The 72,089-nt window shown below is 37.2% G+C and overlaps 3 protein-coding genes and 1 long non-coding RNA gene across 4 annotated transcripts; 2 read left to right on the top strand and 2 right to left on the bottom strand.

The window, feature by feature from the left end:
• Positions 1–19,255: 19,255 nt before the first annotated feature.
• On the top strand, positions 19,256–23,233 carry LOC104225088 (electron transfer flavoprotein subunit beta, mitochondrial). Its single transcript, XM_009776855.2, has 5 exons — positions 19,256–19,448; positions 19,538–19,822; positions 20,959–21,039; positions 21,473–21,567; positions 22,791–23,233. Exons 1-5 carry the CDS (start codon positions 19,380–19,382, stop codon positions 23,014–23,016), a joined length of 756 nt encoding a protein of 251 aa, XP_009775157.1. The 5' UTR covers positions 19,256–19,379; the 3' UTR covers positions 23,017–23,233.
• A 17,215-nt stretch (positions 23,234–40,448) lies between these two features.
• Positions 40,449–44,515, top strand: LOC104225068 (transcription factor bHLH104). Its single transcript, XM_009776833.2, has 5 exons — positions 40,449–40,783; positions 42,708–42,788; positions 43,098–43,175; positions 43,581–43,743; positions 43,962–44,515. Exons 1-5 carry the CDS (start codon positions 40,665–40,667, stop codon positions 44,205–44,207), a joined length of 687 nt encoding a protein of 228 aa, XP_009775135.1. The 5' UTR covers positions 40,449–40,664; the 3' UTR covers positions 44,208–44,515.
• Positions 44,516–44,599: 84 nt separating this feature from the next.
• Positions 44,600–47,218, bottom strand: LOC104225080 (uncharacterized). The gene is made up of 3 exons (XR_710508.2): positions 46,638–47,218; positions 45,083–45,558; positions 44,600–45,001 (listed from the first exon to the last, which is right to left on the bottom strand). It is a non-coding gene; the product is annotated as an uncharacterized lncRNA (long non-coding RNA).
• Positions 47,219–48,684: 1,466 nt separating this feature from the next.
• Positions 48,685–54,492, bottom strand: LOC104225063 (CASP-like protein 5B3). The gene is made up of 3 exons (XM_009776828.2): positions 53,895–54,492; positions 49,239–49,371; positions 48,685–49,140 (listed from the first exon to the last, which is right to left on the bottom strand). The coding sequence occupies exons 1-3, from the start codon at positions 54,023–54,025 to the stop codon at positions 48,946–48,948; spliced, it is 459 nt and encodes a 152-aa protein (XP_009775130.1). The 5' UTR covers positions 54,026–54,492; the 3' UTR covers positions 48,685–48,945.
• Between the last annotated feature and the right edge of the window lie 17,597 nt (positions 54,493–72,089).

The raw sequence follows: 72,089 nt of genomic DNA, 5'->3' as shown, positions 1-72,089 counted from the left end.
TAGCTTTGCAAAAGGGAAGTGTCTTGTTAGAATTATATGTTTTTGGTTACTAACGTTGCTAACTAAGAAAATATTAGAAGGGAGGTGTCTGGTTACCAACACATTATCTTGTCACCTAATTACAAATGACTAAGAGTCATATCTTTTAGGAAGTGGCTTGCTGCCACGTGGGGGTGGGGTGGGGGTTTTAAATCTTTATCCACTAATTTATTAATTAGGTAATATCTCGCTACCCAATAATTAATCAATTATCCACATAAATAAGAATTATCTCAAATTACTTAAAATTTTACTTATTTTTAATACACTTTATACGCCATTTTATCATAGTCATATGGTACCTTGTATGGTACTAGTCCATAAATATCGGGTATTATAGCTCGGACCGTATTGTATCCCAAATTGGCAACCTTCAATGAAACTTATTTTCTTTAATTCATGTACCCTTTATCCTTCATGGCACTTACTTATCGCTTGTTATAAATAGTATAAATATGTTAACCTCGTCCCCGTGTCTACGTCGATTAACAGAAGACGAAACTTTAACGTACGAAAATGCGAGATGTAACAAAAATACCCTGCAAAACAACATATACAATATTAGAAATTAAACTAGAAGATAGAATATCAACAACTAACAAACAAAAATAAGTTGTTTATCTTTTGCATATCTGACATAACCGTTAAGCCATGACCTTTATCTAGTTGCAAATCTTCTATCAAGTGACTGAGGAACCAATACCATGAATGTTTAGTTTCATGGTGTACAACAGCCGAAGAAATAGGAAACATCTGTTAATTCCCATTTCTTCCCACAGCCACCAGGAATTTAACCCTTGCAACTTCCCTTTAGGAAATAACCATCTAAAGCAACGATGTTCCTACATCCTTCTAACCAACCTTTATTAAGTGCATCAAAACAGACATAGAAGTACTGAATAGGTTCTTAGCAGGCTCATATTCTCTGTTAAATTTTACAAAACATGAGCTGCCGGATTGGTTTCCTTGATACTATTAGAATAGTAACACAATCTGGCAAACTCCAGCTTCCAATCCCCCATAAACCTTTTCTCAGAACAATCTGTTTGGCTTTATAATCTATTGTTTTGTCAATATACAATCCCAACCTCTCTCTAACTAGTTGTTGAATTTTTTAGATTCTCATATAAGGAGCAGCAGTAAGTTTTTTCTTGAATTTATTGGCGATGTATTTTGAATTACACATCTTGTTGGTGTTCATTGGTTGACACTTATGAATAGGATGGTACTTTTTGATCATAAAGTCACCTGAATCTCTATCAACTGAAGCATACAACTCCTAGTTGTATTTTGTTTTTTATTTATACTTCAGCCTTACCCTACCCTTCTCATTTGGTTTAAGATTTAACTTAACTTTATACTCTATTGCATAATCAGCCATTGCCTTCCTAAATTCTCCAACATTCTTAAATATCATGCCCAACTCATAAATTGCCATTTCACAGTTAGTGTCATATCTAACAGTTGTGCTCTTTCTTCTACTTGGAAGGTCAACACCATGCTCAAAATCTATGACACGACCCCAAACCGGTCCAGTCGTGATGGCGCCTCTCGTGAAGACAAGGCCAGCCGGCACAACACTCACATTAACCCTTTATTCATTAAGAGTCATCTTTTAAACCTTTAATTAGAACAATGTTTCATAATATACGTCTGAAAGAACGGTGCGGAATTAATATACAAGCCCGACATCGGGGTGTCACTAGTCATGAGCATCTGCCAAGGTCTGAATACAATAAAAATATCCAAAAGTGTACTAAGTACAGTAATGAAAATGAGAGGAAGAAAGTAGTACTGCGAACGTCGTGCAGCCACCTTGCTAACTCCGATGACTCCGCGTCTAAGCAATCAACACCCGCTACCGGGTTCCGAAATACCTGAATCTGCATACGAGGTGCAGGGAGTAATGTGAGTACTCCAACCCAGTAAGTAATAAAAGTAAATAAAGACTGAGTAGTATGAAACAATGAATCCACATTATGATAAACTCAATAAGCACAACTGGCTTCCAAATCAGAATACGAGTCGATCGTCTCATTTAAAATCCAGCCTTTTGGTAAAAATCATTTAAAAATGCTTTCTGACAGTTTCAGTAGGGGTTCAATACCATTTATAATAAAAGAGATGATCACCATAATCGGCCTCTCGGGCAAACAATAGCTCGTAAAACAGCCCCTCAGGCAAAATATTAATCATAAACACCTTATAACTTGAAAATTTCAGTGGAAATAACCGGTGTCAAATCAGTGATCAAATTCTAAACATCTCATAAACCCCAGCTTAAATGAAAGTTGTTTTTAAAACATTTGTTCAACACTTCAACAGAGGCTCAATATAAAGATGAGTGAAAACGGTCAATAAATCAACATATTCGATAGAAACTCATTCTTAAGAGGAGTGAAAAATCAATAAGTACATAAACAAGCCCTTCAGGAAAGTATCACTCATGTGCATGTATATGTCTATCGCCCCTCGGGCTAGCCTCTCAGTCACTCGTGACTCAACTCTTACCAATCAACTCTCACACTCAGCACTCACGCTCAATAGATACCATATAGTAACCGATGCGGCGCGCAGTCCGATCCATATATCTCGTCGACGGCGCTCACTTGGGGTGTGCAAACTCCGGAGGGTCTCCTACAGCCCAAGCGCTATATCGATGTGGCGTGCAGCCCGATCAAACATATCATCGACGGTGCTCACTGGGGGTGTGCAGACTCCGGAGGGGATCCTACAGCCCATCACTATATCGCTGCGGCATGCAGCCCGATCCAACATATCGCTGTGGCGTGCAGCCCGATCCATATAAGTATTGTTGTGGCATGCAGCCTGATCCATATATATATATATTGTTGCGGCGTGCAGTCCGATCCATAGATATATAATCCTCACAACTAGGCCCTTGGCCTCTCTCAGTCATAAATCTCACCATCAGACTCTCAGTCTATCTCAGTCATCAATCTCACAATCAGACCTCGCGAACGCGGTGCATCACTTCGCCAACCTACGCGAACGCGACCCAGTCTCACGCGAACGCGATGCCTACCGGTCCAGCCCTCCGCGAATGCAAGGTCTCTCTTGTGAACGCGAAGGCTAATCTCATGTCCTTCCTTAATCCTTATTCGTGAACGCGAGACTCCACTCGCGAACGCGAAGAGATAAATCTTTTGAACGGCTAAGCAGATTTTTCTGCAATTTCCAAACTTCAAAATGATCCGAATGACCACCCAAAACTTACCCGAGGCCCCCGGGACCTCAACCAAAAGCACCAACACATCCTAAAACCTCATTCAAACTTGTTCCAATCATCAAAACACCTCAAACAACACCAAATCCATCAATTCACATTGAATTCAAGCCTAAGTTTTTTAAAAACTTCCGAAATACGCTTTCGATCAATAACGCATCACGTCCGAATGACCTGAAACTTTGCACACATATCAAAAATGACATAACGAAGCTACTGCAACTCTCGGAATTCTATTCCGACTCTCGGATCAAAATCTCACCTACCAATAGGAAATCGCCAAAATCTCAACTTCGCCAATTCAAGCCTAATTCTACTCCGGACCTCCAAAACCAATTCCGATCACACTCCTAAGTCATAAATCACCCAAAGAAGCTAACCAAATCATAAGAATTCTGAGCTCATATACAAATAAGTCTACTCTTGGTCAACCTTTCAAATTCAAAGCTTTTATTTGAGACTGTTCTTTTAAATTCATTCCGATTTCCCTGAAAACCAAAACCAACGATCTACATCAGTCATAATACCTTACACAGGGCAAGTCATGCCCGAGAACTTGCGATCAAAGTGCAAAAGCTCAAAATGACGAGTCGGGTCGTTACATCGTCCCTCACTTAAACATATGTGTGTCCTCGAACATGCCCAGAGTTGTTCCAAAAGCCAACCAATCGCTGAATAACCTTACCATGCACATACCTGGGGGTGATCCCACATTACCCTATCTCACATAGGTCTGATAATACCTTGTAACTGAAATTACACAATCCCAATCTAGCCCATAAATCATAGAACCACATTTCCACTTCTAAAACCATCAATACTTCACCACCCCACATCTATACTCTAAATAGGCCAGAACCAGCTGTAATAACCCGTGCTTGCAACCTCAGGTGCAATTATATGATATACCACACAACTTAAGCACATGTAGCGATAAATTCCATTCACAGCAACTGCACACAATAACCGAATACCGGTAGAAAACCTCTTATCCACTAAAGTCTCATTCCAACACTTTCATATACTGCCAATGAAAGGCCATAACCGTTTCTCAGGTCAACCATTCATGAAGCCCCTTCTCCTTTGGCAAAGACCATAGCAAATTTCTGAGCAGAACCTCGATATTATCCTTCCAACATGCTAAAATCGAATCCGTTCGTATTCATTAATGATCCCAACGATCTCCTCCAATCCAACACACTACTCTGGTGACATGACACATCAATACAGGCCTAAGCCACAACTTGCATAATACACGCACCAATAAGCAACAGTCCGAACATACTCAAATCATGAAAATGACTCAAATGAAAGAGTTGTCCCTCAAGCTCACCAGTACCACCACAGCGCAAGGCTGAGAACCCGTCTCTCATCATAGAAATAGAACACACAAATCTAACCCGCAAGGTCATAACTCCACATAGCTTCGCTGCAACGTGCGACCCTATCCAAACACTGCTCCACGTGAAACTCCTCGAGTCACTATGCTTGAAATCGACAACCACGCACAATTTGATGTCTGGGCCAAAGTAAATCATTACACCCATGGTGAAACAATTAACATACACCACGCAAACCCGAAAGGACATAACCGATACGCCATTCACCGAGCAACACCCAATCACTCTTTCTGCTCGACTTCCACTATGATACTCCGATAGAACCGCACCATAGGTTCCTATAATCAACAGATCATAATGTCTCGCAACACAGAAAGGTAACTCATAGATCTCCCCAGATTATCAATGAGCTCAATAACAACCGAATCAACATCCCTCGCCTACAGCAACTCGAAGTCAACAAGGTCGTCTCGATGCCGTACACACATCCATATAGGTCTACCAATGGACCACACATCAACTCTAGTTACCCACAACAGATAAATAATCCTTCGAAGGTTCACAATGACTGAATCATAGCACACACTAACATCTGACTATCTTACACACATTTTGTCATCCACAACCACGAGCTAACCTACGTATGAGAACTTCCAGTCTCCAAGTCTAGAAAACACACGAAGTACCATATCTGATCTCAATTCCGCCACTCGCATATATAACTTACCTCTAGTACTCAATCATCCCATGAGAGATACTCTAAGATTCTTCTGTGCTACCAAACGGACTCGAATATCAGCAGCCGATCTGACAAGAAGTGCTGCAATACTACCGGAGTGCCATCAACTTAATCACATTGCCTCTCTCTGAATCATATACCCTCTCCCTATCACCTCAATTAGCATTACCATTTCCTTAATCATCTATAGATCATTTCTCAAATCATCTGAAGCTCATTTCTTCAATTTATCTGAAATGCCCGTGTTGCCTAAGAATTTATGACCTTCCTTTCAAATTTGAACCGTGACTTTACATATGCCAATCTCACTCCTACACAACATACTGCATAAACCGTACTATTCTAGGATAACCACAAGAACCTTGTATCTTTTTCGAGCTACAAACAACTATGTACTCAACCAACCAAGAACTTTCCATTGTTCCCATCTAGAAGAAAATCACTATGCATACCATGCTCCTCATGCCCATAGAAAATATACATTTCCAACCAAGGTCGAAACCATCAAGAACTCTCCGAGTTCCCCTTGCACAACCAGACCTGCTAGGACTGAATCCTTCTAACTCAACCGAGCTACGCAGATCACTAAAACCCAAGAGAATTGTCGAGAAACACCTGTAGAAACTCATTACCTCGCAAGCATCCAAAGAACTAATCGTATCCTTACCATACCAACTCAGCCTACTACCAAGCTAACCCATCTATCCAAATTTCCTTCTGATTTACCTTCAATTTGATACTCATTTTTGCTATAACATCACAATTCCTCAACCCAGACTTACCACACGGTACCCAAGCATAACGCCAAACCGTCTAAGGCTCATAAGCCGCTGAATACTTTCTCACATATTCCCACGAGCACCACGATCAAAGTACTTTTCTCTTAAGAGACTTCCTGCGAATTTAAATCTGTTACCTTTACCTTTCTGGTGCTGATACATAGAATTTCATAATTTATAAAGATAATACCACAAGTCTCGACATCTTCCAATGAAAACTCAGTTTCTAACCACGGATACAATTTTAAAATACCCAATTGTTATATGTAAAATCTTGAACACATTAGAACCATTCTCGAGAGTCATTCACTCTATACAAACTGCAATTAGCCTGATCAAATGAACAGAACCACCCGTGCCTCAATAGCACTCCGACACTGCAGGGTGTAACCTCATCCTAGAACAACCAAGCCACTTCCTGCTCTATGCACCGAGCATCCATTACCACAACAGCTCAAGACACTCTAAGATTCTCATACACCTATAAAGCATGACATAACCTCTGCCAAAATTTTTCCTTTACTCGAGACATCCTCGGTCTCAGTCTCCGTAAGCCATAACTAATTCACTAGTGCGCCTCAAACTGGAACCAACATAGTGCATAACCGTGCAATCAACAAATCAACAGTAGACTCCCCCACTTGGATCGAAACCATAGATCAAAACACACTCGATAACTCATAACACTTATACTCTATTGATGCCACAATACCATAGTGAAATTCAACTCAAATCTTTTATAAACTGGTGAAAACACAGATCATCTAGAATTTTAACTCTTCTGCAAATCTCGCAATTCACTCGTGCAACAGTCAAGCCTGCTCTCTAAAGCAACCCACATTCAAATTTCAACACTTATATTTTACTGGTAAATGAGATCTTCTAACAGACACATAAAGGTCACACAACCCCAGAATTCTTTGCATGAGATAACCCACCTGTTTTGCCTTCAATTAACATTTCTGTATACCTTCCACCGTCACAAACTGTACGTAGTTACTTAGTCTTCTTGAGTCTGAACTTATACTTCAACATGAAATTTAATTCACTCTCAACTAGGAAACATTGAAAGATTCTTCATACGCCCATAACTCGGGGCTACACCTCGAACCAAGATGGAATTCAAACACCTAATAGTTCTTTTATCCTCGCGCAGACCTTCCTCGTCACTTCCAAGTCATATAGATACATCTCGCAATACTAACATACTCATCACATAGTTATCCAACCGTCACTCCCACTAATAGGGACGATACCGAACATATAGGTTCAAAGCACTTGCTCACATAATTAGCACCTCGGTGCTCAAGCCATAGGCAAAGATCCGACCTCAAGTCCTCCAGACTAGCCTCACATCAAACTCACAGAGATCAGATCTCGCCCCTCGATTAGGGGATCATAAGCCATCAAGGCACATCTGATACTGAGCGTTCATGTGTGCATACGAACGCGTGGAAGGAATTTCAAGAGTTATATTTCAAGCTGAATCAAGGACGCACGATAAGAATTCAAGAATGTGAAGTTTTCCTAAAGGTTCTGCAGCCTCTCGAAGATAAATATAGACGTCTCTGTACCAATCCGCGAGACTCTACTAAACCTGCTTATGACTCATGAGACCTCTATAACCTAGGCTATAATACCAACTTGTCACGACCCCAAACCGGCCCGGTCGTGATGGCGCCTCTCGTGAAGACAAGGTCAGCCGGCACAACACTCACATTAACCCTTTAATCATTAAGAGTCATCTTTTAAACCTTTAATTAGAACAATATTTCATAATATACGTCTGAAAGAATGGTACAGAATTAATATACAAGCCCAACATCGGGGTGTCACTAGTCATGAGCATCTACCAAGGTCTGAATACAACAAAAATAGTCAAAAATGTACTAAGTACAGTAATGAAAATGAGAGGAAGAAAGCAGTGCTGCAAATGTCGTGCAGCCACCTTGCTAACTCCGATGACTCCGCGTCTAAGCAATCAACACCCGCTACCAGGTTCCGAAATACCTGAATCTGCATACGAGGTGCAGGGAGTAATATGAGTACTCCAACCCAGTAAGTGATAAAAGTAAATAAAGACTAAGCAGTATGAAACAATGAATCCACATTTATGATAAATTCAATAAGCACAACTGGCTTCCAAATCAGAATACGAGTCGATCGTCTCATTTAAAATCCAGTCTTTTGGTAAAAATCATTTAAAAATGCTTTCCGATAGTTTCAGTAGGGGTTCAATACCATTTATAATAAAAGAGATGATCATCATAATCAGCCTCTCGGGCAAAACATAGCTCGTAAAACAGACCCTCGGGCAAAACAGTAATCATAAACACCTCATAACTTGAAAATTTCAGTGGAAATAACCAGTGTCAAATCAGTGATCAAATTTTGAACATCTCATAAACCCCAGCTTAAATGAAAGTTGTTTTTAAAACATTTGTTCAACACTTCGACAGAGGCTCAATATAAAGATGAGTGAAAACAGACAATAAATCAACATATTCTATAGAAACTCATTCTTAAGAGGAGTGAAAAATCAATAAGTACATAAACAAGCCCTTCAGGCAAGCATCACTCATGTGCATGTATATGTATATCGCCCCTCGGGCTAGCCTCTCAGTCACTCGTGACTCAACTCTTGCCAATCAGCGCTCACACTCAGTACCCACGCTCAATAGGTACCATATAGTAACCGTTGCGGTGCGCAGCCCGATCCATATATCTTGTCGAAGGCACTCACTGGGGGTGTGCCGACTCCTGAAGGGCTCCTACAGCCCAAGCGTTATATCGCTGCGGCGTGCAGTCCAATCCAACATATCGTCGCGGTGCTCACTAGGGGTGTGTAGACTCCGGAGGGGCTCCTACAGCCCAAACGCAATATCGTTGCGGCGTGCAGCCCGATCCATATACATACATATATATATATATATATATATTGTTGCGACGTGCAGCCCGATCCATATAAGTATTGTTGTGGCGTGTAGCCCGATCCATATACATACATATATATATATATATCTTTATATATATATATTGTTGCGACGTGCAGCCCGATCCAACACATCGCTGCAGCGTGCAGCCCGATCCATATAAGTATTGTTGTGGCGTGTAGCCCGATCCATATACATACATATATATATATATATCTTTCTACGGCGTGCAGCCCGATCCATAGATATATAATCCTCACATCTAGGCCCTTGGCCTCTCTCAGTCATAAATCTCACCACCAGGCTTTCAGTCTATCTCAGTCATCAATCTCACAATCAGACCCTCGGTCTATCTCAGTCATCACCTCACGATCACTCAAACCATCAGTAAAATAGGGAACTCAGCCCAAAACAGTTTCCATATTTTTAAAAATATAGTGATAAGCCAGTTTTGAGCAGTAAACAGGTAAAACATGACTGAGGATATGCTTTCAAACAAATAGAGTGAGGAAAGATAGTAAAAATACCCCTAAGGGTCTCAACAAGTCGGCACAAGGTCCCAAACATGGCATACAGCCTAAAGTATAATAACATCAAATAGTTACCTATCAAATACGCATTAAAATATTCATTTGGGATGGACTAGGTCACAATCCCCAGCGGTGCTCCACCCCCACGCTCGTCATCTAGCGTGTAAGTCACCTCAAAGTAACACAACAATGTGAAATCCGGGGTTTCAAACCCTCAGGACAGTATTTGTAATCATTGCTTACCTCGAACCGGCGAAATCTCTAGCTCGCGACCCCTTTGCCCCTCAAATTGGCCTCCACGCGCGTCGAATCTATCCAAAATCAGAACGAATACATCATAATATGCTGAGGGAGCAAAGCTCAAGCGAAAATAATCGAAAAATATCGAAAATCCTGAAACTAGCAAAACCTGAGCCCTGGGACCAAAAATTCTCAAATCCGGAAATGGTCCTCCAAATACCAAATCAAAAGTCCAATTTTCTCAAGACCTAGCTCTTCAATTTTAGGCTTAGTTTCATAAATTTCTAGGTAGATTTCACAATAATAATCGAGTATTGAGTTCAAAAATCTTACCTCTAGGTGATTCCCCTTGAATCCCTCTTCAATTTCCTTCAACAAGCTCTCAAGATGATCAACAATGGGGGAAATGAGCCCCAAAATCGCTGATGAAATGACTTAAAACATTCTGCCCAGGTCTGACCCTTCTTTCTTCGCGAACGCGGTCAACCTCTCGCGAACGCGTAGCACAAAATTGCATTGACCAACTTTTACTCTTCGCGAACGCGACATGGAAGATGCGAACGTGATGCCTTACACAGCCCACTCATCGCGAACGCGTTCTCAACCTCCCGAACGCGGTGCATCACTTCGCCAACCTACGCGAATGCGACCCAGTCTCACGTGAATGTGATGCCTACCAGTCCAACCCTCCCCGAACGCGAAGTCTATCTTGCGAACGCGAAGGCTAATCTCTTGTCCTTCCTCAATCCTTCTTCGCGAATGCGAGACTTCACTCGCGAACGCGAAGAGATAAATCTCTGCAGCAGCTGAGCAGATTTTTCTGCAATTTCCAAACTTCAAAATGATCTGAATGACCACCCAAAACTTACCCGAGGCCCCCGGGATTTCAACCAAAAGCACCAAAACATCCTAAAACCTCATTCAAACTTGTTCCAATTATCAAAACACCTCAAACAACACTAAATCCATCCATTCACATTGAATTCAAGCCTAAGTTTTCTAAAAACTTCCGAAATACGCTTTCGATCAATAACGCAACCAAATCACGTCCGAATGACCTGAAATTTTGCACACACATCACAAATGACATAACGAAGCTACTGCAACTATCAAAATTCCATTCCGATTCCCGGATCAAAATCTTACCTACCAACCGGAAATCGCCAAAATCTCAACTTCGCCAATTCAAGCCTAATTCTACTTCGGACCTCCAAAACCAATTTCGATCACACTCCTAAGTCATAAATCACCCAAATAAGCTAACCAAATCATAAGAATTCCGTTTCGAGCTCATATACAAATAAGTCAACTCTTGGTCAACCTTTCAAATTCAAAGCTTTCATCTGAGACTGTTCTTTTAAATTCATTCTGATTTCCCTGAAAACCAAAACCAACGATCTACATCAGTCATAATACCTTACACAGGGCAAGTCATACCTTAGAATTGGTGATCAATGTGCAAAAGCTCAAAACGATCGGTCGGGCGTTACAATCCACCTCTACCTCTTCATCAGTATCATCACTGCCAGCATCAAAGTTGTCAATGAAATCCTCATCCCCTCCTAATCTGCCAACATAATTTTCTTTTTTGTTAAATCCTATATCTTCAAAACCTCCATCAATTTCAGCTTCTTCTACAGGCACACTAGCAGTTTCTGGTTGTTTCTTCCTTCTGATAGCTTTCTTTTTAGTTCTTCTGTCCTAGCCTCTTCATCAACTTCACTATCATCCTAATTAGGAAGTTCATCAAGATCTAACTCACTACTAGCTACCTTTGAATAAACCTCTTTTTCACCAGCCCTTTCTCCAACATTTAGATTCTATACACTAGCAACTTCTTCTTCTACATTACAAGAAAAATCTTCCCCACCAGCAACAACCCCTTCCCCACGAATAACAGTCTCAAACTCTTCAAGTGGAGGCTCTTCAACAGGTTGTGGTCCATTTATACTATCTGGACCATCTTATAGTATTGCCCTAGATGGATCATTTATTCTGTTGTTGCTTTCTTCAACAACCTCTGGCCCATATAAATATCCAATTTGGACCACACTATAAGAAATTATCTCAACAACATGTGAAATGTACAAGTTTAAATACACTCATTATACTAACAAGCAATATAATATAGTTGTTCATCATTTTTCACACAGACAAATTCTTTAGAATTAGGGTTAAAGACAAAAAAATTCCAACAATTGCATACCCAACCCCCTTGGGTAATATTGAAGTTCAAACAGGGAGAAATGGTCTTTGTCACTAGAAAACTAATTTATCTCTATATTAGTGACATATTTGGCATTGGAGATTTGGTAAATGTTCCACCATGGTGAAAACGGACAAGAATGTATTCATCCACTGACATGATTTTAACCTAAAGTGAACAAAAAAAAAAAGCAACACGTGAGCACAATCAGCAAGATTCGAAGAAAATAAATGAAAAACCTAATTTTATATTTACAATTCCCAAAACAATATTACTAACACAAAAACTGTAATAAATAATTAAAATCTCAGTAAAAGAGTAACTCGAGACATAGCAGTAAAGGAGTAATTCGAGACAACACTCTTGCTGAAGGTCACCCAAAATAATCGACTTCACAATTTCTTCAGATAAAAAATTGCAAATGATAAATAGAGACGGGAGTGAAATTTGAACAAATTTCAGGTTGTTAGCTTCAATCATTTATGAGAAGTAGCAGATAATTCCAGAATCTCTCTAATGGAGTAATCGATTTTGGAAGTGGAAGAGGATAGACGGAGATGGGAGTGAGGTTAGGGCTTTTGTACTAAGGGCGGTAAAGATTAAAAATAATTATATGGGTTGGGCAGTTTAATCTTGAACCCGATTTGTTTGACTTGGATTTATCCGGTACACATGTATCTTACGTGGACAATAATTCCACATGGGCTAAAACTATTCATCGGTTATTACACATTATAAGCTCTTATATACACGCGCTTGACTTATAAAAGCCAGTATGTTTTTTGTGTCTAAGTGACACAGTAAAAACCTTGTTATAGGGTCCAAATGGAATATACTCAAGATTAAGTGTCATAGTGAAAAGGGAGGACAAGTTTAAGAGGCTTCCAGGTAGCCATTCTGAAGGGCTATTATTTAGAAATTAGTCAGTGCATCCTGAATTTCAGTTTTCTAGTTCAAATTTTTAGGATCAAAATGTTCTGATTGTCCTGAAATTAAGATTTTTTGTTTAAAATTTCAGGACAAAATAAGTGTTGATTAATCTCTAAATAGCATCCATGAGAATGGCTATCTATGCACTTGCCCCCTCAAGAAAACTAATAATGATTGGACCATTGCATTAAGTGTCAAAGACTCAAAATGGGCTTCAATTTCTTCCTCTACTTGGAGTATTATGTCACTTTTTTTAAATTGGTTTATATTTTGATCATGCTAAAATAAACGTGCTAAAATTTTAAAGCATGCTCGTGTAATTCTATCGATTATTATTAGATTTACTAGTATTAGTACCCGCGCGGATGCGCGGACACTAATCATGTCAAATATTTAAGTTATTTGGATTGTATGTAAATAATATTAAAATTTACACTTTCTCAGTAAATATAGATAATCATTGGATATTATCTATTTTTCTTTTTTGATACCATTCTTGTCGGTGTCATTGGATCCTAAAAATAATCAAGAAACAAAATAATAACTCATATTTATGGCAAAACAATCAAATGTTGAAACAATGAGTTACTCTATGGATAAGACTTAACTCTTTTACTACTACTTGAATTCTTATTTGGTGTATTGATATCTCTTAAAAAAATATTTCTTTCTTAAAATTTCAGTTTCTAAAACATTATTTTTCAATAAATAATTATTTTTATAATAATATAATTGAAAATATTATTCTTAATTCAAAACTCATTTTAGTTGGCTATCTAAAAATATAAAAAAAAAATTTAGCTAGTGAAATTTTTTTTGCTCCATTTTGATATTTGACATTAACCATGTTAATATCTGAGTTATTTGAATTATATGTAAATAACCTTAACATTTAAACATTCTAAATAATTATAGATAATCGTCATATATTAATTAAAAAGCACTACATGAAAAAAGACTAACATTTTCTCAACTCTCGTAGTGATAGTTTTATTTTTGCACTATTCTCATAGATGTCATTAGAACCTAAAAATAGCCATATAGTGAAATAATAACTCATATTTATAGCAAAGCACAAAGGTTGACACGATATAAAGAATTCTTTGATTACGATGTGACTGTTATACTACGACTTGAACTCTTATTTGGTATGATTTTATCTTTCAAAAAATATTTCTATTTTGAAATTTCAATTTCTAAAATTTTATATATATTATAATAATGATTATCTTTATAATGATGCAAGTAAAGATATTATCCTTAATTTAAAATTCACTTTAATCGGCTATATAAAAATTTAAATAATTCTTTGGCCGGATTTATTTCAGTATAACTCCACTTTAAGTTTGTCAATATCTCTAGCCCCAGAATTTTTATTTTTAATACCCTATATATACAAAAGATTTGTTCTTTGAATCTTTACATGTTAAATTAGTTGATTATTATTATAAAACATTGCATATATTGTCTTAAAATTGTCAAGAAATTATTTGTCGACACCATACTTGGCTTAACCTCAATGCAAACTACTCAAATTGCATTCCAATTCAAATTTGAATATCATATCAGTTTGTTAGTAATAGTAATTTTTTAAAAATGACACATAATGTAAATTAAAAAAAATATTCTAAAATATTCTTATCTTATAACCTTTGTATTTGAGTTGAAAAAAAAAAGTTTGAAATCAATGAGATTAACTTTCAAATTTTGTATACTCAATAAAGATTAAATATAAGAAGAAATTTGTTGTCATCTTTTACTTCTCGTTTTTAGATCTTTCCAACATTTTTTCAATATTTATTTTCTTTTATCTTATTTTTTATGTCGTTATTTCTTTTGTTACAAAAAATTAATTTATTTCATTATAAAAGGATAAGTTTTAATAAAAATTATCTACATATGAACTTTAATTATATTTTTAGTTTTTGGTTGAAATTATTTCATATTTTTCTTTTGGCTTTATCTAATCAGCCTAAATACGTGCTCACTAGACCACTTAAATTAAAAAATTGAATGATGTGTAATTTATATATAATTCACATATAAAATGTGTATAATCGTGTGTTGTCGGTATATCATCTATCTATATTAGCTATAAAAAGTAAACAATAAATATGACCGGATATTATGTAAATATTCCATAAGATTTCAGTTTTTTGAGTTTATCCATAATATAACTTCTATTATAATAATTTTAAAACTCTCTACTAATATTCAAAAATATCTTATCTTTTTATTATATTTGAATTAAAAAAAGTAAAGAGTTTTTTCGAAATAGTTTGTTTACATTTTTAAAAAAAAATCACGTCATACCAATTTTTTTCTTTATATATACTCTTTGTTACACTTAAAAGCCGCTATAGAAACTATCAATTAGTAACCAATTTATCTCTTGTTGAGTTTGAAAAAAAACCTTTCACATAATCTAATGATTCAAAATTAATATTCTTCAACGAAAAAAATATTATACCCTTGCAATATTGGCTTGACTACAGCTAAATAAAGGGGTTTCTGCTTATACCCTTCAATTCCTTGAATGTGCTAAATTGAAATTAATAATAGCAATTGTATCCAAAGTATTGTTATTTGTTTGATGTCCATTTATGCAAATTGACTCATCAAACAAATATTCTTTAAGAAGAAAAAAGAAACAACTTTTTTTTTTAATATTGATGGATTTTGTGATGTTTCTTTCTCCAGCATGTATGTTTACTTTATTTTATATGTAAGTAAACTTTTATTTGGTTTTGTAAACTCTTTTTTGTTATTTAGATAAACATAGACATGTACCCTATATATTACATTTATTTTAAAAGAATTTCGTTTTATTCAAATCTAGCTACAGTGTTTCAAAGAACTATACTTATAGGATTTTAAATGTAAAAGAGTTTTATAGTTATATGAAGTAGTTTTTTTTTTTGCTAGAGCCGAAGTAGTTTTTAAATAATTAGAAAAAATATCAAAAGTTTCTCACATGATTGCATATGATCATTAACCGAATTAAGTATGATAACATGATAAAAAAAGATAAATTTTATTTTAAATTTAAATTCGAATTTTAGAACTTTATCTGTAAATTCAAAATTGTCTTTTAATTCAAATATATATATATATATAAATACAAATATTATATTCATATATATATTTGAATTAAAAGACAATTTTGAATTTATAGATAAAGTTTTAAAATTTGAATTATTTAACTAAAATAGTCAAATATAGAATAAAGTTATCATATACTACTGACATTTATTAGCTTGCCACTTGGCTTAACCATAATGTCAATTATATATGGTAACTTTCTTGCTTTAATATATATATAGATTAATAGTATTAGTACCCGCGCGGATGCGTGGACACTAATCATGTCAAATATTTAAGTTATTTGGATTGTATGTAAATAATATTAAAATTTACACTTTCTCAATAAATATAGATAATCATTGGATATTATCTATTTTTCTTTTTTGATACCATTCTTGTCGGTTTCATTGGATCCTAAAAATAATCAGGAAGCAAAATAATAACTCATATTTATGGCAAAACAATCAAATGTTGAAACAATGAATTACTCTTTGGATAAGACTTAACTCTTTTACTACTACTTGAATTCTTATTTGGTGTGTTGATATCTCTTAAAAAAATATTTCTTTCTTAAAATTTCAGTTTCTAAAACATTATTTTATAATAATAATTTTTTTATAATAATGTAATTGACAATATTATTCTTAATTCAAAACTCATTTTAGTTGGCTATCTAAAAATATAAAAAAAAAATTAGTTAATGAAATTTTTTTGCTCCATTTTGATATTTGACATTAACCATGTTAAATATCTGAGTTATTTGAATTATATGTAAACAACCTTAACATTTAAACCTTCTAAATAATTATAGATAATCGTCATATATTAATTAAGAAACACTACATGAAAAAAGACTAACATTTTCTCAATTCTCGTAGTGATAGTTTTATTTTTGCACTATTCTCATAGATGTCATTGGAACCTAAAAATATCCACATAGTGAAATAATAACTCATATTTATAGCAAAGCACAAAGGTTGACACGATATAAATAATTCTTTGATTACGACGTGACTGTTATACTACGACTTGAACTCTTATTTGGTATGATTTTATCTTTCAAAAAATATTTCTATTTTGAAATTTCAATTTCTAAAATTTTATATATATTATAATAATGATTATCTTTATAATGATGCAAGTAAAGATATTATCCTTAATTTAAAATTCACTTTAATCGACTATATAAAAATTTAAATAATTCTTTGGCCGGATTTATTTCAGTATAACTCCACTTTAAGTTTGTCGATATCTTTAGCCCCAGAATTTTTATTTTTAATACCCTATATATACAAAAGATTTGTTCTTTGAATCTTTACATGTTAAATTAGTTGATTATTATTATAAAACATTGCATATATTGTCTTAAAATTGTCAAGAAATTATTTGTCGACACCATACTTGGCTTAACCTCAATGCAAACTACTCAAATTGCATTCCAATTCAAATTTGAATATCATATCAGTTTGTTAGTAATAGTAATTTTTTAAAAATGACACATAATGTAAATTAAAAAAAATATTCTAAGATATTCTTATCTTATAACCTATGTATTTGAGTTGAAAAAAAAAAGTTTGAAATCAATGAGATTAACTTTCAAATTTTTTATACTCAATAAAGATTAAACATAAGAAGAAATTTGTTATCATCTTTTATTTCTCATTTTTAGATCTTTCCAACATTTTTTCAATATTTATTTTCTTTTATCTTATTTTTTATGTCGTTATTTCTTTTGTTACAAAAAATTAATTTATTTCACTATAAAAGGATGAGTTTTAATAAAAATTATCTACATATGAACTTTAATTATATTTTTAGTCTTTGGTTGAAATTATTTCATATTTTTCTTTTGGCTTTATCTAATCAGCCTAAATACGTGCTCACTAGACCACTTAAATTAAAAAATTGAATGATGTGTAATTTATATATAATTCACATATAAAATGTGTATAATCGTGTGTTGTCGGTATATCATCTATCTATATTAGCTATAAAAAATAAACAATAAATATGACCGGATATTATGTAAATATTCCATAAGATTTCGGTTTTTTGAGTTTATCCATGATATAACTTCTATTATAATAATTTTAAAACTCTCTACTAATATTCAAAAATATCTTATCTTTTTATTATCTTTGAATTAAAAAAAGTAAAGAGTTTTTTCGAAATAGTTTGTTTACATTTAAAAAAAAATTCACGTCATACCAATTTTTTCTTTATATATACTCTTTGTTACACTTAAAAGCCGCTATAGAAACTATCAATTAATAACCAATTTTTCTCTTGTTGAGTTTGAAAAAAAACCTTTCACATAATCTAATGATTCAAAACTAATATTCTTCAACGAAAAAAATATTATACCCTTACAATATTGGCTTGACTACAGCTAAATGAAGGGGTTTCAGCTTATACCCTTCAATTCTTTGAATGTGCTAAATTGAAATTAATAATAGCAATTGTATAACCAAAGTATTGTTATTTGTTTGATGTCCATTTATGCAAATTGACTCTTCAAACAAATATTCTTCAAGAAGAAAAAAGAAACAATTTTTTTTTTAATATTGACGGATTTTGTGATGTTTCTTTCTCCAACATGTATGTTTACTTTATTTTATATGTAAGTAAACTTTTATTTGTTTTGTAAACTCTTTTTTGTTATTTAGATAAACATAGACGTGTACCCTATATATTACATTTATTTTAAAAGAATTTTGTTTTATTCAAATCTAGCTACAGTGTTTCAAAGAACTATACTTATAGGATTTTAAATGTGAAAGAGTTTTATAGTTATATGAAGTAGTTTTTTTTTGCTAGAGGCGAAGTAGTATTTGAATAATTAGAAGAAATAATAAAAGTTCCTCACATGATTGCATATGATCATTAACCGAATTAAGTATGATAACATGATAAAAAAAAGATAAATTTTATTTTTAATTTAAATTCGAATTTTGAATTTATTGATAAAGTTCTAAAATTCGAATTATTTAATTAAAATAGTCAAATATAGAATAAAGTTATCATATACTATTGATATTTATTAGCTTGTCACTTGGTTTAATCATAATATCAATTATATATGATAACTTTCTTGCTTTAATATATATAGATAGAAGATAGATATATAAATTAGCCATAATGCTGGCGTGTAATCTTTTCCCAAAACTTATCTTATGTTGTGCAAATAGCCCTTATTATACTTCTATTTATTTTTTTCTCTAACGTGGACATAAATATACTTTTAAACAAATAGCAACTTCCGTGTCTAGCTCAAAATACTCTCCATTTTCTCTGAACAATTTCCGACCAACGATGAAGATCATGGTAGCGATCAAACGTGTCGTTGATTACGCTGTCAAAATCCGAGTTAAACCGGACAAGGTACAATCTTTAACAATTTCATTTGATTGAATTTTCATTTTTTTTTGGGTGTAATTTTAATTGAGAATTATTTTAATGTTGGACTGAAGAGTGGAGTAGAGACCAAAAACGTGAAGATGTCAATGAACCCATTTTGTGAAATAGCATTAGAAGAAGCTTTAAGGATTAAACAATCCGGTTTGGCTTCAGAAGTGGTGGCTGTTAGTATTGGGCCGGTTCACTTTACGGAGACTTTAAGAACCGGTTTAGCTATGGGAGCAGACCGGGCAATTCATGTTGAAGCACCTGAGAATATTTATCCACTTACAATTGCTAAGATTCTTAAAGCTCTTGTCGATGTTGAAAAGCCTGGCCTTCTTTTACTAGGCAAACAGGTATGATTTTGATGTAAAGATTTGAGCTTTTATTTGCTTTAGTTTGTTTACTTTTGTGTTCAAAAATTGCTTAGTTATTAGGTTAGTCCGTTAGTAAAATATATTTGATTTCTTATGAGCAAGTTCATATATGTCATCAGAGGCGGAGTTAGGATTTTGAGTTTATGGGTTCGCTAATACTTTTAAGTTACTGGGTTCTAAATTAATATTTATATATAATTAAAAAAAATTAAAAGATAAATACAATGTTTGAACTAAAGCTACTGGATTCGGCCGAACTCATGGCCGGTACTGTGGCTCCGTCCCTGTCTGTCATACTCCCACCATCCCAATTTGTGTGATGTTGGTTTGACTAGTGGATTGAGTTTAAAAAAGGACTTTTGGAACTTGTGGTATATTCATTAAGGTAAAATGAGAATTTTGTAGTTAAATTATTTCAAATATAAAAAATTGTCATTCTTTGTTGGACAGACCAAAAGGAGAGAGTATCACATAAATTGGTACGGAGGGAGTATTACTTCAAATCCAATGACGGATTAATCTGTATTGCATTCAGTTATGTGATTGTTTAATTGACTTAGGGGTTTGTTTGATATAACAAAAGCTGTTTTCCAGTGGAAATATGTAAAGATTTTATTTTATGAAATTATGGTTTGAATCATTTTCCAGTGTTTGGTTGGGTGTAAGAGTAAGTGATAAGTAGGAATTGTTCTAGGTGGAAGATAAGGTATGATTATATTGTTTAAATTTCGACATAATGTCTGAGAGTTGGTTGAAGCAATTGATATGGAGTAAGAGTTAAAGATATTTGTAAAAGAAAATGAATTCTGCTCATAAGTGAAGGCAAGTCATTTTCCCCCTTTTGGTGGAAATATTTACTTTCAAGAAAGCTTTTTCAATAATTTAAGGCAATCAAACACTAGAAATTGATTGTATCGAGACAAAGTGTTTTCTGCCATACCAAGCATATTTTTAGTGTTTGATTGATAAAGTACAAATGGAACAAATTTTGGTTTTAGTGGAGTTACTGACTATCTGCTATTCTCTGTGTTTTCTTGGTTATTTTCTTCATTCCCCTTCAGTTTCTTTTTGGGTTTTGGCCTTTTTGTTTGTCTAATATTGTGATTTTTCTGTAGGCAATTGACAATGATCAAAACCAGACAGGCCAAATGGTTGCAGGACTTCTCAAATGGCCACAGGGAACTTTTGCCTCTAAGGTTTGTATCATTTCTGCAACCTCTATCTGGTCTAAGCTGGTCTATATCACCTCTATTCAGTGTGCCTTTCTTGAGTACCTCTTGGACATTTTGTCCAAGTATCCAAAACCTTCAAACTGAGTCTCCGTTTGTTTCTTTATGTCTTAATTTTGAGCACCTCGTGAACCCGTGTGCTCATATTTATAAATCTAATCAGATATAAGACTATCTAAATCATTTAGCTGTTTGCGTAACGTGTAATCTTCAAACCTATTTAGGTTAATCTTACAGTAGGATTGCCGGATCTCATACAATCAGCACTTTTCGTAGCAAAAATTATTAAACAATCATCAGTCTTCCAAAATCCATCTTTCTGTTTCAACTATATTTTCTTTACGTTCATGTCCAGTTGGCTTGTTTAGGGCTGCAATCTCACTAACGATGGTTCTTTTAGGTTGTGCTGGACAAAGAAAAACAGGTGGCTACAGTAGACAGAGAAGTTGATGGTGGTATTGAGACATTGTCTTTGGATTTGCCTGCAGTAATCACGTAAGTTTCAAGCATTTCCCTTTGTCTTCCTTAGTTCGATAGTATTAGTATTAGTGTGATATAATTATCCTTAGATTGCTATTACTACCTTCCGTTCTATTTCTATATTAGCTTCGATTTTCTTAATATCTTGCTTTGTTACTACTTGTTGTCAGTACTTCTTTCATCTTTTCTTTAGCTGAGAGTCTATCTGAAACAGGCTTTCTGCCCTCCCAGGGCAGGGGTAACGCTGGGTACCTCCTACCCTCCCCAAATCCCACTTGTGGGAATCCACTGGGTTGCTATTGTTGTTGTTGTAATCACGTAAGTTTCAATCCAATTATCTCTAAGACTTGTATGCTCACGATAAGATGACTTGGAAGTGTGTCTTCTGAATAAGAACAAAAGATTTAGAAGTAGGTCTTTTAGGGCCTTTTAAAACAAATAAGATTTTAACTAAGTCAATCTCAAATTCAAATGCACAGGCCACAACTCTTGTGTTATATGATTGCTTTACTTCTCTAATATTTAGTATTTTACTGGCTAGTCGTGAAGTGGGCTTCTCTCAAAACTAAATCTATAATTAAGTGGATCAAACAAAGAAATCCGCCTCCCTATTTCCCCTGTTTTCAGTTTCCCAAACTTTTTCTGCACCAGAAAAAGGATACTGCTATAGCTAGGAAATATTTACACTGTCAAAACTGTTTAGTCAGTATCGGACGTAAGAATCCAGTTTGCTGATAGTCAGAGTGAGATGCTTTTACATAGTTATTTAGCATGAAAACGGTTAGATGTGATAAGCAAGCTCTGAAATAGTCCTTAAACCCTTTTCGGCCTCGCTCTAAGCTCTTTAAAAAGCTCCATGTCTTTGTTACATCGATTACATCCTTTCAATATTAAGTATCAATAGAATTAGTCATTTTCGTTTCCCAGTAGATTTGAGAAGCAGATCTTTTGATAATGGGCTTTTTAAATCCACGTCTAAGATTAGTCATGTGGTGATATTCCAAAAAACTAATTTTATTATTTCTGAGCAGTATGGGGTCCTCGGACAACGATAATATTGTACCACTTGGTCGATTAATCTAAATCATAGCCTTTGAGTCTTCGACAGATGTTAGAAACTAAATTCAGCTACAAATTTATACTATCTACTTTATTTATTTCTCTGCTCAAGGCGCTTATGTTACATAGTAGTTGGATATTAGATCTGTGTAGTTATGACTTCTCTGTTGTGGAAACAGCACCGATTTGAGGCTGAACCAGCCAAGATATGCAACACTCCCGAACATAATGAAAGCAAAGTCGAAGCCAATAAAGAAATTCACACCAAAAGACTTGAACGTGGAGATCAAATCCGACTTTGAAGTAGTTGAAGTAACCGAACCTCCTAAAAGAAAAGCAGGTCTCATACTTTCTTCTGTGGATGAGCTGATTGACAAGCTAAAGAATGAAGCTCGCGTAATTTGAGTGTACTAGCAGTTGTTTGCCGCTGCAATTTCATCACTCGAGGTGATTGTCAAGGTGAAGAATGAAGCACGCGTAGTTTGAGTGTGTTAACAGTGGTTCACTACAGATTTCATGTCTTTTACACCAAATGTTTCTCTTTGTAAACTTCCAACAATGTAGCATGTAATAACTATGATCACATAATGAAAAGATCTCATCTACTTTCTTTCATTTCAAATATATCTAACTTCTTCTATCTTAAAGCTGGAGAATCTTTACTTGACACGTTTTGACTTTTCACGCCCTTTAAGAAATAATAAATGAAGTGCATAATTTACCATAATATACATATTAATTGATGTATATTTTATTGGATTTGAGAAAATGATTTGAACTGAGTAATAAATAATGTGGGTATAGCAAGGAAAAAAATTTATCTTCACTTGATATGCATAAAGTGACAAGTAAAAATAAAAATCTATTTTTAGTATACATGTCAAGTAAAAGTGAACGGGGGAGTACTATCATCTGGGGTTTTTTGGGATTGTTAGTTGCTTTAAATCAACTTCATATGTAATAGCGTTGACTAGACTTGTTGAGAAGTTAGTACTCCCTCCGTTCCAGTTTATGTGAACCTATTTCCTTTTTGGTCCGTTCCAAAAAGAATGACTCCTTTCTAAATTTAGTACTCCCTCCGGTAGTGACTAGTTTCTTTTTAGCACGCCCATTAAGAAAATGCTAAATCCTGTACAAAAATACCTAGTATGACTAAACTACCCTTATTAAATTGGTCACATAGTTATAGTGAAGAGTGAGAAAACTTTTTAGGGATATGCACATAAGGGTAAAAGAGTAAAAACAAATTGAATTTTTTCTTGATTACCTAACTGGACACTTATTTTGAACCAAAATAAAAATGTAAACTGGTCACTTATTGTGAACCGGAGGGAGTAATAATTTAGCTTAAACTTACAATTCTACCCTTAATGAGAAGCTTTTATAACCACACAAATACTCTGGGTCCCATTTTAACTTGTTTAGGACCACAAATTTCAAGTCTTCATTTTTTTAAACTCCGTGCACAGTTAAACAAGTTTACATAACGAAGGAAGTAGGTGATATTCTCTTATCTATTTATGTCTTATGGGCAAGGTCACTCGGTATGAAATACTTTACTTGTACACAATGGATATTGCACTATTCTTAAGAAACAATTGATAAAAAAACATATTTTTCCAGGGTAAAATAGGAAAAAAAGTTATTTTTTCTCTTGATTTGATAAAATAGACAAAACTAAAAATTTATTTTTAATATAATAGACAAGCAAAAGTGAATAGAGAAAGTAATTAAAGTCGGTGTAAATGGCTTGGATTCTAAAGGTAACAAGTAAAATTTGATTTGCTGAAATTGCAAACAACATACTTGTAATAACAAAAAAACGTTTAAGATTTATGTTAACATTGAAGTAAAAGGATTAAATAAAGCAAAACGATTTTTTTTTTAAAAAAGCATAGGGATTGGAGACTCCTTATTCTGTCAACGTTATACTAGCAGGAATTCACTCTTCTATACACTACCCAACTAGTTGTTTCCTTCAAAACTTAGAAGTCCAATTGAATAATGAATTTAGTAGTATACTTAGAATGGAGGACTTTTGAAAGCTTAAATCAAGAATGACTTGACTTAATGAAGGGGATGCTAATACAAATTTTTTTTATATGTCTGCCTTACAAAGACGTAGGAGAAATAGAATAACTTCACTAAAAGATTCCGTAGGTAATTGGTTTTACGAGCAACAAGCTATTCAAGAGCACATACTCTCTTATTATAAAAATCTTTTTAATACTGAGCACAATCAGTCAACTAATATTAGCTTCAGTCCAAACTTCAATTTATTAAATAATATTAACAATCATATTCTAGAAAAACCTCTTGAAGACAGTGAAATTGATCGTGTCATGTTTAGCTTTGGTCCTTATAAAGCACCGGGTTCATATGGACTTCATTCTTTCTTTTATCAAAAATTCTGGCTCGATGTTAGTAATAAGGTTAGGCAATTTTGCCATGACATTTTTAAGTCTGGAGTTATACCACCACTAGTAAAGATCATAAAAGAGATCATTGAATTTGCAGAGAGATCAAATGCTAAAAAAAAATTTAGCATAAAAAAAACACAAGAGATCATTTCCTTGGGATGTATTGTTAAATATATACTATTACAAAGGAAGATTATTAAGTTCCAACTATTAAGAAAGATCCAAGAATTACTAAAAAAATATCTTTTATCTTAAAAATTACTACTAATAATTACACAAACAAAGAATGTAAATCATTATCATATATTCAAAGATGAAAACTTGTAAAAATAGAATACAAATTTTTATTAACAACCAAATACTCATCAGAGAGTGATATAGAATCATATCATTATCACTCTTAAAAGATTTTTCAAATTAATTACAGAAATTAACTTATAAAAATTATAAAAAGCAATGATAAATGCAAAGTTCCAATACGAGGATGTATTCTCATTTTCTCCGTCGAACTAAAGAGAAAAGATGGCCAAACCCCAAGAAAAGATTATTTTGAAGACACATAGATGGCCAAAACTCAATATATTCAAACGATACACAGTAACTGATACCACACCACATTGCTACTAAGAAAAGAAGAACGATGCAGTAACTAAATAAGACCTTGAGAATTAACTATTTCATATGGCTCCAAATTATTTATCTATTAGACTCGGCGATTTCACTTGTCACTGTCTTCTACCCTTCTTCCACAAAATTACATACAATCACAAAGAATCTCTTTATCAAGAATTCAAATTGATGTTTCCAAGAATAAAAAAATAAACAGAAAATGGCCAACTAAAAAGAATTAGCCTTTTTTCCCTAACAAAAAAGCAATAAATACAAGAAGAAAACTCAAATATGATTGTACAAATAATTTTGTATAGAAAGATGAGTACATTGAGTAATCCTGACAATGCAGAAATATCAAAAGATCATGCAAAATATCTTCCAAGTTGTACAGCAGCTCCCCTTATCCTTTACTTCAAAATGTCACTTGATATGGCCATAAGTATGATGACCCGGCCAGTCGTCTTATGAGTTACCGCTCCGTTTCCCCCATTTCTGCTTCATTATGCTTCATTATCCGTGTTTTATGTGAGCGAGTTGGGTAGTTTGCGTTCGGAGTGGATTTGGTAAGAAATGAGACACTTAGTCTTTTTTAAGAAGGTTTAAGCTGGAAAAGTCAACCGGGTGTTGACTTATATGTTAGAGGGATCGGATATGAGTTCCGATGGTTCGATTAGCTTCGGAAGGTGATTTATGACTTAGGAGTGTGATCGGAATTGGTTTTGGAGATCCAGAGTAGAATTAGGCTTAAATTGGCAAAGTTAGTATTTTGGCGATTTCCGGTTGGTTGGAGAGATTTTGATCCGAGGGTCGGAATGAAATTTTGAGAGCTGCTGTAACTTCGTTATGTCATTTGGGATGTGCGTGCAAAATTTCAGGTCATTCGGACGTGGTTTGGTTGGGTTTTTGATCGAAAACGTATTTCGAAAGTTTTTAGAAAACTTAGGCTTGAATTCGATGTGAAGTGATGGATTTGGCGTTGTTTGAGGTGTTTTGATGATTGGAACAAGTTTGAATGAGGTATTGGGTTGTGTTGGTGCTTTTGGTTGAGGTCCCGAGGGCCCCGTGGTGATTTCAGATGGCTAACGGGAAGTTTTGGAACTTGAGTGATTGCAGATTTTCTGCTACTTCTGGTATTTCCCACCTGCGGATTGGGGACCGCAGGTGCGGTGCCACACATGCGGGAGGGAAGCCGCAGATGCGAGAGTGGGCGGGGTGATTAGTTTCCGCAAAAGCGGTTAAGGTGGCCGCATCTACGAAGCCGCAGATGCGGAATTTGCCATCGTAGATGCGGTTTTGGCTAGTAAGTGAGTGACCGCATAAGCGGTTGTTTGGGCCGCATATGCGGTACCGCAGAAGCAGGATTTTGTCCGCAGATGCGAAAAACCCCTGGGCAGAAAGTTTATAAGTTATTTCATCCGCGATTCTGAGCCATTTTTCCTCCATAGCTGAGTATTTTGAGAGCTTTTTGAAGGTGATTAAAGGGGGGTTCAAGGAGAATTGATTGGAGGTAAGATTTTTGAACCTAAAACTCGAATCTATTGTGAAATTAACCTAGAAATTCATGGAATTTAAGCTAAAAATGGAAGAACTAGGGCTTGAGATTTTGAACTTTTAAATTGGGATTTGAAAGACCATTTGAGGTCGGAATTGAGAACTTTTGGTATGTATGAACTCATGGGGTGATAAGGAAGCTAATGATGTAAAACTTTCTGAGTTTTGATAAGTGGGCCCGGGGCTCGGGTTTTGCTAATTTCGGGATTTTTGATATTTTTCGATTGTTTTTGCTTGAGTTTTGCTCCCTTAGCATATGTGATGTATTCGTTCTGATTTTGGATAGATTCGACGTATGTGGAGGCCGATTCGAGGGGCAAAGGCGTCGCGAGCTAGAGTTGCAGCCGGTTCGAGGTGAGTAATGATTGTAAATGATGTCCTGAGGGTTTGAAACCCCGGATTGCACATCGTAGTGCTATATTGAGGTGAGACACGCGCTGGATGATGAGCGTGGGGTCTTTTACTACTGGTTGAGACTTGGTCCGTCCCGACTAATGATTTTACTGCGTATTTGACTGAAACTTATTTGTTATCGTCATGATTTGGGCTAATTACCATATTTGGGCTTCGTGCCAACTATTTGAACTCTTCGAGGATTTTGATTGATTTTTCCTCACTATACTTGTTAAAAATCATATCCGCGGTCATGTTTCTATCTGTTTTAAACGATTCGAGCCGATTTTATCATACTATTCCTAAATGAGAAGAATTTGTGGGCTGAGACCCCTATCTTCTATTACTCCCGAGAGGCTGTGAGGTTAATGAGTGAGAGGGGTTGAGAACCCAATGGTAAGGATATTATATATGTTATGGATGGGGCTGCACGCCGCAGCAATACTTATATGGGTTAGGCTGCATGCCGCAGTAATATAGCGCTTGGGCTGTAGGAGCCCCTTCGGAGTTTGCACACCCCCAGTGAGCGCAGTCGACTATCTATATGGATTGGGATGCACGTCGCAGCGATGTACGGATCGGGTTGCACGAAGCAACGGTTATTCTGATTTCTGTTATTATGAGGGATATATGGGTCGAGAGCTGAGAACGAGCACTAAGTGATGAGAGTGAGCCCGAGGAGCTAATACTGTTCTGAGTAATTGATACTGTGCCCGAGGGGCTGATTTCTACTTGTTATTTATCTGCTAAATTACCTGTTTTACCTGATTTAAAGAGATTTCACTTGACTTCTTCACTGATTTACCGCTTTACGTGATTTTTACTGCTTTGATATAGAATTGCTTTGTGCCTCTACGTGTTTTCATGATTTCAACTATTATTTATAATTATTACTCACTGGGTCAGAGTACTCACATTATTCCCTGCACCGTATGTGCAGATTCAGGCATCGCAGAGTCCGCTCCTGAGTGCTGATCTTCCCGTCCAGGTAGTGTTTCGGAGATCACGAGGTAGCTGTTGGCGTCCGCAGCCCTCGTGCCTCCCTTATCTTATCATTTTCATGTTCTTAGAACTATAGTATTGGGTCTAGTGATTAGTAGACTGTATCAGGATTTCTCTTAGTTGCTCATGACTTGTGACACCCCGGTATGGGGCTGTGTCGGGATGGATTTTACTTTGTTATCGTTAATTATGCAAATTATGGATATTATATCATGCTTTAGAACTGTTATGATATTTAACTATTTAAAAGAGGTGTTCTGTTTTGGTCTGACTGGCCTTGTCTTCACGAGAGGCGCCATCACGACCGGGTTCGGGAATTGGGTCGTGACAAGTTGGTATCAGAGCCTAGGTTACATAGGTCTCACGAGTCATGAGCAGGTTTAGTAGAGTCTCGCGGATCGGTACGGAGACGTCTGTATTTATCCTCGAGAGGCTGCAGAACCTTTAGGAAAAACTTCAGATTCTTGAACTCTTGTCATGCGAACTTGTTGGTCCGAGTACTAAACTTCTGTTATCCTATTCTCTCACAGATGGTGAGGATGCGAGCTACCAGACGAGGTGGACGACCACCAGTGCCACCAGCGGAGACCACCAGAGGTCGTGGATGCGGTCGTGGTCGTGGTAGAGGCAGAGTAGCGAGGGCAACACCTGTAGATCCACCAGCTGCCCTAGCTCCGGATCAGGCTCCAGCTATGGATGCTCCAGCAGCACCAGTTCAAGCACCAGCTATGCCCATTGTGATTTCGGGTCTTTAGGAGGCCTTGGCACAGATCTTATCAGTTTGCACTGGCCTGGCTCAGGCAATTTCATCCACCGCAACAACAGCTACTTCACAGGCCGGGGGAGGCAATCAGACCCCCGCTGCTCGCACACCTAAGCAGGTAGTGCAGGGACTCCAGACGCTGGGGGCACCTCCAGCCCAGCCGGTTGCACTAGCTTAGGAGTTTGTTGTTCCAGTTATGCCGGATGATGAGCAACGTCGTCTTGAGAGGTTTGGTAGACTCCAGTCTCCGTCATTTAGTGGTGCCGAGGGTGAGGATGCCTAAGGTTTTCTAGATAAGTGTCAGCGGATGCTCCGTACAACAGGGATTCTCGAGTCTAGTGGTGTGGCATTTACCACCTTTCAGTTTTCTGGGACTGCCTTCACTTGGTGGGAGGCGTATGAGAGGCATAGGCCGGTCGGTGCAGCGCCCTTTTCTTGGTAGGAGTTCTCCACTCTCTTCTTGGAGAAGTATATACCGCAGAGAGGAGCTGCGTAGGCAGTTTGTGTGGCTGAAGTAGGGGTATATGACTGTGTCACAGTATGAGGCGAGGTATTCTGAGTTGGCTCGTCATGCCATCTAGATGGTTCCGACAGACCGTGAGAGGATCACGAGATTTGTTGATGGCCTTAACTATCACCTCCGTATTCTTATGACCAGAGAGAGTGTTGGGTGCTACGTTCGAGGAGATGGTTGATATCGCACGCGAGATTGAGACGGTTCGCCGTTAGGATCGAGAGGAGAGGGAGGCTAAGAGGCCCCGAGGGTCTGGCAGTTACAGTGGTGCTCCTTCGAGGGACTAGTTCCAACATGGTAGAGGTCGTTTTTTTAGGCCCACTCAGTCGGCCCGTCCAGAGTATTTCGGGGCATCTTAGAGTCATGGTCATCATGGATCTCAGTGGGGCCAGTCATCACTTAATGCCCTACCAATCCAAAGCTCGTCATGTGCCCCATCAGTCTAGGGTTCTTCCATGCCAGGTCCTTCTACTGGTCATTCCGGTTCCAGGGGTTCCCTTCAGTCCCCATCTCCAGCACCGGGTAGTTGTTATGAGTGCAGAGAGTTTGGACATATGAGGAGGCAGTGCCCTCGACTTTGTGATGGTCAGCTTTAGCAGAGGGGTCAGCCCTCGACTTCTGCTCTAGTTACTTCACCACCAGCCCATCCAGCTAGGGGTGGGGGTCATGCAGCCAGGGGTCGCCCCAGAGGGGGAGGTCGATCAGGCGGTGGCCAGGCTCGTTTCTATGCACTTCCAGCTAGACCCGAAGCTATTGCTTCAGATGCTGTCATTACAGGTATTGTCTTAGTCTGCCACAGAGATGCCTCTATATTATTTGATCCCGGTTCCACCTTTTCTTATGTGTCATCATACTTTGCTCGTTATTTGGGTATGCCCCGTGAGTTTCTTGCTTTACCTGTTCATGTATCTACCCCGGTGGGAAATACTGTTGTTGTAGACCGTGTGTACCGGTCATGTGTGGTGACTATTGGGGGTCTAGAGACCCGAGTGGATCTATTGCTATTGAGCATGGTGGATTTTGATGTCATTTTGGGCATGGATTAGTTATCTCCGTGTCTTGCTATTCTAGATCGTCATGCTAAGACAGTCACTTTGGCTATGCCGGATATACCGTGGATCGAGTGGCGTGGTGTGACTGATTATGTTCCTAGTAGAGTGATATCTTTCTTAAAGGCCCAGCGTATGGTTGGGAAGGGTTTCCTTTTATATCTAGCATTTGTGAGGGATGTGGGAGCTGAGACTCCTAGCATTGATTCTGTTCCAGTTGTGAGGGATTTTCCCAATGTGTTTCCTGCAAACCTGCCAGGCATGCCACCGGACAGGGATATTGATTTTGGTATTGACCTAGTGCCAGGCACTCAGCCTATTTCTATTCCGCCGTATCGTATGGCACTAACAGAGTTGAAAGAATTAAAGATTAGCTTTAAGAACTCCTAGATAAGGGGTTCATTCGGCCTAGCGTGTCACCTTGGGGTGCACCGGTTCTGTTTGTAAAGAATAAGGATGGCACAATGAGAATATGCATCGATTATAGGCAATTGAACAAGGTAACAATTAAGAACAAATATCCCTTGCCTCGCATTGATGATTTATTTGACCAGCTTCAGGGAGCGAGGGTGTTCTCCAAGATTGATCTCCATTCGGGTTATCACCAGTTGAAGATCAGGGATTCAGATATTCGTAAGACTACTTTAAGGACCAGATATGGTCATTATGAGTTCCTTGTGATGTCTTTCGGGCTAACCAATTCCCCAGCAACGTTCATGCATTTGATGAACAGCGTGTTCCGGCCTTATCTTGATTCGTTCGTTAGAGTATTCATTAATGATATACTGGTGTACTCGCGTAGTTAGGAGGAGCACGCAGAGCATTTGAGAGTTGTATTTCAGAGATTGAGGGAGGAGAAGCTTTATGCCAAATTCTCCAAGTGTGAGTTTTGGCTCAGTTTAGTGGCTTTCTTGGGGCACGTGGTGTCCAACAAGGGTATTCAGGTTGATCCAAAGAAGATAGAGGCGGTTCAGAGTTGGCCTAGACCGTCCTCAGCCACAGAGATTCGTAACTTTCTTGGTTTGGTAGGCTATTATCGCCGGTTTGTTCAAAGATTCTCATCTATCGCATCGCCCTTGACCAAGTTGACTCAGAAGGGTGTTTCATTTGTATGGTTGTACGAGTGTGAGAAGAGCTTTCCGAAACTCAAGACAACTTTGACCACAGCTTCAATATTGGTTTTGCCATTAGCTTCAGGTTCATATACCGTGTATTGTGATGCCTCAAAAGTTGGAATTGGTTGTGTATTGATGCAGGAGGGTAGGGTTATTGCTTATGCTTCTCGTCAGTTGAAGCCACATGAGAAGAACTACCTTGTTCATGATTTGGAGTTGGCTGTCATAGTTCATGCATTGAAGATTTGGATGCATTATGTGTATGGCGTATCTTGTGAAGTATTCACCGATCATCGCAGTCTTCAGCATTTGTTCAAGCAAAAGGATCTTAATTTGAGGTAGCAGAGATGGTTGGAGTTGCTTAAGGATTATGATATCACTATATTGTACCATCCGGGAAAGGCCAATGTGGTGGCCGATGCTTTGAGCCAAAAAGCAATGAGTATGGGAAGTTTGGCATATATTCCAATTGGGGAGAGACCCCTTGCAGTTGATGTTCAGGCCTTGGCCAATCGGTTCGTCATGTTGGATATTTCGGAGCTCAGTAAGGTGTTTGCGTGTGTGGTTTCTCGGTCTTCCTTATATGGTCGCATCACAGAGTGCCAGTATAATGATCTACATTTGCTTGTCCTTAAGGACAGAGTTCAGCATGATGATACTAGAGATGTGACCATTGGTGATAATGGGGTGTTGAGGATGCAGGGCCGGATTTATGTGCCCAATGTGGATGGGCTTCAGGAGTTGATTCTGGAGGAGGCCTATAGCTCACGGTATTCCATTCATCCGGGTGCCGCAAAGATGTATCAGGATTTGAGGCAGCACTATTGGTGGAGAAGAATGAAGAAAGATATTGTGGGATTTGTAGCTCGGTGTCTCAATTATCAGCAGGTGAAATATGAGCATCAGAGACCGGGTGGCTTGCTTCAGCAGATGATTATTCCTGAGTGGAAGTGGGAGAAGATCACTATGGACTTTGTTGTTGTACTTCCATGGACTTTGAAGAAGTTCGATGCTATTTGGGTGATTGTGGATCGGCTGACCAAGTCCGCGCACTTCATTCCGGTGTGTACTACCTATTCTTCAGAGCGGTTAGCAGAGTTATACATTCGGGAGATTGTTCGGCTGCATGGTGTTCCAGTTTTTATTATTTCAGACATAGGTACTCAGTTTACTTCCTAGATTTGGAAGTCGGTTCAGCGAGAATTGGGTACTCAGGTGGAGTTGAGCACAACTTTTCATCCTCAGACAGACAGGCAGTCCGAGCGTACTATTCAGATATTGGAGGACATGTTGCGTGCTTGTGTTATTGATTTCGGAGGTTCATGGGATAAGTTTCTACCTCTTGCAGAGTTTACTTACAACAACATCTACCAGTCGAGTATTCAGATGGCTCCATATGAGGCGTTGTATGGGAGGCGGTGTAGATCTCCAGTTGGTTGGTTCGAGCCCGGCGAGGCTCGGCTATTGGGTACAGATTTGGTTCAGGATGCCTTAGAGAAGGTGAAGGTGATTCAAGAGAGACTTCGTACAGCGCAGTCGCGACAGAAGAGTTATGCGGACCGGAAGGTTCGAGATGTGTCCTACATGGTTGGCGAGAAGGTTCTGCTGAAGGTTTCACCCATGAAGGGTGTTATGAGATTTGGGAAGAAAGGGAAATTGAGTCCTCGGTTCATTGGGCCTTTTGAGGTGCTTCAGAGGATTGGGGAGGTGGCTTATGAGCTTGCTTTGCTACCCAACTATCGAGTGTGCATCCGGTATTTCATGTTTCTATGCTCCGGAAGTATATTGGGGATCCGTCTCATATTTTGGACTTCAGCACGGTTCAGTTGGATGATGATTTGACCTATGATGTGGAGCCAGTAGCTATTTTGGGTCGTTAGGTTCGGAAGTTAAGGTCAAAGGATATAGCTTCAGTGAAAGTGCAGTGGAGAGGTTGGCCCGTGGAGGAGCTACCTGGAAGACCGAGCGGAATATGCAGAGCAGATATCCTCACCTATTCGAGGCTTCAGGTATGTTTCTTGACTCGTTCGAGGACGAACGTTTGTTTAAGTTGGGGAGGATGTGATGACCCGGCCAGTCGTCTCATGAGTTACCGCTCCGTTTTCCCCATTTCTGCTTCATTATGCTTCGTTATCCGTGTTTTATGTGAGCGAGTTGGGTAGTTTGCGTTCGGAGTGGATTTGGTAAGAAATGAGACACTTAGTCTCTTTTAACAAGGTTTAAGATGGAAAAGTCAACCGGGTGTTGACTTATGTGTTAGAGGGCTCGGATATGAGTTCCGATACTTAGGAGTGTGATCAAAATTGGTTTTGGAGGTCCGGAGTAGAATTAGGCTTGAATTGGCGAAGTTAGAATTTTGGCGATTTCCGATTGGTTGGCGAGATTTTGATCCGAGAGTCGGAATGGAATTCCAAGAGCTGTTTAGCCTCATTATGTTATTTGGGATGTGTGTGCAAAATTTCAGGTCATTCGGACGTGGTTTGGTTGGGTTTTTGATCGAAAACGTATTTTGAAAGTTTTTAGAAAACCTAGGCTTGAATTCGATGTGAATTGATGGATTTGGCGTTGTTTGAGGTGTTTTTATGATTGGAACAAGTTTGAATGAGGTATTGGGTTGTGTTTGTGCTTTTGGTTGAGGTCCTGAGGGGCCCGGGGTGATTTCGGATGGCTAACGGGAAGTTTTGGAACTTGAGTGATTGCAGATTTTCTGCTGCTTCTGGTATTTCCGTGCCTGCAGATTGGGGACCGCAGGTGAGGTGCCGCACATGAGGGAGGGAAGCCGCAGATGCGAGAGTGGGCGGGGTGAGCAGTTTCCGCAGAAGCGGTCAAGGTGGCCGCATCTGCCGCAGATGCGGAATTTGCCATCGCAGATGCGGTTTTGGCTAGTAAGTGAGTGACCGTAGAAGCGGTTGTTTGGGCCACATATGCCGTACCGGAGAAGCGGGATTTTGTCCGCAGATGCGAAAAAACCCTGGGCAGAAAGTTTATAAGTTATTTCAACCGCGATTTTGAGCCATTTTTCCTCCATAGCTGAGTATTTTGAGAGCTTTTTGAATGTGATTAAAGGGGGATTCAAGGAGAATTGATTGGAGGTAAGATTTTCGAACCTAAAACTCGAATCTATTGTGAAATTAACCTAGAAATTCATGGAATTTAAGCTAAAAATGGAAGAACTAGGGCTTGGGATTTTGAACTTTTAAATTGGGATTTGAAGGACCATTTGAGGTCGGAATGGAGAACTTTTGGTATTTATGAACTCGTGGTATGATAAGGAAGCTAATGATGTAAAAATATCTGAGTTTCGATAAGTGGGCTCGGGGCTCGGATTTTAATAATTTCGGGATTTTCGATATTTTTCGATTGTTTTTGCTTGGGTTTTGTTCCTTTAGCATATGGTGATGTATTCGTTCTGATTTTGGATAGATTTGACGCGCGTGGAGGCCGATTCGAAGGGCAAAGGCGTCACGAGCTAGAGTTGTAGCCGGTTCGAGGTGAGTAATGATTGTAAATGATGTTCTGAGGGTTTGAAACCCCGGATTGCATATCGTAGTGCTATATTGAGGTGAGACACACACTAGATGATGAGCGTGGGGTCTTTTACTACTGGGGATTGAGACTTGGTCCATCCCGACTGATGATTTTACTGCGTATTTGACTGAAACTTATTTGTTATCATCATGATTTGGTCTAATTATCATATTTGGGCTTCGTGCCAACTATTTGAACCCTTCGGGAATTTTGACTGATTTTTCCTCACTATACTTGTTAAAAATCATATCCGCGGTCATGTTTCTTTCTGTTTTAAACAATTCGAGCCGGTTTTATCATACTATTCCTAAATGAGAAGAATTTATGGGCTGAGACCCCTATCTTCTATTACTGTACCCGAGAGGCTGTGAGGTTAATGAGTGAGAGGGGTTGAGAACCCAATGGTGAGGATATTATATATGTTATGGATCGGGCTGCACGTCGCAGCAATACTTATATGGGTCGGGCTGCACGCCGCAGCAATATAGCGTTTGGGCTGTAGGAGCCCCTCCGGAGTCTGCACACCCCCAGTGAGCGCAGTCGACTATCTATATGGATCGGGCTGCACGCCGCAGCGATGTACGGATCGGGCTGCACGCCGCAGCGGTTATTCTGATTTCTGTTATTATGAGGGATATATGGGTCGAGAGCTGAGAACGAGCACTAAGTGATGAGAGTGAGCCCGAGGAGCTGATACTGTTCTGAGTGATTGATACTATGCCCGAGGGGCAGATTTCTACTTATTATTTATCTGCTAAATTACCTGTTTTACCTGATTTAAAGAGATTTCACTTGACTTCTTCACTGATTTACCGCTTTACGTGATTTTTACTGCTTTGATATAGAATTGCTTTGTGCCTCTACGTGTTTTCATGCTTTCAACTATTATTTATAATTATTACTCACTGGGTCAGAGTACTCACATTATTTCCTGCACCGTATGTGCAGATTCAGGCATCGCAGAGTCCGCTCCTGAGTGCTGATCTTCCCGTCCAGGTAGTGTTTCAGAGATCACGAGGTAGCTGTTGGCGTCCGCAGCCCCCGTGCCTCCCTTATCTTATCATTTTCATGTTCTTAGAACTATAGTATCGGATCTAGTGATTAGTAGACTGTATCAGGATTTCTCTTAGTTGCTCACAACTTGTGACACCCCGGTATGAGACTGTGTTGAGATGGTTTTTACTGTTGTTATCGTTAATTCTGCAAATTATGGATATTATATCATGCTTTATAACTGTTATGATATTTAACTGTTTAAAAGAGGTGTTATATTTTGGTCTGGCTGGCCTTGTCTTCACGAGAGGCGCCATCACGACCGGGATCGGGAATCGGGTCGTGACAATAAGATTTCCCTTTATCATTTTGTGTTACACACTCTCTCGACCCTTTGGTTTTTGTCATAATTGAGAGTTATTAGGGAGCATTAATAGGGAATATATTGGAAACGGTTTTGCTTTGTACATAGCCGATTTTAGGGATGAGGTCTAATAAAGAGAATTAAAGTAACTTTTAAGCTTTTAAAAATTAAGTTGAATGAAGTGAAAAAACCAAAAAAAAAAAGGATATAAAAGATAAATAGGATCCTTGGTCTAGGAGAAGTGCCAAGTCACCTTTTTCATTCCCTCATTTATATATATTACTCAATCAATTATATATATGCCTTGTTCCAAAAGTAAGGCATGCTCAAACCATACAACAATTTCGACCCACAAGTCTGTGCAACACAACTTATAAACTAATTACTAAAATCATTGTCAATCGACTTAAGCCAATTATTTCTTTAATAATAGGACCAACACAAACTAGTTTTTAACAAGAAAAACGTGCTGTTGATAATGCAATAATAGTCCAAGAAGCAATAAATCATTTAGAAAAAATAAAAGGCAAAAATAGTTACATGATGCTAAAATTAGACCTTGAAAAAGCGTTTGATCGACTGGAATGGTCATTCATTAGGAAAATTCTTCAATATTTTAATATCCCTCCAGCTACAATTAAGTTGATCATGTCCTGTGTTACTACAACTTCTACTTCAATTCTTATCAATGGGTCACATACGGAATATTTTTCACCGTCCAGAAGCATTAGACAGGGTGATCCTTTATCGCCATACTTGTTTATAATGTGTATGGAGATGTTTTCACGTAGCATTACCTTATCTATGGAATATCTACAATGGCAACCACTCAACATTACTAAAACAGGTCCACAGCTTTCACATCTATTCTTCGCTGATGATATAATTCTTTTTTCAAGAATTACAAATAAAAGTTGCAATGTTATCATAGACGTGATCAATCATTTTAGCAAACATTCAGGCCAAAGAATAAATTTTGAGAAATCAAAATTATTCTTTTCAAAAAACAGCTCGACAAATGATAAGGAATTGGCAATAGACTGTTTCCAAATTAAGGAAGGAACAAATTTTGGACGGTATTTGGGTTTTCCTATATTCCATACATGCCAAAAAAAGGCGGACTTTCAATTCCTCTTAGATAGTTTCAAAGTTAAACTAGCAGGATGGAAAACAAAATTTCTCACAATGGCGGAACGATCTATGCTTATTAAATCAACTCTTAATAATTTGCCAAATCATATTATGCAATATATTCACATTCCTACCTCGATTATAAAAAGGATGGAACAGTACCAACGTAATTTTCTATGGGGATCTACCACAACAAGGAAAAAGATTCATCTTATTAAATGAAAAAAATAATACAATTACCAACTGAAGTGGGAGGCTTATGGATTCAGAGTCTTCAACAAAAGAATAAAGTTTTACTTGGAAGTCTAGCATGGAGAGCCTTCCATTCACATCAAAATCTTTGGGCAAAAGTTTTAATTAATAAATATGTTCGTTCAAGTTCTGCTATAAATCACTCCACTATTTGGCGTAACATACTAAAAGGATGGAAATTTTGCCAAATAGGACTATAGTGGCAAATTGGTACAGGTGAGCATATAAAATTCTGGGATGATACATGGATAAAGCCTGGTCTAATGGTTCGATCTTTAATAAGTGGTCCATTACCTATGTCACAATCTAATATTAATATTAACTCAATATACAATCACAATAGTTGGAACTGGAACAACCTCCCTTTTCAATTCCCTGATGACTTAAAAAATCTGTTAGCAACCATTTATATCTCCACGTATAAGTGCAAGGTTGATTGTATATTCTGGGCCTTAACTAAAGATGGAAAATTTACAGTAAATTCTATCTATAAAGCTTTGAAAAATCAAGTTGCCAATGAACACAATACTTCAATCCATTTCAAATGGATATGAGACCTGCTAGTACATCCTAAAATCAAATATTTCATTTGGTTACTTAACCATAATAGACTACCAACTTTGCAATACCTACGACATCTTAATATCACTGCTAATGCTGAATGCACATACTGTCATAAAGAGGATGAGTCTTTATATCATTTATTTCTTACCTGTGTGAACGCAAAATTTTTTTGGAATACTTTGGGTATGGGTAATTATATAAATAGCCTACTTATTTATCCTACACCTCAGGAGCGACTACTTCCATTTCTAAATTATAAACATAAAAAATTTCCATACAACTTAAATAGGCGCACTTATTTACCATTAAGTCTATGGAATATTTGGAATATTAGAAATAAAAATGTTTATGAGGGAAGACATGATTTGATTAATAAAAATTTTACTACTCAACAAGCGACTGAATTCTGTTATCTAATGGCCTCGTCACATAAAATACAAACACGGATTAGAGTTCCCCTAAAATGGATAACTCCAAAACTAAACATATATAATTAAACACTGATGCAGCACACTCAACACTCTCTTATAAAAATGGTATTGGAGGAATAATTAGGGACCATAAGGAAAACTGGATTTTGGGTTTCTCAGGTACAGTACTTTCTCAATCGTCTATTACTACAGAAATATTTGCTCTATTACAGGGACTTAAGTTTGCAGCAACACAATCTAACACCACTTAAAGTGGAAATTGACGCTAAAGAGGTACTTAGGCTACTACATGATAATAATATAATACATGTTAATCTCCTAAATGATTGCAGGCGCCTGCTGAGGCAGCTACATGATCCAATAGTAAGCCATGCGTACAGAGAGCAGAATAGATTAGCAGATCAACTAGCAAAATCAGGAAGCTTTTTGGAAGGAAACTCTACTATGCAGATTTTTGACAAACCACCACTTTTGTTAGTACAATATGGGATGAAGATAAGTTTGGTGTATCTACTACACGCTTGCTGCCACTTTGTATATATGACTTGCCAGATCCACCTGCATTGCATGCATCTGGAAGCTATATCAGAAGCCAAAATATTTTTGAATTTTGTAATGATAACTCACTTGTTGGAACTACAAACAATATAACTAGTACTAATAATGGGTTACCTTGTGTAGTATGTTTGTTTAATAGAATATCTATCTTTACTACCAAAAAAAAAAAAACTTCAAGAAAACTAAGAGAAGATGAAAAGGGTAAATTACTTTTACCCTTGTTTTGCGGTAATTCTCCCGTCCCTTGCTTTTAATTTATTTTTATTTTTCAAGTAGTTGATAGGGATTAAAAAGTTTAATTGGATAGTAAGAGTCCTAAAGCCAATGGAACTGTCCTTTGAAACAAATACGTGCCTCAATTTGAACTAATTTAATTTAAATTATATCTTTAATTTTATCAGCTGTCACAACACAGTTTAAATCATAATCTCTTGATAACGTACCAATTCCTTAGAAACACTCATCTTTAGTTTTATCCTAAAAAAAAAAGAAATTGAAGATTACCTTTTATTTTTATTTCCATTTTTCTTTTTCCCTCATATGAAATTACCTGGCCATCATATCAAAAATCAAAATCACAGTGGAAAAATGCGGCGCCACCAATAATTGGACGACGCACACTCACACGTGTCCAATAATTATTGGCTTTCGCTTCCGCCACCGAATCAAGACTTGTGACTCCTCTTTTTTCATCTTCTGTCATCTCTATCGTTGAAAAATTTTCCCCCAAAAAAGATTCACAACTTTTATGGTTTAATTTTTTCATGAATATTTGATTTTTAGTTTTCCTTTTTATTGATTTGATTTTTCGAAATGGATCAATTAGATTCATTTCGAGATAATAATTGGGACTTAATTGATATAAACAGTTTTATAGATGAGGCACCTTCAGATTTCTTTTGGAATGATCAAATCCAGAACCAGAACCAGAGGTATTTTTTATTTATACCCTTTTTGATTTTTTTAATTAGCTTGTAAAATCTAACCTTTTTATATGCTTTTAGTGCTATGTTTGTCCAATGTAATCTGTTAGTTCTGCTTAATCTTGTGGGATTTTATTAGATTAAATTTCAAGTTTAGCTTGTAAAAATTTGAGTTTATCATTAGGCTTTTATTATATACTCGTTCAATTTATCTGTAAAAATTTAACCTTTTCATTAGGCTTTTATTATATACTCATGTAAATTATCTCTTAATATAGTAGTTGTTTTTTTAAAATTTATACTCTTTTTCTAATTACTGCTTTTACTTTATTTTTCTTTTGCTTGTAAAAATCTAATATTTTTATATGCTTTTGTTCTATGTTTGTTCAATGTAATCTTAGTGCTGCTTAATCTTGCAGGGTTCTTTTTATACAGCTTAATTTTTAAGTTTAGCTTGTAAAAATTTGATCTTTCTATGGGATTCTATGATATGCTCATTCAATTTATCTCTTAATATAGCTTGATTTTAGTGGGGCTTGTGTTTTGTTTTAATTTTTATATGTTTCAGTTATCACTTAATACAGCTTAATCTTGATTGTATTTTTTGAGAGGAATAATCAGAATCTATAGGAAAAAAAAAGAAGAGATTTTCCTTAATCTTATTGAAAATCACCTACATGCTAGTTAATTAATCTTGTTGATCTAGTTTCAAGTTATCTTTCATTCAAATTATCTCGATTCTCGAAATGCCAGCTTGTTTGTTTGTTTAGTGTTTTATTTCGTATATTTTCATATGCTTGATGTAATGCTCATTTAGATGTAACCAACAAGCCCACTTTTCTCCGCCGTTCTGCGACAGTTGCTTTCCTTTCCGATTTTTTGGTTGAATTATCCTGAGTATTTGTTACATATAATTTGATGGACTTTTTGTGTTCTACGTTAGAATAAGGAAATAGGGAGAGAGAAATGAAAAATGAATTATTTTTATTTGTAAGGTTGTCTACAATGCTTCAGAGTATAAGTAAAATTACTAGATTACTGCATGAAGTTATGCTTTCCTCTTCTTCTTTTTTTTCCTTTGAAATTGCACGATCATATTCGGGAAGCTTTCTGTTTAATCTTGATATGAAGAATTAGAAAATATTTTTACTATTGAAACTGCTCGAAGGAAACACTTGATTCATCATAAGTTCGTGTGCATCATAAATTAATGCAACTCTGCCAAAAAAATATGCAAGTTTATTGTTCACATGCATCTTGTTGCGAGAGAAAACATTCGATCGTCTCATAATCATCTCATTGTGCTTCTTAAATCTTTTTTCCTGTTAGATAAGAGCTGAATCTTGGACTTCTTGAATTTCCTTTTCTTCAACTTATTGTCTTATCATTGCTCAGTCTTCCTTCACCTAATTTCACTTCTCTCGTGGAATGATCCCTGGTACCACACTAGATCTCTTTTCCTTAATATCAGGAGAGGTTTTACCCACAAAGTGGAGTCTGGGAGGGGTAGAGTGTACGCAGACCTTACCCCTACCTTGTGAAGGTTGCGAAGGTAGAGAGGTTGTTTCCAATAGACCCCCAACTCTTGTTACATGAGAAGAAGAAAAAACATAATAAAGGGGGAAAGACTTATGATCTTTTTTTCTACTAACTTTTCTCACTTGGTTTTGTGTAAGACTTTTTCTGTAGTAGCTATAGCTCAAGGAGAATTAAAGAGAAATGGTCTTCTCGAGAATTTTACTAATCGGGTAGTTAGACGAAGTGAAAGGGAATTCTCTATCCTAATGTTATTGTCTTTCTTGTTCTTCCTGATCCATTGGGGTTGATGATTTTTCCTTGCGTTAATATGTCGTGTTCAAATTGATGATATAGACCCTGTTCCATAAATCTATTTTATAAGTTTCTCTGTATCTCATTGATCCTTGGGTTGCAGAGCTGTAACAGAACTCGAGGCACCTCTCAGCAGTGCTACATTTCAGGAGGAGTGTATAGAAACAGAATGCCCTCGAAAGAGGTATTTGTAAATATAGATACTTCTAACTATATCTTTGTCTTTCTTAAAAGGTGGAAAATTATGTATATGCTTGGGTTATTATTTCATGGGGATGACTAGCTTTGCCATGATGATATTAAGGGAATAAATACCAAGTGAATTAGTATTCAGATGTGTTTAAAATCATAGAAATGGGAGGGATCGGGTTTCTCAGTTTGGTATTTTGGTGTAAATTTCAGCACTACTTTATAGTTAATCAGGTCATGGAAACTAAAGTGATATCTATTCGCATTTCTTTTACTGAGTCTTCTTTTGTTATGTTTTTAACAGAGGCCGAAATGAATCTTGCAGCAAACAAGGGAGCAAGGCCTGCCGTGAGAGATTAAGAAGGGAAAAATTGAATGAAAGGTATTATCATGCTCATATGAACTCATATTTTCTCTCTGCATTCAAAAACAGATATTTTTCTATTATTTTCTACCATACACAGTAACATCGACATTGTAGATTAAGCGTGGATGTAGCTCGTTGCAATTTTATAGCTTCCTTGTTCTCTTACTGGTTTGGGCAGTCTTACTTGGAGCAGCCATTGGTATAAGTTCTTCTAAGTATAGCCGAGTGTGTCAAAAAGAGGCCATTATAATTTGAAAAGGATATACATCATAAATAGAGAAGGATGACAGGCACTCTTAGAAAGAGAAGTGTCATTTTCTGAGTGGCATTTAAATCACTTTGCTATTAGTTAAAACGTACTTAAAGTGACAATTTGGTGTTCTAAATCAATTTTTTTGAATCTTGTTTAATGTCATGCAGGTTTTCAGAGCTATGTTCTGTTCTTGAACCTGGGAGACCTGTAAAAACAGACAAAATGGCCATACTTGGCGATGCTATTCGTGTTCTAAACGAACTGAAGACTGAATCTGAGGAATACAAAGAGATGAACCAAAAGCTTATGGAAGAGATCAAAACGTTGAAGGTTAGATATGATTTTCCTGCTGTTAATGGTACTGGGAAGGTTGAAAGGCTAAAGTAACTTGTAAAATTTACTGTGACTGTCAGTTTTGAGTACTAACTATATGACACTCCCTTTTGCCGAAATTAGAAGAAACTTTGAGTTGCTACTCTTGAGTATTTTAATTCCTTCCTCTGATCTAGTGTACGATGTAACAGCCAAATTTTTTTTCTTATAAACAGGCAGAGAAGAATGAACTTCGTGAAGAGAAACTCGCACTGAAGGCAGACAAAGAGAGGATGGAGCAAGAGTTGAAAGCTACGGCTACTCCAGCAAGTTTTATTCCACCCCATCCAGCGGCATATCAGCCGGCAGTAAATAAGATGGCAGTTTTCCCAAGTTATGGTTATGTGCCAATGTGGCAGTATCTACCGCCATCTTCCCGAGACACATCTCAAGATCATGCGCTCAGGCCTCCTGCTGCTTGAGAATCTTGCAAGATGATGTACGGCATATGCCTCTTAATTCGTGTAAATAGTGGTAACATGTTAATCTATTTTTACTTTTACTCATCTCTGCCTCCTTTTGTTTGCCTCTCCATTTTCTCGATATTTAATTTGAGGGAGGTGCATGCATGGCAGATAATTTATCTAGGTGGAATTGGATTTGATTTACATCTGCTACATGACTTTTGCCCTTTTGGCTTCTGCATTTTTGTTTGTCTCTTGCAATAAGTAGACATTCTAATTTTGGTTTGTCCGGACTATGTGATACAATTGATTATGAGCTTTTTAAATTTTGGATTCTTATAAGACTTGACGGAAGTATGAATGAACTGGCTGCTATTTTAATATGCCACATCTTACATAACTAATTGAACATCCCAAACTAAGAAAAGAAAAAGAAAATCATGTCTTCCGTTGGAGGTGAGCATACGTGAGATTAGGTATGGAAGTCATGTTGTTTCTCACCAGATAAAGGGCAGAGACCAGTGGCGGAACCAGAATTTTCACTAGGGGGTGTCAAAATATATAGAAGTAAAACTATGAAGAAGCCAAGGGAGGGGAGTCAATATATAGTATCTATCCATAAGTTTGAAGGATATGATGAAAAGGTTGCTTACCTGCCTGTGTAGAGCTTTTCACCAAGGACGAAATATGCTAGAACTGCAACTTGTATGGTTGAGACTTGAGAGTGGGTTGAACACCGTTGCGAAAACAGGTCCCTTTTGCTCAGTGCACCAGTGTTGTATGTAGACTACTAAACCCGAGACCACTATTCCCTATTTCAGTTACACAGATTCTAATCAAAATGTGCAAGTGCTGAATTGTTTTTTGAAGAGAAACTATTGGACCTTTCTTACCCCATACATGGTAGACCAGAAATCAATGTTGAAACCCATGGTCCAAGCTGTTCTTTTGTGTTATAGGATTACTGAGTAGAAAACTGATATTTTGGTTCCTATGATGCTGGTATTATCTTTCTGGCTTCTGTTACTGTTACTGAACTATTGTTATGTTGCGCGCTCTCCAAAATGTAGCGGCTTCAAAAGTGCACTACTTTTGGAGGATCCGACACGTATCTTGCCACATTTTCGGAGAGTCCGAGCAACATAGATCTAGTCTCTTTTCGTCTTCTTGAGCCGGGGGTCCATCGGAAACAGCCTCTTTACTCCTCCGGAGTAGGGGTAATGTCTACGTACACAGTACCCCCCTTAGACCCGACTTGTGGGATTTACTGGGTTGTTATTGTTGTGTAGAAAGCTGATTGTGCTGCACCGACAAAACTCATCCATGCAGTCAGTGATAGTTGTGCCGGATATCTTCTCAAAGTGTAAGCCTGTAAATTCCAAGTGTAAGCTTGTGAGTGTTAGGAGGAGATCTTTCCTCAGAAACAGTAGTTAGTTCCTACATATCTTACTTGAGGAATCTCCATTATTCATGCAAGTTTTACGTCCATTTTTTTTTTTGTTGAGAATAGAAGTTCATGATAGCTACCTGCATGATGTACCACATTGACCATGTAATGCAGCTAACAACAGTGAGAGTCAAGCTTTTCAGCCAGTTCTCGTGGACAACACTATTCCCTCTCTCGATATAGATGAGAGGATGCCCTATGTTTTTCAAAACAGGTCCTTTGTATATTGTCACAACAGGATGCCTAGCCAAGGAAACCATTGTTCCTAGGATTTTTGCTATTCACCAGAGGATCTCGGATGTTAGCATCTTCCAACCTACACAAAACTGTGATTTCAGCTATCTCTTGTTCATATGTTCCATGTAGAGGACATGACCCTGGATAGGAGGGTGTGGAGGTTGAGGATTAGGGTAGAAGGTTAGTAGGTAGTCGTGCGTTTCTCTTTGTCTCCATTAGTTAGGTAGTATTAGTGTTAGTATGGTACCCTTTTATACTGAGTTTGATATTATCGCATATCTTGTTCTCTATTGCTATTAGACCCTTGGATTTAGTTCTCTAAATATATTGTCTTGCTATCGGTACTTCTTTCATATTCTTTATTGCTATCTTCAATTTGGTTTTCTAAATATATTATCTTGCTATGAATTGCTAGCAGCGCTTCTTCCATCTTCTTTAGCCGAGGGTTTATCGGAAACATTCTCTCTACCCTCTAGGATAAGGGTAAGGCTGCGTACATCCTATCCTCCCTAGACCCCACTTGCGGGATTTACACTGGATTGTTGTTGTTGTTATTGTTGTTGTTGTAGTACTTAGAATGACTGCTAGCACAAATGTTAGGGCAGCAATAGTGTTGACCATTGAGACAAGAAGAGTTGGAGAGTTGTAGTTAAAGCTCACAAAGTACATGTTTCGTGTTAAACTCGCTCTGTAATGAAGTATAGGCTGTTAAAATATTCCTCATCAAACAGCATATATATATATATTTTTTTAACTGAGCTTACCCCAGTAGAGAGAGTACAAATATCTGCAACACCAAAGCTAGTTAGTTTTGGCCTTGTCTTTCTGCAGAAAGCAACCGAAGCATCAGAAAATGGTTGCTGCATTTCATCCTAGTTCTCTCCTGCCCCGACACCGGTCCCGTCTTGCCTCCTTGTAAAGCTAAGAGCACCTGCATTCCTACATTAATGAAGAAATGAAACAATTGTCTGCATGTTATTTGGGTTGGAGATGACCTTGGATATACCTTTCAAGAAAATAGGCAAAGGGTAGAATGGCAAAACCAGCTACAATAGACCGATAAGTTATGTAGACATGATGATTCATTCCATGATCCATGATTGAAGGAAGCTTCCGTTAATAACAACAACAACAAACCCAGTCGAAGTCTGGGAAGGGTAATGTGTATGCAGACCTTACCTCTACCATATGAAGGTAGACAGGCCGTTTCCATAGACCCTCGGCTCAAGAACTGAAGGAAGCTTAAGTTATGAAGTATAAAAAAGTGTAAGCAATTTGAGCCAAAACCATAAGGATGTGAGGCCTGAACCTCTTTGTAAGTTCCTATGTATGTCTTCATAGCCATCAATCCCTATGCTCTTCTATGCCTTAAACAAACTAAACACCAACATTAAGCAGTTTATACTTTATATAGAGGAATGAGTTTTGATACCAAGTGCTTGTTGTTGTTAGTATCCTGTTCTTTTCATTATTCTTATCGTTAACCTGAGAACTTTTCCAACACTGAAAGATATATTCTTTTTTTTTTTTTTGGTAATTAAACTTTCTATTTACCAGGGATGAAAGATATATTCTTATTTGCTCTTTAGGGATACATGTTATTGTACCTAACTATTCTTGAAGTTAAATTAAAAACAAAAAATTGTTGCAGTGATGCTGATAGGAGAAGGCGAATTTAATGCTAATACCAATAATATTCGTAGCACCAAGAATTCCTTGTTGATGATTAATATAATGTTCAAAAAAGCTATACCACAGTCATAAATAAGTTAGGGTCGGTTACATGAACCATCACTGATCATTTTGCTCCATTTAAGTCGGTCTGATCAATAGAGTATTTATTAGAAAAATTATAAGGATTTAAAGTGTACTATTAATGCACTACAAATTGGAAAAAAGAATCGAAATATAGATTACAAAGAATAATAATGGAGGCCTTTTATACCACTTAACCAAGGTGCACCATGTTCCATGTCTGTCACTTAAAAAAGACAAGTCAATTGATTGATAGTTAGAGAACTGAGTGCAAAACTCAAGCACCCAAGGGTGTGATCTAGCGGTCAATAAAGTAGGTAAAACTTTAAAAACCATTTCCATTTACCTTAGCTTTAATGGGCAGAGTTATTTGGTATTTATGCTGGTGGAAGCTAGCAGATATTCGATGAAATAGTTGAGGTACACGCAAACTGGTTTAAAAAAGTACGAGAAGTTAGATATTTTTATTGACCATGAGCACAATATCTTTATATAAAACATCATTATTACATCTGATTATCTTTCAAGGTTATTCGGTTCCTTAAATTTCATATAAAACATTGGTTTCTTTTCCACTCAACCTTTCACATAGTTACTATATATTGAAGCTTGTTGTCACTAAGGACAAATCAATCTAATCTTCACCAATTATTGTTGTCACTTTGTATGATATGTTGGATTATATGCATAGGAAAGACAAAGTATGTTCTTTTCAGGCATATTCCTTGATTCATTGCGTACCTTTAACTTACTACATTGCTTAACTCTCATAGGAGTTGGAGGCAAGAATATGTCCAATTTTTAATACAATGAATCAAACATTCGATAAAAACAATTTCTTCATTACATCCCCTGCATTATTAACCCTTGCATAACTAATCCCTATATTACAATCCATGCATAACTTGTTTTTAAACCATATGACCCCCAACCCTCCGAATTCTACCATGGTCATTTGATATATTGCGTTCGAAATCAATTTATTTGTATTTATCAAATGAATTTTAACACACACATACAGAATTCGAGCCAAAACTAATCCCGCGCTAATCAGAGTTACAAAGCCAAATAACATAACCACGATCCATGAATATTGTTGAGTTTAGGTCAGCAGGACAAAAAGGCCTTCCTCAATTAACATCAAGTGATCAATTACAGTTTCTTCTATACGGACGAGGAACGGAAAAAAAAAATATTCTGGAGTATAAGTATACAAATGAACACTCTCTCAATCCTAATTTTTTCCTATTCACACTTCAAAATTGGATAGTAATGAAAGACCATGGGAACAAATGTGGAAGTACTCTGTGGAAATGTCTAACCGGCAGCCCATATCCAGAACATAATTAGAGAAGACATGGAAATCGTTATCCAACTGAGGAAGGAAAATGCAACCGATAACTGGTACTTGGTGCATTCCTCGCCAAAACTGCAACTTCCCAAGTCGTGAAAGTACAACACCGTGATGCCAGCTGAAGAAGCAGCTGCAGCGAGCGTTAGTATTGCTGTACACTGCAAGTACATACATTCCAAGGAGATTGATAAGAGAATTAGTAAAGCAATATGTTTCTTGTGTATTTAGAGCGTACTGTCATTCAGCAGATACTAACCCAGTCTCCAACTACGAAGAGGCTCAGTAAAACATGATTGTGGAAAGCCTTCTTCTTTGCCAAGAAATAGGCGTCCAAAAAGGCAAGTCCGATACTCCAGATAACTTGCAAAGCCATTGAAGCAATTAAGTAGCTGCAATAAATGACATGCATATGAAAATCATCAAATTCCAACAGTCTATTGTCATATGAACACAGTAGTCTGGGAAAATGATGGAGTGATCAATTGGACATATTGATATATCAACAATCAAAACCTGTACTATTTAAGATTTTTTTACTTAAACAGAATGCAAGACCATGCATAAGTCACTGGTGTCTTAAACATGTATAACTCACAAAATCACTGAAATTAGCAAGCCGGGGCGAAGCTACATTCTCTTAAGGGTGGTCAATTGACCACCCTTCGTAAAAAAATTACACTGTGTATATAGGCAAAATATTAGGTTTTAGAGTTATATAACCTATATTGAACACCCTTGGAGAAATTCTTGGCTTCGCCACTGTTAGCAAGGTTCAATAACTAATTGAGATAAACTATTTCATAAATCAAGGAAGACCACTTGCTGGAAGACATGAGTCACGAGGTGATAAAATGGCCATTAGTGCTTAATGAAGGTTATTTGATTATTTTTTTCCTTACTTTTGGTTGTTTCTATGGTTTCCACTCTCTTTGCATAGTAAGGGCAACCCGGTGCATTAAGCTCCCGCTATGCGGAGGTGTACGGGGAAGGACCGGACCACAAGGGTCTATTGCAAGCAGTCTTACCCTGCATTTCTGCAAGAGGCTGTTTCAACGGCTTGAACCCGTGACCGGTCACATGGCAGCAACTCTCTCCAATCTGCATAGTGTTTTCAGTAAAAGATATTGGCTAAAGAGCAGTAAAGGCTAAAGACTAGATTGAATGTTCCATGTCAAGCCTTCCACATCATGTCTAAGCTTGAGCTTTCATTGTTCCGAACATGTCTAAGTTCATTAAACATGCAACATTATGAACGACTTCCAACCTATTTCTTGACATCCGCCAACATATTGACAGTGGTAGCTAATGCAAAGCCAAGTTTTCAAAAGTCATTTTAGAAGCTTTTATCCCTTCACTAAACTTTAAAGCGTTATTAACATACGGGTGATTTCTACTTTATCCAGCTTTACAAGGAGGAGTATTTGATATACTTCCACCAGTACAAGTTGAAAACCCAAACTGGAGACAAAGTTAAAAGAGTTTATAAGGTTTAGGTACACAAGCAATTACTGTACAGTTTGCATTTAAATTATTATTTCACAACACCAAAAAAGTTGTTTAGGCTGATACTCGGACCAACATTGTTAGACTGAGTTTCGCATTAGAGAGAACAACCGGTAACGGTTTGGGCATCAATGGCCATTGATAAGGCCAGGTTCTACCTACAGCCAGGGGCGGATTTTAGGGGCGCGGAAGGGGCTCGAACTCCCTTCGTCAGAACATTTCACGGTATATATAAGGCAAAATCCGTTTTGTGCCTCTATATATTATATTTTAAATCCCCTTGATACAACCCAAAAGCATAACTCAGTGGTCAAGGGGATTCAAATCCTTTGTGAGATTGCTAACTCAATTCTCACTAGCCACACCCCCTTAGCGGAAATCCTGCCTCCGCCACTGCCTACAGCTAGTAGTCAGTTGGATCAAAAGAATAAACTTTTACTTTTTTGATATGGCAAAATCCAACTACCCAAACCCCATTAATCAGGAACCAAACATTGACTTTTCTCAGTTTGCTCCATGTGACTTGAAACCCTGACCTTATGATTGGAAGTGGAAGGTCCTTTCCACTAGGCTATACCTCCCTTATAGGATCAAAACAACAAACTTTCGTAACTGGATTAGGACAAATAGGATTACAAGTTCAATAGTCCTTACTCGTAAGATATTGGTACAATGTTACAACAATTAATCTTATGAATCTCTATTAGTAACCTAATACCACCACCTTACATTTGGGAATGGACAACAAATCAAATTTTGGAAGGATAAATGGTTTGGGAATTCAGCCCTAAGGATTGACTATCCTAACCTGTTCCAGATTGCAAGTGATCCCGACTCTATAATCATTCAAAATAAGGATGGCCCCATTTGGAATGCTACTCTGAAAAGGTATTTGCAGGACTGGGAGGTTTCTGATTATGTTCGACTGCTAGAGGCACTACATGGCGTCACAGTAAATGAGCACATCACAGATAAGTTCGGATGGGGAGGAGCAAGTGATGGTAGGTATTCTGTGAAGGCAGGGTACAGACTAATAATGGCTAGAAATGGAATTACCGATCTTTGGCCATGGAAATTAATATGGAGAAACAGACTACCACCCAAGGTCATCTGCTTCAGCTGGACTGCACTTTATGAGGCATGTTCAGGAGAACCTTGTTAAAAGGAACTTCCAGTTAGTTAATAGATGCTACATGTGTCAAAAGGATGCAGAAACCAACAACCCCCTATTTCTACATTGTAGAGTTGCAGCAGATATTTGGAGCATGTTTTGCTCTGTTTTTGGTATTAGCTGGGTTATGCCTCACAACATGAAGGAGGCATTTCAGAGCTGGGGCAGCTGGAAAGTTGATAAGACCATCAAGAATGTCTGGGAAATGATACCTGCTTGTATTTGTTGGAGCATATGGAATGAAAGAAATAGAAGATGCTTTGATGGACTTTCAACTCCTAACAACGCCCTAAAAGCTAAATGCCTTTTGTTTTTATTTAGCTGGGCAAATGTTTCCCCTGTAGATTCCCCCGAAACATTTGTGAACTTTGTTAGCTCTTTGTATCTAAGTTAGCATATATGTAGTATGCTAACAGGTGTTCTTTTTTTTTGCTTTTTGAAGCTTCTATGCTTCTGCTTCTTGTAATATTTTGCATCTTCCTGATGACATCAATGAAGCCAATTATTTCATCAAAAAGAAGTAACCTAATACATTAAGTTACATTATCTATGATGCTCCTTCAACAGATAATGCAGTTCTGGCTACAAACATGAAACATGTCCAGGAAAATGCTATTTACATACTTTCCCTGTTAAAGACCAAATACACCAAATATATAAAATAAAAAAAATAAAAAGAAGATTTTCTGAACCAAATGGTAAAGGAGCTATGCTAAGAGGAGATGCTTTGTTATCCAAAGTTAGCCATTCCTTTTCAATTGAACACACAAGAGAAGAGAGACAAACCAGTTATTCTCTCGTATTCTGGGATTCTCGATAAGGAAATTGAATAGCCATTACTATGTTAAATCAAGACTAACATCATTCCTAGGAACTATTCGACAAATTCTTGAAATAAAAATTTTACTTTAATCTCATGAGTCATGAAAGTGTTTGGGTTGGTATTGCATCATTGAGTTAATTTTTAGACTAAGACAGACCTAAATCCTTGAGAAGTTGCAGTAATAGTGTTGAAACCAAGTTGACAATTTGGCCAGTAGGCCGAGAATTTCCGCTAGGTTCACAATCTGTAATCTTGCTGATAAATGGAGAAAATTTTCAGTGTTACAGCAATAATGCAATGAGCAGAAAAGATGGTTGAGAGTTGAGATAACTTTGGGATGTAAACTGATCATTGATTTGCACAAAAGCTCAAAGCATTGAAACATGGAATGAATGCTTTGATGAGTACATTGTGGCTCAGATCTCTTGCTCATGAGGAGGTGACTTTCATGGGTAGACCAAAATACTCTTACAATGATATTCAGACGAGAAGGTTGAAGAAAACATCTATCGGATTAAATCAGTCTCTTTGTTAACTCGGGAAAAGTTTGCATGATGCCTCTTATTTCTATTCTTTATTAATTTTGCCTCTTAAGATACGGTTGTATGAATGCTTCAATTATGCCTCTTATTTCTGTTCTTTATTAATTTTGCTTACATGAGATTTGCAAAGCATAGCGAATACAAAGGATCCAAGAGGCAGCCCCAACTAATTTAGGTTCGAGGCATAGTTGATTGATATATATAAGTTTTTTGTTGATTGTCCTTGAGGAAAGAAGACTGAGCTTTCTAAAGTTTTAGACCTTTACGAGCTTGAAGCATTTGAAACTCAACAAATTTTTACTGGCACTAGACTTCCTTCTGCTCACGAACTTCATAAATATTAACAAGGTAAACACTATTTGCGCACCTACCAAAGTAGCAGAACAATGGCAAGAACTGCATCAAGATTTAAAAGAAACTGAGAATTGGCTTAGTTGATTCTACATTCGTATACTGATTCAATCATGCATTCCTCACCAAATAAAGGGTCCAAATTTAATTTAAAAAAAAAGGGCAGCCCGGTGCACTAAGCTCCCGCTATGCGCAGGTCCGGGGAAGGGCTGGCACAAAGGTCTACTGTACGCAGCCTTACCTACATTTTTATAAGAGGCTGTTTTCACGGCTCGAAACTTTACCAGTTACGAGCAACTACTGGTCACATGGCAACAACTTTACCAGTTACGTCAAGGCTCCCCAAAGGGTCCAAACAACTCACCTAATTGCTAGTTTGAGTAAAGGTAACTAACTAATTCTCAAAAAGAAATAGGAGATGAGCTAAACAAAATTATTCATTTGCTGAAATAGCTCGTCAATACAAGTAAATTACACAGCAAAAATAAATGCAGAATTTAGAAAAGGAAAAGGAAGAAATACCAAAAAGCAGTGACATTGAAGAAGTTTTTAGAGGTAACCATTGAAGCAATTGAACCAGCAGCAAAAAAGCACTGAGCCATCCTCAGAAATAGCCCAGTCAAAGTTCCAGGTGTACCAGCAAAATCCCTCATTTGTATATTTCCTCAAACTTAAATCAACTTTTATCCTTCTTTATGGGTTAAAAAAACCCAACTAAGAAAAAAATTATCCAAAGAACCTTTCTTTAACCATTTCTGAAGCAAATTAAAACACAAATTTAAGTTCTTGATTAAGCAACAACCAAAAACTATAACTTTTCTCCAACAAACTGACGAATCAAGAAATCTTAGCTACTTTACTACAACCGCTTCAAGATTAAACAAAGAAAAGTACCCTTTTGAGCTAGAAAAAAAAAACACCAAGTTAAGTTAAAGATTTTGATACCCCAGATGCTAAAATTCAAGAATCTATGAGAATTTGCCTATTTTCGAAAAAAAGTACAATGAGGTAAGAGAAGGGTGAGGTGGCTTTGGGGGTGGGGGGTGGGGGGAGTTGGTATAGGAAAGGAGAGAGAACAGCTAGCTGGAAACTTGGATTGTGCAATTACACGCACTGTTTTGTTAAATATCCCATGGCCTTTCCCAATTAAAGGGGAAAAAAAAATACTCCCTGATCCGATTTTATGCGAACTTAATTTCTTTTTAATCTATTTCAAAAATAATTTTTTTTTAAATTTAAAAATAATTGAGCTTAATTTCTTAATGAGAAGCTAAGAGCTATATAAATATTATATCATATTTAAAATTACAAGTTTTAAAAGAATTATATTCACATAAATTTTACATAATTTATTTAGGATCGTATATTTTAATTTTTTATTTATTTTTTTAAATTCGTGTCTAATCAAATAGATTTATATAAATTAGAACACAAAGATTAAAGAGTATGACTTTGTTCACATAATTTTTTTTTTCTCTCCCTGGGAAAATCTTTATTGGAACCACCAATGACTATTACTAGTTGGTTGGTTTAGGAAAGCTCTGACTTTTCCTTGTCAACATTTGTTTCATTGGATTTCTTTTTCTTTCCTTTCGTTGTCGTGGAATATACATACTCAAGTTTGTCTTTAGAATGTTTATAATATTTGGAATTCTCTCAAATTTTTGTTTAATGTAACTTTTATTTAAATATACAGAACTTTTAATATTATTTATCTGTATTTACATAGTATAATAATGTAAATTGAGTAAGATGAATGAAGATTCATATAACTGATCCCAATTAGTTTGGGACGTGATTATTACTTTCTCCAATTCACATTATGTGAAACCCCGAAAAACTTTTTGCTAAGTATTATATTCTCGCTCAAACTCTAAGTTGGACACAAAGATATGTGAATAGTTATGAAGGCATAAAATACATAAATCTTATGTTTAGAAGGATGAATGGATGGTAATAAGAAGAGAGAAGTAAACTGGAATATATTGGAGTTGTTTAAGGGATGAAAATGATCTTAACCGCACATGACCTAAGTTTCAATGAGCATATCTATTAATATATAATGAATTGAGATTGGAGCTATATATCTGTCACGACCCAGATTTCCCACCCTCGGTGAGTCGTGATGGCGCCTACTAGTGAAAGCTAGACAAGCCAACCAACTGAACTATTTACCTTGTTTCCATTTTTTTAATCCAATAACAGTTAAGAGCCAACAATTAGATAACGACAGAATTGAATAAGCGGAAGGCTGCATTGTAAAGTTTTAATAATGCTACTAATACTAATCCATAACAAATCTACCCAATACTGGTGTCACAACTTCACAGACTGTCTAGGAGTACTACAAATAAAATCATGAAAGAAATAAATACAACACTGTCTCTGGAAATACATGAAAGAAACATGAATAGTAGATAGGAGGAGACGCCAAGGCCTGCGGACTACCTCGGGTCGCCTGATGAACAAGAAACAACAATCTCAATGCGGTCCGAAGTCTACAGCACTGAGATCTGCATAAAAGAGCGCAGAGTGTAGTATCAGCACAACCGACCCCATGTGCTAGTAAGTGCCTGGCCTAACCCCGACGAAGTAGTGACGAGGCTAGGACCAGACTACCAACTAAACCTGTGCAGTTACATTATATACAGCGGAAAATAAAACAGAAATAAATAATTAAAGATTGGAGGGGGACATGCTACGGGGGAATATCATTTATCAAAAGTAATTCGAGAGAAAAGCATAAAGACAATTTAGAATTCACAGCAAAAGAATAAGGAAATAGTAACCAACCAATAAACACTTTTATTATCTACTATTGCGGGGCACAAGCCGATCCAAATCATAAAAACACTGTTGCGGCGTGCAACCCGATCCATATCATTTATCACTGTTGCGGCGTGCAACCCGATCTAATTATATTGTTGTTGCGTCATGCAACCCGATCCAATTATATTGTTGTTGCGGCGTGCAACCCGATCCAATCATAATATTGTTTCGGCATGCAACCCGATCCAAATATAATATTGTTGCGGCGTGCAACCCGATCCAAATATAATATTGTTGCTGCGTGCAACCCGATCCAAATATAATATTGTTGCGGCGTGCAATCCGATCCCAATATACAATTCAATATCAATCACAAATGAGCCCCGACAAGGGAACAATAAGGGAACAACAATATCCCGACAAGGGAATTAATAACATCATAATAAAATCAAGTAACAACAGAAAATCCGTAAATAAACGTAAAGGACAATATAACTCAATTATCAGCAAGATTCAGGAAAATCAAGGACAACTGCACTGCATCACCTTTCGTGCTTTAACACTCTCTTACCAAAATAATAATCATAAGAAATAAGAGCAAGGAAATAAATGAAATTACAATAAAATCCCAGCAAGGGAACAACAATACAACAATCGAATCCCGGCGAGGGAACAATATCAAAAATCTTCTTCTCTTTTCCTTTTCATATTTACTTCACAACTCACTTCACAACTTGAGCCAATGCTCTATAAGGTTCAATTTCCAATATACTTTCACAATTCATTTTACAACTTGAGCCAACGCTCTTCAATATTCAAATACCAATATTACTTCCACAAGCCTTGCTCAATAATAGAAATCATCACAAAAGGCATGACCAATACAAACGGAGTCACATTAATCATAGTATAAGACTCATGGGCATGCTTGACACCAACGTATAGATACTCGTCACCATGCCTATATGTCGTACTCAACAAATAACATATAGCAAATAGGATACAACTCCTAATCCCTCAAGCTAAGGTTAGACCAAACACTTACCTCGATGCCACGAACACAATTCAAGCCTCAACTATTGCTTTACCTCTTGATTCCACCACCAACTCGCTCGTATCTAGCCACAAGTTAATTAATTATATTAATAAATGCTTAATGAATCAATTCTAATGCTTGGAAATAAGTTTTCTAAAGTTTTTCCCAAAAAGTCAAAAATCGACCCTGGGTCTGCTTGGTCCAAACCCGAAATTCAGACCAAAACCCGATTACCCATTCACCCCCGTGCCCGGATATATAATTGGTTTTGGAATCTGACCTCCATTTGAGGTCTAAATCCCCAAATTTCAATATTCTTAGGTTTTACCCAAAATTCCCAATTCCACCATGAAAACCTTAGATTCTAGGATGAAATCTTGTAAAAAGAAGTTAAGGAGTAAGGAAAATGAGTTGAAAATCACTTACTAATATTTTGGAGAAGAAAGGTTGTTTGAAAAATCGCCTCTTATGTTTTTGGGGTTTTGAAAAATGAAAAATAACTGAAAATCCCGTTTAAATATACCCCTCTTAGACCCTCTGTGCGGACCGCACAAAAAGGAGTGCGACCGCGGAGCTCACAAGGTTGACTGCAGTGACATGCTTTAGTATTTTGGTCATACCTTTCTTTAAATATGTGCAAATTGTAATTTATTTATCTTTATGGAAACTAGACACGAAGGGATACAACTTTTGTTTTTGAATCATCTCAAAATTCCTTGTAGATCAAAAGATATAGACTTCCGAAGTCGGACCAGTGAACCTGTGCGGACTGCACAAAATCGAGTGCAGCCGCAAAGCCCCCACCACGGACAACACAAATTCAATGCGGACCGCATTGGTGGGTTCAAAGATTTTCACTTCTTTGAACCTGCAACATCCATATTTTAAGCCTAAGACATCTCAGAACCTACCCGAAACTCACCTAAGCCCTCGAGACTCCAAACCAAATGTGTATACTAATTCAAAAACATTATATGGACCTACTCGTGCGATCACATCATAAAAATAACATGTAAAACCATGGATTAAAACTCAAAACTCATCATATTCATCAAGAACACTTAAAGTTCATAACTCTTCAACCGAAAGTCCAACTCGCGTCAAATAGACTCCATTTTCACCAAATTTCACAGTTATCATTCAAATACTATAACAAGTTTGTACAGGACTCCGGAACCAAAATACGGGCCCGATACCAATGGTTTCAAACATTAATTCTTTTCTTCATTTCTTGGATAATTCAACAAAACAATTTCTTTCAAAAATTGATTTCTAAGGCTTGGGACCTCGAAATTCATCTCCGGGCATACGCTCAAGTCCCATATTTTACTGCGGACCTCCCGAGATTGACGAAACATGGATCCGGGTCCGTTTGCTAAAAATATTGACCAAAGTCAACCAAAAATCAAAATTTTAACTCTAGGAATTTCTATTTCTCATTTTTATTCACATAGAGGGCTTTCCGGATATAGGTCCGGACCACGCATGCAAATCAAGGTGAGGTAAAAGGGAGGTATCTAGGCCTCGAAACAAATAACCGTTCGTCCTCGAACAGACATAAGAAGGAAGTACCTGAGTCGGGAAAAAGATGGGGATAACGGCTCCGCATATCAGACTTGGACTCCCAGGTCGATGCCTCAGCAGGCTGACCTCTCCACTGAACACGAATAGAAGGGAAACTCTTCGACCTCAACTGACGAACCTACCGATCTAGAATAACTACCGGCTCCTCCTCATATGACAAGTCTTTGTCCAACTGGACAGTGCTGAAATCTAACACGTGGGATGGATCGCCATGATACTTTCGAAGCATGGACACATGAAACACTGGATGTACGGCTGATAAGCTCGGCGGTAATGCCAATTTGTAAGCCACCTCCTCCACTCGATCAAGAATCTCAAATGTGCCAATGAACTTAGGGCTAAGCTTTCCCCTCTTCCCAAATCTCATCACGTCCTTCATAGGTGACACCTGAAGCAATACCCGCTCACCGACCATGAATGCCAAATCACGAACCTTACGGTCGGCATAACTCTTTTGCCTGGACTGAGCTATACGAAGCCTATCCTGAATGTTCCTAACCTTGTCCAAGGCATCTTGCACCAGATCCGTACCCAACAACCGAGCCTCTCCCGGCTCAAACCATCCAACTGGAGACCGATACCGCCTACCATATAAAGCCTCATAAGGAGCCATCTGAATACTCGACTGGTAGCTGTTGTTGTAGGTAAACTATGCTAAAGGCAAAATTTGATCCCACGAGCCTCCAAAGTCAATGACACAAGCTCGGAGCATATCCTTCAAAATCTGAATAGTACGCTCGGACTGCTCGTTCATCTAAGGATGGAACGCTCTGCTCAACTCAACCCGTATGCCCAAATCTTGCTGAACTGCTCTCCAGAAATGTGAGGTAAACTGTGTACCTCGGTCCGAAATGATAGACACGGGCACACCATAAAGACGTACAATCTCCCGGATATAAATCTCAGCTAATCTCTCGGAAGAATAAGAGACTGCCACAGGAATGAAATGTGCTGACTTGGTCAGCCTATCAACAATAACCCACACTACATCGAACTTCCTCTGAGTTCGTGGGAGTCTGACAATGAAGTCCATAGTGATACGCTTCCACTTCCACTCAGGAATCTCAATCTTCTGGATCAAACCACCAGGCCTTTGATGCTCGTACTTAACCCGCTGACAATTCAAACACCGAGCCACATATGCAACGATATCCTTCTTCATTCTTCACCACCAATAATGCTACCGCAAATCCTGATACATCTTCGCGGTGCCCGGATAAATAGAGCACCAGGAGCTATGAGCCTCCTCTAAAATCAACTCTCGGAGTCCATCCATATTAGGCACACAAACTCGACCCTCCAATCTCAAAAATTCATCATCTTCTAAGGTAACCTGCTTGGCATCTCCGTGCTGCACCGTGTCTCTAAGGACACACAAATGAGGATCATCATACTACCGATATCAGATACGCTCCAATAAAGAAGAGTGAGAAACTATGCAAGCTAACACACGGCTGGGCTCAGAAACATCCAACCTCACGAACTGATTGGCTAAAGCCTGAAAATCCAAAGCAAGTGGTCTCTCACCGACCGGAATGTATGTGAGACTGCCCATACTGGCTGACTTTCTACTCAAAGCATCGGCCACCACGTTGGCCTTTCCCGAGTGATATAAGATGGTGATGTCATAGTCCTTTAATAGCTCCAACCACCTTCTCTGCCTCAAATTTAGTTACTTCTGCTTGAACAAATACTGCAGACTCTTGTGATCTGTGAACACCTCACATGCCACGCCATATAAATAATGCCTCCAAATCTTCAACGCGTGAACAATGGATGCTAACTCCAAATCATGAACTAGATAGTTCTTCTCATGAATCTTCAACTGTCGCGAAACATAGGTAATGACCTTGCCATCCCGCATCAACACCGCACCAAGTCCAATACGAGATACATCACAATAAACTGTATATGGACCTGAACCTGTGGGAAAAACCAATACAAGTGTCGTAGTCAAAGCTGTATTGAGCTTCTGAAATCTCGCCTCACACTCGTCCGAACACCTGAATTGGGCAGCCTTATGGGTCAACCTGGTCATCGGGGCCGCAATAGATGAAAACCCCTCCACAAACCGACGATAATAGCCTGTCAATCCCAAGAAACTCCGGATCTCTATAGCTGATACGGGTTTAGGCCAGTCCTTGACTGTCTTTATCTTCTTTGGATCTACCTAAATACCCCTTGCTGAAACAACATGACCCAATAAAGCAACGAAACTCAACTAAAACTCACACTTCGAAAACTTAACATACAACTGACTATCTCTCAAAGTCTGAAGAATCACTCTCAGATGCTGCTCGTGCTCTTCCCAACTGTGGAAATAGATCAAAATATCATCAATGAAGAGTATCACAAATGAATCCAAGTAAGGCCTGAACACTCGGTTCATCAAATCCATAAAAGCTGTTGGGGCATTTGTCAACCCGAATGACATCACCAAGAACTCATAATGCCCGTACCGAGTGAGGAAAGCTATCTTAGGGACGTCGGATGCCCTAATCCTCAACTGATGGTAGCCAGATCTCAAGTCATCTTCGAAAATACCTTGGCACCCTGAAGTTGATCAAATAAGTCATCAATCCTCGGCAATGGATAGTTATTCTTGATTGTAACCTTGTTTAACTGCCGGTAATCTATACACATTCTCATCGATCCGTCCTTCTTATTAACAAATAATACCGGTGCACCCCAAGGCGAGACACTAGGTCTAATGAAGACTTTTTCAAGCAAGTCCTACAAATGTTCCTTCAAGTCTTTCAATTCAGACTGGGCCATACGATACGGCAGGATAGAAATGGGTTGGGTGCCTAGAGCAAAATCAATGCAAAAGTCAATATCCCTGTCGAGTGGCATACCCGGCAGGTCTGAAGGAAATACCTCAGAAAACTCACGAATAATAAGTACATAATCAATAGAAGGAACCTCGGGACTAGAATCATGAACGTATGCCAAATAGGCCAAACACCCCTTCTCGACCATACACCGAGCCTTCACATATGAGATAACACTACGGGTAGAAAGACCAGGAGTCCCTCTCCACTCTAAACGAGGTAAACCTAATAAGGCTAAGGTCACAGTCTTGGCATGACAATCCAAGATAGCGTGGTAAGGTGATAGCCAGTCCATCCTCAATATGACATCAAAATCAACCATGTCTAGAAGTAACAAATCTACACGAGTCTCAAGACCCCCAATCATACCTCTACATGAATGATGGACACGATCTACCATAATAAAATTCACCCACCGGTGTAGACACATAACCAGAAGCATCCAAAGAATCACTAGGTATGACCAGATATGGTGCAAAATAAGATGACACATAGGAGTATGTAGATCCTGGATCAAATAAAACTGAAGCATCTCTGCTACAAACCAGAACAGTACCTGTGCCTCCACCTCTAATACCTCTACCTCCACCTCTAGCACCTCTACCTCCACCTCTAATACCTTTACCTCCACCTCTAGCTGGCTGGGCGGGCTAAACGAGTCCCTCATTAAACCTCCCCACTCTCTCTCTCTCAATGGGAAGTATAAGAAGAGCATGACGAGTTAAATCAATAAACCTGGTCTCTACTGAGTAACAGTCATAGAACTCTATTGGAAGTGCTCAAACTACCTCGGATAGATCTCTCTCTGAGTGACAGGAAGAAACATCTCCAGAAATAGCTCAGAAAACTGATCCCAAGTCGAAGCTGGCGACCCAACTGGTCTAGCCAAACAATAATCTCTCCAACAAGTATTGGCGGATCCAGACAAGCAAAAAGTAGCAAAGTCGACCCCATTGGTCTCCACTATCCCCATGTTCCTGAGAACCTCATGACAGCTGTCTAGATAATCCTGGGGATCCTTGGAAGATGCACCACTGAAGGTAGTAGTGAAGAGCTTGGTGAACCTGTCCAATCTCTACAAAGCATCGACAGACATAGCTGCTCCATCATCGGCCTGTGCTACTGCTCGGCTGAAGAAGCGGTACGTGACCTCGCCATTAGCGAAAGGACAAGAGTAGAGGTTTCAATTTAGCATTGAGAGAACAAAATCACACGACAAAGAAGAATAGAAGTGAAACTTTTCCTAACTCTGTAGCCTCTGGGGAGAAATACAAACGTCTCCATACCGATCCCTCAGACTCTACTAAGCTTGTCTATGAATTGTGAGACCTTTGTAACCTAGAGCTCTGATACCAACTTGTCACGACCCGGATTTTCCACCCTCAAGAGTCGTAATGGTGCCTACTAGTGAAATCTAGGCAAGTCAACCAACTGAACTATTTACCTTATTTCCATTTTTTTAATCCGATAATAGTTAAGAGCCAACAATTAGATAACAACAAAATTGAATAAGCAGGCTGCATTGTAAAGTTTTAATAATGCTACTAATACCGATCCATAACAAATCTACCCAAGACTGGTGTCACAACTTCATAGAATGTCTAGGAGTACTACAAATAAAGGCATGAAAGAAATAAATACAACACTGTCTCTGGAAATACATGAAAGAAACATGAATAGTAGATAGGAGGATACTCCAAGGCCTACGAACGCCTGAAGGACTACCTTGGGTCGCCTGATGAACAAGAAATAACAATCTCACTGCAGTCCGAAGTCTACAGCACTGTGATCTTCATAAAAGAGTGTAGAGTGTAGTATCAGCACAACCAACCCCATGTGCTGGTAAGTGCCTGGCCTAACTCCAGCGAAGTAGTGAAGAGGCTAGGACCAGACTACCAACTAAACCTATGCAGTTACATTATATACATCGAAAAATAAAACAGAAATAAACAATTAAAGATGGGAAGGGGACATGCTGCGGGGAATATCATTTATCAAAAGTAATTCGAGAGAAAGTATAAAGACAATTTAGAATTCACAGCAAAAGAATAAGGAAATCGTAACCAACCAATAAATACTTTTATTATCTACTGTTGCGACGCGCAACCCGATCCAAATTATAAAAACACTGTTGCGGCGTGCAACCCGATCCAATTATACTGTTGTTGCGACGTGCAACCCGATCCAATCATAATATTGTTGCGGCGTGCAACTCGATCCCAATATACAATTCAACACCAATCACAAATGAGCCTCGACAAGGTAACAATAAGGGAACAACAATATCCCGACAAGGGAATAATAACATCATAATAAAATCAAGTAACAATAGAAAATCCGTAAATAAACGTAAAAGACAACATAACTCAATTATCAACAAGATTCAGGAAAATCAAGGACAAGTGCACGACATCACCTTTCGTGCTTTAACACTCTCTTACCAAAACAATAATCACAAGAAATAAGGGCAAGCAAATAAATGAAATCACAATAAAATCCCAGCATGGGAACAACAGTACAATAATCGAATCCCGGCGAAGGAACAATAACAGAAATCCTCTTCTCTTTTCCTTTTCACATTTACTTCACAACTCACTTCACAACTTGAGCCAATGCTTTATAAGGTTCAATTGCCAATTATACTTCCAAAATTCATTTTACAACTTGATCCAACGCTCTTCAATATTCAAATCCCAATATTACTTCCACAAGCCTTGCTCAATAATAGAAATCATCACAAAAAGCATGACCAATACAAACAGAGTCACATTAATCATAGTATAAGACTCACGGGCATGCTTGACACCAACGTATAGATACTTGTCACCATGCCTATACGTCGTACTCAACAAATAACACATAGCAAATAGGATACAACTCCTAATCCCTCAAGTTAAGGTTAGACCAAACACTTACCTCGATGCCACGAACACAATTCAAGCCTCAACTATTGCTTTACCTCTTGATTCCCCCACCAACTCTCTCGTATCTAGCCACAAGTTACTTAATTATATTAATAAATGCTTAATGAATCAATTCTAATGCTTGGAAATAAATTTTCTAAAGTTTTTCACAAAAAGTCAAAAATCGACCCCGGGCCCGCTTGGTCCAAACCCGAAATTCGGACCAAAACCCGATTACCCATTCACCCCCGAGCTCGGATATATAATTGGTTTTGGAATCCGACCTTAATTTGAGGTCTAAATCCCCAAATTTCAATATTCTTAGGTTTTACCCAAAACTCCTAATTCCACCATGAAAACGCTAGATTCTAGGATGAAATCTTGTAAAAAGAAGTTAAGGAGTAAAGAAAATGAGTTCAAAATCACTTACTAATGTTTTGGAGAAGAAATGTTGTTTGAAAAATAGCCTCTTATGTTTTTAGGGTTTTGAAAAATGAAGAATTACTAAAAATCCCATTTAAATATACCCCTCTTAGACCCTCTGTGCGGACCGCACAAAAAGGAGTGCAACCGCGGAGCTCACAAGGTTGACTGCAGTGACGTGCTTTAGTATTTTGGTTATAACTTTCTCTACAGATGTCCAAATTGTAATTTATTTACCTTTATGGAAACTAGATACGAAGGCCTACAACTTTCATTTTTGAATCATCTCAACATTCCTAGTATATCAAAAAATATAGGCTTCCGAAGTCGGACCAGTGAACCTATGCGGACCGCGCAAAATCGAGTGCGGCCGCAAAGCCCCCACCGCAGACAACACAAATTCAATGCGGACCGCATTGGCGGGTTCAGAGATTTGCACTTCTCTGAACCTGCAACATCCATATTTTAAACCTAAGACATCCCGGAACCTACCCGAAACTCACCCGAGCCCTAGGGACTCCAAACCAAATGTGCATACTAACTCAAAAACATTATATGGACTTACTCGTGCGATCACATCATAAAAATAACATGTAAAACCATGGATTAAACCTCAAAAGTCATCATTTTTATCAAGAACACTTAAAGTTCATAACTCTTCAACCGGAAGTCTAACTCACGTCAAATAGACTCCATTTTTTTACCAAATTTCACAGTTATCATTCAAATACTATAACAAGTTTGTACCGGACTCCGGAACCAAAATATGGACCCGATACCAATGGTTTCAAACATTAATTTTTTTCTTCATTTCTTGGATAATTTAGTAAAATAATTTCTTTCAAAAATTGTTTTCTAAGGCTTGAGACCTCAAAATTCATCTCCGGGCATATGCCCAAGTTCCATATTTTACTACGGACCTCCCGGGATCGTCAAAACACGGATCCGTGTTCGTTTGATCAAAATGTTGACCAAAGTCAACCAAAAATTAAAATTTTAACTCTAGGAATTTCTATTTCTCATTTTTTTCACATAGAAGGCTTTTCGGATATAGGTCCGGACTACGCACGCAAATCAAGGTGAGTTAAAAGGGAGGTTTTTAGTCCTCGGAATACTGAATTTGTTTCTAAAATAAGTGATGACCTTTTGGGTCATTACAATATCAAAATAAAGACCTTGACGTCTAGTTTCTAACATTTCAAACCGTTTATCATTTCGAAGTTATTATAAAAAGTTATAGGGTGTTTTACTAAAAACTATCATGTCAGAAAAATGGGCCGCATTTTTGGGCGCCCAAGGGTGCATCGAGAACTAATCAGAACACCAAAACCAGAAATAATGTTATCTGGGCGTCGTGGGTAGCACTGGGCATGGGATGTGACGCCAAAGGCATGAAGTTGAAATAAAAGGGACAGGGAGAGAAAAAATAGCCGCATTCTTTAAAGACTAAACCTCCCCTCTCATCCTCAAGTCATATGACCTAAAGTGAGTTTTCAATGCGATTAACATTAGAATACTACTTCCAAACATCAATTCTAACAATATTCCATCTCAAATCGCTAGATTCTCAACAAGAACTCAAGAACAAGGTCTATCTAACCTAAGGTTTTGCGATTCAAGGTAAGTTTCGTAATCGCTTTCAACCACAATTGTTAGAGAGGTTTATGGTTGATATTTTTTCCTAGAAACTACTACAAAAACTTAGATTAATGATGAACCCTAAAAGGAGAGAAGAATCAAATTTTGGGTTCCTATATTTTGAAAATTTTGGAACTTCTAGTATTGATTCTTAAATTAATTATGTATAAATTTATTTGGTGAGTTGAACCCATTGGATTGGAGCAAACAAAGGTATTCAAAAGCAAGGAATCCAGGTGAGTAGAGACAATATTTTTACTACAGTTGTCTTCTCACAAGTTCATGCCATAAGTATTTATAGGACGTTAATGTGAGCTATGAATGGAACGAGTGGACTCACATTATCCATTAGAATTGTAGAAAAGATCTTAGATGATTATCATGGTTAATAATTCAAGAATAGTATGTTGTTCCATAAATCATGTTTCATGCATCCATGACTTGCATATATCTTTTAAATGTATAAACTATTGAAATTTATTTTACATGATTTTATGGAACTGTTTTGATGAGAATTGTGGAGATATGTCATTGTTTTAAATTTTGTGATATAGAATCGCCCAGAAGAATATTTTGGGAGTTTCCTTAGATATCTGAGAAGGGTTCATAGCCTCTAGTGATTTATATTACCCCGAAACTATTCGTTTCAGAGTAGGAGATTAGTGTACTCTTGGTTCGGACACTATGATAGAAGTACCCTGATAAGGTACAAGAACGCGAGCATGCTAGAACCTTGAACTGTGAGGCACCATAGGAATGAGATCTAGGCGATCAGATTGGGATCGTCCACCATAACGATCATATTATTTTCAAAATTAGAATCAGAAAGAATGTCAGAATTAGTGAAACTCCACAGAAAAGAAAAGAGAAAAAAGAAAAGAAAAGAAAGTGTTTTAGAAAATTTACAAGGATTGTTTCGAGAAAGTTAATATATCTATCTATTTGAATTTTATATTTGTTTTTCAGAAAAGAAGAGAAAAGAAAAGAAAGAGAATTTTCATGAATGACATCAAGAAGAACTTTATAGGAAGAATGAGGTAAAAAAGATTTTTCAAGTCTTGTGTAAGCATATATGACACATTTTTTTTGTTAACAAAAAAGGTGTAATTAAAGGGGTTTGGGGGTCAGATTAAAAATAACAAAAGTTATGGGTAAATATTAAAAAATTTAAAAAATCACACTCATTCAAATTATTTCAAATTTTAATTTCCGTCTTCTTGCTCCTATTCACTTCTTCTTCTCCTTCTTTCTTCTTTCTTCTTTCTCTTCCTTATTCTCTCATTCTTCTTTCTTACTTTCTTCTTTCTCTTCAACTTTCATTGCTGCTGCTGCTAGTTCGGATATGTCATCATCATCTTCTTCTTCATTTTTTTCTTTGTCTTTTTCTTCTTTCCCTTTTCATCTCATTTTCATCTTCTCCTTCTTTTATTTTTATTTTTCTAGTGGTTTAAAATATACGAGAGAGAGAGAGAGAGAGAAAAATATGAAATTTTACAAAGTGAGTATTTTGCAAAATACCCTCGAGATATTTTGAGACATCCCTATAAATGAGTATTCTGCTGAAACATCTCCGGGGATGTTTGAAACATCTCCCGGGATGTTTGAAACATTTTCTGGGATGTTTGAAACATCTCTCCTGATGTTTGACTCTAAAAATGAAACGAGCTATGATACTCTCCTCCCATTACCAGAAGATTTGGTGAGATCTATTTTAGTTCGTGGAGTTTGTTGATTCCAGAATTTTATCTTATTATTTTAGTATTTCTTAGAGGCTTCATAGACAGAGTCAGAACAAAGTTATGGGTGACCACTTTGCATTATATTTGTTCTGCAATGTATTCCAGATAACAAAATGGCTTTCTATGAGTTGTTTGTTTTAACTCTTCATCAGAAGCTTTTAGAATTTTCTTATATCATGCATACATACTTCTTTTAGAGTCTCATTCTAGCTTTAGTGGGAGGATTGCTTTACTTACTGAGTACTGCTATGGTGTACTGACGTTCTCTTTATGGAACATTGACCTATGTCAATGTAGGCACAGATTTTGCAGGTAAGCAGGTCACGGGCTATGATACTCTCCTCCCATTACCAGAATATTTGGTGAGCTCCATTTTAGTTCGTGGAGTTCGTTGATTCCAGAATTTTGTCTTATTATTTTAGTATTTCTTAGAGGTTTCATAGACAGAGTCAGAACAGAGTCATGGGTATCCACTTTGCATTATATTTATTTTGCAATGTATTCCAGATAACAGAATGACTATCTTTTCAAACTATTATTTTGATTAAAGATTCAGAAAAGAATTTACTTTAAATCATAATGAATTATGTTGAGATGCATTGCATAACAGAAATAGAACACAATAGAAAGGCCATGATGGTTTGCTTGATCAAGTTAAGGCACCGAGTTCTATTCGGTTAGAAATCGGGTCGTGACACATTAAGTGACTTTTTGGTCTTTGGCACACCACAAAATACTAACTCCTAGAAAAAAAAAAGTCTTTTAACTATATTGCCCTTAATAAAATTTGTGTATTGTTCACTTGACACATATGTAAATAAGGAAAATTTAAAAAGCTAAGGTTAATTCATTATTGATTATATAAAAAAAGACTCTTATTTTGAAGCAAAAAGTAAAAGGCCAAAAGATCACTTATTATGAATCGGAAGGAGCTAGTATTAGTAAACTATGATTAAGTGATAAAAGTTTTATAAAAGGAATTGCACATATCATGCATTTATTCATTTAATGCAAATACATAAGTAAGGTTTTCCTTTTACTGTTCTTTCTCTTCCTCCTCTAGAAGTCCAAATTAGTACAATGAATTTGACATAGTGAATTTCAATTTGCTTTTAATTTAAGTTTTTCATTATATGTCAGAGAAATGGGGGGGGGGAGGATGTGGAGAGAATCACAAAGCAAGGAATCGATCCCCCGTTAATAGAATAAAAGTTTAGGTAGTCAACTAACAGAACTATTAAAATTATCATTTGTCCCACAATCAGAAAAACAAAGTTTTGCCAAAAATACAAGTACGACAAGTCGACAAGAATAGCACTACTAGAAATCTGGGAATTAGCAACCAAAAATTTGCAACCAAAGTTGGTCGGTCAAAAAAAGCGATCAAAGTTGATCGCTAATGTGGAGAAAATTATTAAATAATTATTTTAAATAATTTACCGACCAAGGTTGGTCGCTTTTTGATCGGTAAAGTGGTCAACATATTGACCGGGCTGGTCAGACTTGCTTGGTCAAAGAAATATTGAAATTAACGATCAATTTTGGTCGCTAATATGGGACTCAGTTATAACGTTTTAATAATTATATTATTATTTAAAATATTTTATAAAATATAAATAAATAATATTTAATATTGGCGACCAAAGTTGGTCGGTTATGAAAGGGGAAACAAGTAGCTGTAACGACCCGATTGGTCGTTTTGAGCTCTAGAGCATCGTTCAGCAGTTTGAGGCCACGAGCAGCTTCACTTCAGGTATTATGACTTGTGCGCACGGTCGGAATTGAATTCTGAGAAGTTCGGAGTTGATTTGGAAAGAGAATTCTCATTTCGGAAGCTTTAAGTTGAAAGAATTGACTAAGGTTGGATTTTTGAGTAAGCGACGGGATTCAAAGGTTCCAGCAGGTTCGTATGATGATTTTGGACTTGGGCGTATGTCCAGGCTAGGTTTTGGAAGACCCGGGAACGTTTCAGCGCCTATTGTGGAAGTTAGCATTTTTGGAAGAATCTCATAAGTTTGGATTGAAGTGCATTTCAGGGTTATCAATGTCCGTTTGAGATTTTGAGTCTGGGAATAGCTCCGTATGGTAATTCTGGAGTTGGGAGCGCGATCAGAAGTAAATTCGAAGGTCCGTAGGTCTTTGAAGTCATTTGGTTAAAGATAGAAATTTGAAGGTTTTTGAGAAGTTTGACCGAGAGTTTGACTTTTTGATATCAGGGTCGGATTCCAATTCTGAAAGTTGAAGCAGGTCCGTAATGTCGAATATGAATTATGTGTAAAATTTGAGGTCAATCGGACGTGATTTGACGGGTTTCAGCATCAAATGTAGAAGTTTGAAATTTCAAAGTTCATAAAGTTTGGATTGGCGTATGATTCATGATTTCGACGTTGTTTGATGTGATTTGAGGCCTCGAGCGAGTTCGTATCATGTTTTGGGACGTGTTGGTATAATTGCTTGAAGTCCCGAGGGTCTCGGGTGGATTTCGGAAGGCTAACGGATCGATTTCGGATATTTGAAGCTGCTGAAAATCTGCTGCAGCTGCTGTTTTGGACAACAATGGTGCAATCGAGGAGGCTACTTTGGAAGCTTATATCTCGAAATCTATAAGGAATCTGAATTTTTGCAAAACATAAAAGTTGTTGCCCTTGTATTCTAGTTTCTATAAAGTTAAATCATTCATGATTTGGACATTGTATCAGAACGTTATGGTCGATTGAAGATGCCTAGTGGAGCAGTTTCGACAGAATTTTCTAATGTATGGAGCCGACTTTAGAAGCTCATATCTCGGAATATATAATGATATATATGGTGTACAACATATCAAATGAAAGATCTTCGAGTATAGTTTCTAAATCTTCAAAACGTTTGTCATTTGGATATTGTCACAAGGAGTTATGGGCATTTAAACAGGTGTACAACAAGGGAAAATGGTAATAGGATGTACAACCTGCACAACGCAAGGTACAACTCGATAAAGCCTGGGCAAATTGTTTTAAACACAAGTTTTCTTTCATTTCTTTCATTTGGCTTGGACGATTTTGGAGATATCGATGAATTTTTACCAAGCAACACTAGGTAAGTGATTTCTTCCTATTTTTGAGTTAAATATGTGATCTTACATGGATTTAGATATGGAAAATTAGTATAAATTTGAGATTTTTGGGGAAGACCAAGAATTTGGAATTTTGGACTTTTACCTTGAATTTGAGCATGAAAATTTGAGCAAATTATATATTTGAGTTAGTAAAGCTATGGGTAAAATTTATCTTCGAGAAATTTCGGAATTCGGGCACGTGGGCCTGAGGGCATTTTGGTCAACTTTTCGAGCGGAGTTGGGAACTTATATAATTTAAATTGTTACAAGTATTAGAGTAAATTTTTATTGGTTTGCCCGTTGTTTGAATAGTTTTGGGGCGTTGTGCATCAATTGGAGTCGTTGGAAGGGCTTGGAAGACGGTTATGGAAATTTCGGAGCGAGGTGAGTCTCCTTTCTAACCTTGTAAGAGGGAATTGTTCCCATAGGTGAAATAATTGGTTATGTGCTCCTATTTGTGGGGACTACGTACGCACGAGGTGATGAGAGTCCGTGCATAGCTACTAATATGTGTAAGTCCGGGTAGTCTAGGACCCAAAAGCATGCTACACTTGGAATATCTGAAATCTTGTTGGCAGTTGAATTGCTTAAATCCTATCGAATTGGTAAATGAATTTCTAAAAGTATTAAACTTCATTTTCTTAAATCGTTAAAAAAGAATTGGCTTTTTTTTTGGATAAATGTTCCCCGATAAATTCTT

This window comes from Nicotiana sylvestris, chromosome 1 (assembly GCF_000393655.2).
Source record: "Nicotiana sylvestris chromosome 1, ASM39365v2, whole genome shotgun sequence".
Classification (NCBI taxonomy): domain Eukaryota; kingdom Viridiplantae; phylum Streptophyta; class Magnoliopsida; order Solanales; family Solanaceae; genus Nicotiana; species Nicotiana sylvestris.
This window is presented reverse-complemented; position numbering and strand designations above follow the sequence as displayed.

What these genes read in the sequence shown, in the direction of transcription:
- LOC104225068 (XM_009776833.2), top strand. Translation starts at nt 40,665, where the DNA reads ATGGATCAATTAGATTCATTTCGAGATAATAATTGGGACTTAATTGAT. An exon ending in ATCCAGAACCAGAACCAGAG is followed by an intron (nt 40,784 to 42,707) that starts GTATTTTTTATT and finishes CTTGGGTTGCAG; the next exon opens with AGCTGTAACAGAACTCGAGG. An exon ending in AGGGAAAAATTGAATGAAAG is followed by an intron (nt 43,176 to 43,580) that starts GTATTATCATGC and finishes AATGTCATGCAG; the next exon opens with GTTTTCAGAGCTATGTTCTG.
- LOC104225088 (XM_009776855.2), top strand. Translation starts at nt 19,380, where the DNA reads ATGAAGATCATGGTAGCGATCAAACGTGTCGTTGATTACGCTGTCAAA. An exon ending in TCCGAGTTAAACCGGACAAG is followed by an intron (nt 19,449 to 19,537) that starts GTACAATCTTTA and finishes GTTGGACTGAAG; the next exon opens with AGTGGAGTAGAGACCAAAAA. An exon ending in AGGGAACTTTTGCCTCTAAG is followed by an intron (nt 21,040 to 21,472) that starts GTTTGTATCATT and finishes TGGTTCTTTTAG; the next exon opens with GTTGTGCTGGACAAAGAAAA.
- LOC104225063 (XM_009776828.2), bottom strand. Translation starts at nt 54,025, where the DNA reads ATGAGGGATTTTGCTGGTACACCTGGAACTTTGACTGGGCTATTTCTG. An exon ending in TTCAATGTCACTGCTTTTTG is followed by an intron (nt 49,372 to 53,894) that starts GTATTTCTTCCT and finishes CATTTATTGCAG; the next exon opens with CTACTTAATTGCTTCAATGG. An exon ending in TCTTCGTAGTTGGAGACTGG is followed by an intron (nt 49,141 to 49,238) that starts GTTAGTATCTGC and finishes ATGTACTTGCAG; the next exon opens with TGTACAGCAATACTAACGCT.